We start from the raw sequence: 72,089 nt of genomic DNA, 5'->3' as shown, positions 1-72,089 counted from the left end.
TGGCTTGACACTTTTGTTGTGTGCATGAATAGTGCGAGTATGTCGGTCACAATTTTGCTTGGTTCCAAGTTGTGAAAAGCCTGTGGCCAGCAGCTTTAAACACCTAGGGGTTTATTTTTCTTATAATAGCATAGGTCCGATAAACAAACAAACGACACCATAGGTCCAGAAGTAGAAATGATTGCCTTATTTCTGCAGCCAATGTGTCTGAGAGTCTGTTTCCTTGTGATTGCAACATGACTGCTACAGCTCACACGCTATGTTCAAGACGAGAAGAAAGTAGAAAAGCTCACCACATCTGTCTCCTCCTATCAGAGAAGTCAAAGCTTATCCACACTTCTCAGTAGACATCAATTCAAACTTCACAGGCTTCTGCCAGTGTGTCACATGTCACCACAAGCCACACGAAGGGTGGAGAGTTTCTGTTTAACCGTATATCTGGTTGCCCCAGACATAATTATGGTTCTGTCATCAAAGAAGAACTGGAGAATAAATATTCATTAAATAAGTGACTATGTCTATAATTTGTAGGGGTAATAATGAACTCCTGTTAAAAGTTTGGGGCCTGGGGTGCCTGGGTGGCTCAGTCGGTGAAGCGTCCGACTTCAGCTCGGGTCATAATCTCACGGTTTGTGGGTTCGAGCCCCACGTCGGGCTCTGCTGAACAGCTCAGAGCCTGCAGCCTGCTTCAAATTCTGTGTCTCCCTCTCTCTGCTCCTCCCTCGCTCATGCTCTGTCTGTCTCTCCTTCAAAAATAAATAAAAACATTAAAAAAAAAAAAGTTTGGGGCCTAGATATTTGTCCATACAGGGGATGGAAGACCAAGAAAAAGTCAGGAAGTAGTCTGTTTGTACCAAATGCCAAAAGTTAAGATAAATAACCATATCTACGGACAGAGTGTCTATGATCATGGGTTTTTAACTTCTGCTTCCATGTGGAAGACTACTTGCCACGTGAAAATCCAGCTCTGTTCAAATGGTTGGTTCTTGTCCATGCATGATACAGTAAGAAAGAAAGAAAAACATATATGTGTACAAATAGTTTTTAAATGATGTGGGAAAAGAAAGGAGAGAGTACTGATAAAAGTTTTCTGGGTTAGGGGTGCCTGGTTGGTTAAGAGTCTGGCTCTTGATTTCGGCTCAGGTCATGATCTCACAGTGTGTGAGTTCGAACCCCACACTACTCTGTGCTGGTAGTGTGGAGTCTGGTTGGGATTCTCTCTCTCCCACTCTCTCTTCCCCTCCCCTGCTTTCTCTCTCTCTCTCTCTCTCTCTCTCTCTCTCTCTCTCTTTCTCTTTCAAAAAATTAACTAAAGGGGCGCCTGGGTGGCTCAGTCGGTTAAGCGTCCGACCTCGGCTCAGGTCATGATCTCGCAGTTCGTGAGTTCAAGCCCCACATCAGGCTTTGTGCTGACAGCTCAGAGCCTGGAGCCTGTTTCAGATTCTGTGTCTCCCTCTCTCTCTCTGATCCTCCCCTGTTCATGTTCTGTCTCTCTCTGTCTCAAAAATAAATAAATGTTAAAAAAAAATTAAAAAAAAATAAAAGCATTAAAAAAAATAAACTAAAAACAAAACAAAACAAGTTTTCTGAGTTAAACCCTCAAAGTCTCCCATATATATACTGGTTTATTCAATCAACTTTTTGCATTTCAATTTAACTTAGTTTTAACTTTTAATTAATCAGATAACAATTTCCTTGTTTAGTTTGAGTGTGTGATGGCAGTATGGGATATATTAGCTTTTTTTAAAATTTATCTTGTCAAGACTTTCTAATTAAGCAACTTTCCTATGTGACTCAGAAGTAAAACTTTCACTCAGTCAAAAACATGTGGAAGGCACATTTATATATTTATGACAAATTTCACTTGCTGTCATGACTCATGGATGATAATAATTATCATGTATTTGAATATTGACATTTCCTTCCTTTTTTTGATGTGGGGGTGGCTAAGCTGAGACATTCAGCAACTAATGAAGATTTCGATGTCCTGTGCATGAATCCACAGTACTTAAGTATTCTGTTAATTTTCCTTGCAAATGTTTTCCTTCAACATAAAAAAAAAAAATTATGTGTGGATATATTTACTTAATATATTTTCTGTAGTTACATGTTAATACATGAATTATAATTATTTAAATGAATTTCAGAGTAGACGTATTGGGAATTTTAGCCAAAAGCATGCTTTTTTTGTCTGCACATATTCCAAATGAACATTCATTCATCATTGCCAACTTTTACGACTGGTTAATACATTTTCTCTCTCTCTCTCTCTCTCTCTTTTTTTTTTAAAGCAAGGGCAGAAATGTGTAACATTGACCTGAAAACCTTGATGGGTATCAAATCTTTATGATATGTAGGCACTGAATTTTATTACTCAGGATAGTTTTTCCTTATTAGATGGTGCTTGCTGGGGGCGGGGGGGGGGGAGTACTAACATTGTGTGCATGGCATAGCCAATTCTCATCTACATTAGTTGATTCCTGCACTGCCTATAAAAGCACATGAGGCATAATTCTTTCTTATTTTTGTTAAATAATTATTGCAAATAGGCTATAAATTCTCCATCTTAAAAACAAATAAGCCCAGCCTTGACGCCAGTTCCCTTTAGCAATGATACCCATTCCCATTTCTCTAATGCTGATTACAGCAAAGTGTATTGACAGCATGGTTTATACCTATAATTTTATTCCCTTTCTTCCTTCTTCCTCCTAACCAGGTCTTCATCCCATCACTCTCTTGAAATCTTATTTTCAGGTTATGCAGACTTCCATTTTACCAAAAAGGTCACTAATCAGTCTCCTGATCACCTGATCTATCAGAAAGATTTGACATTCTACATCATTTCCCTTCTTGAAATACTTTATTCTGTTGATATCAAGGGAACCTATCTCTCTTGGATTTGCTCCTACCACACTGATCCATCTTTCTCAGTCTTATAGGCCATGTTCTCTCGTCCTTCTGACCTTCAAATGTTGGGTCACCCTAGGGTTTAGTCTGGGATCCCCTTTTCTTCTTCATTAAAAAAATTTTTTTTAACGTTTATTTATTATTGAGAGACAGAGACAGACCGTGAGCAAGGGAGGGGCAGAGAGAGAGGAAGACACAGAATGTGAAGCAGGCTCCAGGCTCTGAGCTGTCAGCACAGAGCCCGACATGGGGCTCGAACTCATGTACTGCGAGATCATGACCTGAGCGAAGTTGGAGGCTTAACCAACTGAGCCACCCAGGCGCCCCTTCTTCTTCATTTTATACTCATTCTCTAGGTGATCTTATATAATCCCATGATTGTATACCATGCAGTCTGTATGCTAATAATGCCCAAATTTATATTTGTGTAGCTTCTCTCCTTTGATTTGAATATTCAAACTCCATGATGTCTCCTTTTGGAATTAATATTTACAGGAAAAAAAAAAACAAAATAAAACAAAAAAAAACTTCTTTGCTTCCCTCCAAACTTGATTTCCTAGTGTCCCCAGTTTGATAAATGGCACCACCATTTGATAAATGACATCAAGCTTGATAAATGGCATTTAACCAGTGGTTTAGCCCATTTATTACTCTTCTGTTTTTCTACCCACCCTCATCTAGCCCATGAGGAAATTGTGCAGCTTTTCCCTCCAAACACATCAGGAATTTGATGGTGCAGCACCTCCTTCAACCACTCTCCATGTTTCTCTTGTACAATTGCAATAGCTTCCCAGTTCTGTACTCTTGCTCCCTAGAGTGTATTGTCCACCCCACCATCTAAGAAAATTTTCTATATCATAAGATCTTGTGAGGTCACTGGTCTTGATTCTCCAATTTCATACTATGACACTCGGCATGAAAACAAAGTCTATATCATGCCCCATGAGATCCTACAGGTCCAAATGCTGTTCTATAGGTACTAACATGGTTTCTTATGCACTCCTTCTTTTTAAAATATAATTTATTGTCAAATTGGTTTGCATACAACACCCAGTGCTCATCCCAACAAGTGGCCTCCTCAATGCCCATCACCCACTTTCCCCTCTCCCCTACCCCCATCAACCCTCAGTTTGTTCTTAGTATCTAAGAGTCTCTATGGCTTGTCTCCCTCTCTCTCTGTAACTTTTTTCCCCCTTCCCCTCCTCATGGTCTTCTGTTAAGTTTCTCAAGATCCACATAGGAGTAAAAACATATAATATCTGTCTTTCTCTGACTGACTTATTTCACTTAGCATAATATCCTCCAGTTCCATCCACGTTGCTGCAAATGGTCAAATTTCATTCTTTCTCGTTGCCAGGTAGTATTCCATTGTATATATAAACCACATCTTCTTTATCCATTCATCAGTTGATGGACATTTGGGCTCTTTCCATAATTTGGCTATTGTTGAAAGTGCTACTATAAACATTGGGGTACATGTGCCCCTATGCATCAGCACTCCTGTATCCCTTGGGTCAATTCCTAGCAGTGCTATTGCTGGGTCACGGGATAGATCTATTTTTAATTTTTTGAGGAACCTCCACACTCCTTTTAGACTTTTTTTTAGAACTATTCTCTTTAGATAGACCTCTGATATATCTTCATAGCAGTTTCTATTACTCTATCTCCTTACCTTGCTTAGAGGTTATTATACTAAGAACTGATGGATATTACACTAAATATGTGCTTGTTTGTTCAGTGTTTCTCATTCCCACTGGAATATAAACTACATGAGGGCAGGAACTTTGCTTTATCCACTCAGATATTCTCTATACTTAGAATCACACTTGGCACAGCCAATTTCTTTACTGGGCTTCCATATTATATAGAATCATTATATTGCCAAAATCATTCCTCTATCTCACAACATTGCTTCCCCACCCCCACTTTGGTTTTTTATTAAGCTAGTCCACTGAAATTAATATTACATATATTTTCTGTCTTCTTTTAACAAAAGGAGACAGCACTGAAAAATTTGTCACCTACCTCTCTAACCAGCACAGAGAAAATGAGTTGACCTGGACAAATTTTGTTCTGAAAGAGTCACAACTTTGGTTATGTGTATCTGAGACATGAGACATCCATTCTTGGGGAAAGGTAGAGCTGTGCTTCCCAAGGTGTTTCATCTAACATCAGGAAAACAATGTTATACTGACAACTCTGAGTGTTTAAAGGTGCCTATCTCAGTTTGGCTTGATAAAATTCATTGTATTTTCCAAATATATTTAAAAATATAAATTAATAGAGAACAAATTAAATAGTGAACTTGTATAACATTTCAAAATCAAGTATTTTAAAATTTAAAAGGACGAATTTGAATTTTTCTTACAGACATGACTTTTTCAAGTCAGGGTTTATATATGAGATGCCATATGTAATCCTGATCAGGACATTTAAAGATAATCTTATCAAACTTCCCCAAATCCCTGTAGACAAGACACATTATTAGCATCAATAGATGATAAAATTTTAAAAAATTGTTTATGTTTATTTTTGAGAGAGAGACAGAGTGGGAGCGGGGGAGGAGCAGAGAGAGAGGGAGACACAGAATCCAAAGCAGGCTCCACGCTCTGAGCTGTCAGCACAGAGCCCAACATGGGGCTTGAACTCAAACTACAAGATCATGACCTGAGTAGAAGTCAGACACTCAACTGACTGAACCACCCAGGCGTCCTGATGATAAAAGTTTTGAAAAGATATTTCCTACCTTACATATTGGTAATTGTAATTTATGCCAATTTGATGGGTATAAGTCAAAATGTTACAACTGCAATTATATTTAAAGAACTAAACAGACTTCTTTCTTTCATTAATGATTATAAAGTCAAAATTTCTTGTGGCAAAGCAAATTAACTTCCAATCATGTGGACTATTTTCATGTTAAATACAGTATATCAAGATAATCATGGAACTCTGGTTTGACAAATGGCACCGCATAGTTAGGACGGTGAGAGCAGTGACCCTGCAGCTAGCCATGGGTGTTACTAAAAATCTCACACAAACTATGAAGTCAGCATATGCTTGAAGACAGAACTGTGCCCTCTGGGTGACTCCATCTGAGCTCCAGGAGCTCTCCAACTTCCATTGGTTCTACCTGGGCTGCCCGCCATAGTTGTGATTCTTGGGGACCCAAGAAACAAACTCCCCCAACAGCCCCTGGACCCCTGTGGTCTACCCTACAGTTAGCTACTGAAAGAAATTGCATACAGTTAAGGATCTTTAAAGTCAACGTAGAGCAGTGGCTTGCACTGTTCCTCACTGTGTAGCAATCTGCAAGTTCAGTGCAGTTTACCTGCAAGGGCTCCTTGTAGCACCCTTCTAGAAACACATATGAAGCAGTTCGTAGCTGGTGGTGATTGCCTTGACCAGGGCTCCCGCGCCAAGCCTCTTCCCACCGCCCTGACAAAGAGACACATAATTGTAGCATCCACACCCCATCAGTGTGCTTTCGTTCTTTCTTGTGCCTTGACATGCCAGTTTGGAGTTTAGGGGAAAGAAAATATAACTAGGAAGATTTGTGGAGCCGTTTCATTTGGACCTCACAGTGTTAATGCTAAGAGTCTTGTTTGTTTAGTTGATGTAGTTGGTCATACAGAAATTTATTAAATATGTAAAAATACGAATTTTGTTGCTGAGAAAGAGCTAGGCTCTGTATCCCTAGTTTATCATTATCCTTATCCCTCCTTTTTTTTTTTTTTTTTTTGGTCTGTTCAATATAGAGATCATGTGACAATTGCACTCATCAGCTTTCTTGTAGAGTTAGAAAGAAAGCCAATGTTTCTTTTATTTGTTTTAAGTTTATTGATTTATTTTGAGAGAGAGAGAGAAAGCAGGGGAAGGACAGAGAGAGAGGGAGAAAGAGAATCCCAGGCAGGCTCTGCACTGTCACCGTGGAGCCCAATGCAGGGCTCGAACTCATGAACCTATGAGATCATGACCTGAGCCAAAACCAAGAGTCAGATACTTAACTGAGTGAGCCACCCAGATGCCTCCAAATGTTTCTTTTAATCACATCTGTTAAAATGGGAAATCTGAAGACAGAGATGGCTTTATGTTTTAAGAAAAACAGAAGCAGTCCCATTTCTTGGTGGAAGTGAAATTACCCCTATGTGTTCTAAACCAAGTCTGTGTGTATTGAAAAACTAGAAATTCCATTCCTGCCCTCTGTGCAGGGCAATATGGTGATATCCTTCGTAGTTAAAATGCAGGTATCTTTTCATCCAGCAATTCCAGCCGTCAGCGTTGTTGCTATGATGGTACTTACCCTCATGTAAAATGATGCGGACAAGATTCTTCTCTACCATATATCATCTGAGTGAAAGGTAGGTGAAGGAAATGGCACAGACTTGACCTGATGAAGACAAAGTGTTAAACAAAGACAGAATTTTGAGGAATAGCCTGGCAGGTATATTTTATGGTTAAAAAATCTTGAGGTTTTTCAAAGACTCCATCATAACTGAAATTGTCTTCTCCAATGATCTATCCAGCTGTCCAAGGCAGAAGACCCCAACCAGTTCCAGAGAGTTGCCAGCCAATCACCAATTTACCCAAGGACATGAAAACAGGTCACATTTCCACATAGTTGGTGTTTTCTCCTTCTTCCTTTTTTCTTCTTTTCCTCTTATATAAATCCTGTTGGCTTTTTTAAATGACAAAATAAATTTATTGACTGGCTTCCCTTGTATACAAGTAAAATAGCATGTTAATCTTAATGTAACTGTATGATTTATTATCGACACTGTAATACTGCTAAAGGATTGGAACTAGTCTTTTAAAAGGGAACTATCCAAGTAACTCATCAAATATCCATACTTTGTAATAGCATATAACTATAAATAAGAACAAAATATTTCTATGTGCAATAACCTGGAAAGTTTTCCAAGATATAAGCACCGTGCAGCAAACTACATGTAGTAAAATATTATTTGAAGCTGCTAAAAAGAACAAATAATTCTATGCTTTTAATATATACAATATCTTTAGGAGGACAAACAAAAACTGGTAATGACAGTTGCCTTTTGGAAAGGGACCTTGGTGGTGAAGAACAGCAAAGGGAGACATTTTTTTTTTCTGTTTATTTATTTGAGAGAGAGAGAGAGAGCAAGAGCGTGAGTGCCAGGTGGGGTGGGGGAGGTGGAGGCAGAGAGAGAAGGAAGAGAAGGAGACACAGAATCCCAACGCAGGCTCCAGGCTCCAAGCTGTCAGCACAGAGCCCAATGCAGGGCTTGAACTCACAAACCACAAGATCATAACCTGAGCCAAAACTGGATGCTTAACCGACTGAGCCACCAAGGCACCCAGGGAGACATTGTTTTTTAATGTTTATTTTATTTTTGAGAGAGAGAGAGAGAGAGAGAGAGAGCACACGTGAGGTGGGGAGGGGCAGAGAGAGAGAGAGAGAGAGAAAGAGAGAGAGAGAGAGAGAGAGAGAGAAAGAGAGAGAGAGAGAGAGAGAGAGAGAGAATCCAAAGCAGGATCTATGCTGATGGCAGCAACCCTGACACAAGACCTGAACTCACAAGTTGTAAAATCATGACCTGAGCCAAAGTCAGACGCTCAACCGACTGAGCCACCTAACCTCCCCAAAGGGAGACATTTTTGAATGTATATTCTTTTATACCTTGTTAAATGGATTCTGTACCTTAATTCCATTGTGTGGAGGTTTTTCCACACCATCAATAAGCAATTCTGTAACACCACCTGAGTGTTCTACAATTTAACTCATTTCTGACATCATGTACCCATTCAACATCAGGTTCCACAGGTTAAGAGCTCAGTCCCACATGACTCTCCGCACCTTCCCCCAACCACCATACCATCACTTCAGAAGGCAGTTGCAAACCCGGGTTATTTATCATCTGTGCTTCTGATTGGAGGTTCCCATGACTCCCTCCTTGGGTTTGATTAATTTGCCAGAGTGGCTCACAGAACTCAGAAAAACATTTTCTTACTAGATTACTGGTGTATTATAAACAGCTGTAATTCAGGAACTGCCTGAGGATTCAGAAAGAGATCCATAGGGTAAGGTATGGGGAAGGAGCGCCGAGTTTCCATGTCCTATCCCAGCGTACTACTCTCTCCAAATCTCCATGCGTTCACCAACCTGGAATCTCTCCAAGCCCCATTCATTTGGGGTTTTATGGACGCTTCATTACCCAAGACATGACTGATTAAATCTTCAGTTGCTGGCAGTTAGTTGATTCAACCTCCAGCCCCCTCCCCTCCCTGGAGTACACCTGAAAGTTCCAACCCTCTAATCAGGGGTTGGGTCTCCTAGCAACCAGCCCGCATTCTAAAGTACAGTCACCTCATTAGCATAACAAAAGACACCTATGTTGCTCTCTTAAGTAATTCCAAGAGTTTTAGGAGCTCTGTGCCAGAAATGAATACCAAATATTTATTTCTCATTACCACAACACCACACTTGTGAGTGTAGTGCGTTGTGAATCTATCAGCTATTCGCTCTGGGATACGTTATTAAGTTTGCGTTTGTGTTTTGCTTGACAAACAGTGACCTTCATAAATATTTATTAGTATGCAAAATTGGAAAGTTGTCGAAAAAAGGCGAGGATAGTGGCAAAGAGCCAAACAACTTCCTGAAGTACAGACACAGAGATACTTCTTTTTAATCACCCCTTGTCACGATGTACTGAAGTGGCTCCTGCTCAGCCTGGTAGGAGAAGGCAAAAAAGGCTTTCCAAATAGCAAGAGAAGTGGTGGTTGGCCTTGTGTCTGGGGTCAACACCGGGCATGGGTTGTCTTGGGATATGGTTGTTTCCTGGTACAGATCACGGCCCATGCTTGAAGTCAATAAGCCCACTTGAACTACAGAAACCTTCTGGAACTTTGAGTGTGCCATGGGGTTCTGTATGGTACGTGCTAATTAAAGAGCATCTAGGGTCAGACACAAACTGGGATCAATCAGCTCTCCATTCCCTAATCTCTTCACTAGGCTCAGAGACTTCTGGCATCAATCCTTACAAATCTATGAGCCACTTCCCATATCCTGCATCCCCAAATTTGTCCAACCACTTTTTATTACCTCCACTGCTACAACACCAGACCAAGTCTCCATTAATCCTTATCTGGGCTAGTAAGGAAACCTCCCAGTGCATTACCCCTCATAGTAGCCTAAGAGAATTTTTTTTTCAATGTTTATTTATTTTTGAGAGAGAGAGAGAGAGAGAATCCAAAGCAAAGCTCCAGGCTCTGAGCTGTCAGCACAGAGCCCGACATGGGGCTTGAACCCACAAACTGTGAGATCATGACCTGAGCTGAAGTCAGACACCCAACCAACTGAGCCACCCAGGAGGCCCAAGAACTTTTGTAAGTGTATGTCTGTTCTGTATAGAAGCTGTTTGTGCGACTTGTCATGTATTTCTGCCTAGAGCTGCACATACACTATCATGGCGGGGGGGTGGGGGTGGGGTGTGCGTGTTGGCTTATACTCCGTGCCTGGCCTTGGGATCAGAACTGGCTCTTTGTTCCTGTTGCCAAGAAGGATTAATGTGCCTCACCTCCTTGAGCCAGATGAGGCCGGCCCCCTGGAATAAATCAGGGAGGACGCCCAGGCTCCTAAGATTTCAGAAACAGAAAAACCAGCTTATTTGGGACTGCACTTCGGCACACATAATGACTAACCATAAATCACACACGGGTAGTATATATATTGCCCTGGAAGGAATAGCTAGCTGGAAGCCTCACCTGAGAACAGGATGCTCCAACCAGGACCCTCAGTTGGGACTCCAACCAGGACCCTCAGTTGGGACTCCAACCAGGCTCTTCACTGTGGGGCTTCCTCATACAGAAGGTTGGAGGTTGTAAGTGCCCCAGTTGATGTTTTAAGCCTTCTTTGTTTTTCTCTATACTTCTCTCCCTTTATGTTGACTATAATTGTTTAATTCTTTATATTCCCTTTCCCTTATAATTAATAGTTTTCCTCCACGAAACTGAAAGTGCGTCTATTGCACTTAGAACAATGTCACATCTCTTCAACCCCCAACTAACACTCTTCCATTGCACTTGGAATAGAATACAGACTTCTTAAAATGGCCTCAGACTCTCTACCTAATCTAGAACCTTCCTTCCTCTCTGGCCTCATTTCCTTCCTCTCTGCTTCTTGTTCACCACCCACCATGTTGGCATTTACCCTCCTCAAAGCCTCTACACTCAATGCACCTGCTGCTTGGGCTGGTTTTCCAAGTCATCCCAGAGTTGCTTTCTTCTCATTTCAGGTTATGACTCAAATATCTTTTTCTTCAGAGATGCCTCCTCTAACCTTCCTGCTGAAAAGCAATCTTCCACCTCTCGGTCACGCTCTATCACATTAAACTATTTTACCTTCTTCATAGAGTTTATCTGAGACTGGAATTATTTCATTTGTATATTTGTTCATGTGATTTTTGTTCGCCTCCTCCTGACCTCACTGTAAATTACTTGAAAGCAGGGGCTATTACTGCCAAATCCCTAAGGTTCATAGAAGAGTCTCACACACTGGCAGCTTGTTCACTGCTTGATAAACCAGCAGCTTTGATATGGAGCAATCAACGTCCGGTAGCCTTGTGATCATACTCACAAGCTTTAAAGGTGTAGCTCTGAGTTCTAAATCTAGTAATGACACTCAATGTAGCCACAGAGTGACCATGCACTCCACTCACCAGGACTGAGACCTCTCTGCAGAGTGTGGTTCAGCACCCACACTTGGCATATCTGAATTTAAGCTTTAGTTAAAAGATTATTCTACCAAGATTCATCCTTCAGCCTGAATGAGCTAGTGAGCCCGGGGCTTGCTTGCTATCTTTCCTTCCTCCCTCCCTCCCTTCCTTCCTTCCTTCCTTCCTTCTTTCCTTCCTCCCTCCTTTCCTTTCCTTCCTTCCTTCCTTCTTGCTTGCTTCCTTCCTTCCCTCTCTCCTCCCTCCCTCCCTTCTTTCCTCCTTCCCTTCCTTCTTTCCTTCCTTCCTTCCCTTCCTTCTTTCCTTCTCTCTCTCCTTCCTTCCTTCCTTCCTCCCTTCCTTCCTTCCTTCCTTCCTTTTCATTGTTGTTGCTTAATACTACCATAGGAAGGATAGCAAGAAAGAAAGAAGAGTTCTCTTGATAGGGCTCAGCCTATTTAATTGTAAATATTAGAATATATATGAACTTTTCCAACTTAATGCAGTCACATACACATATATGCACACACAGAGCTTCCATTTTAAAAATTTTTGTTTTGTTTGGGACTGAAAAAATTATGTCGTATCTAAAATAAAATTTTAAACTATTTGCAATAGTCATTATAACACTCATTTTAATGCCATTTTAATAAAAAAATAATGTTTATTGTTTATTTTGAGAGAGAGAGAGAGAGAGTCAGAGCATGAGCAGGGGAGGGACAGAAAAGAGAGGGAGATACAGGATCCAAAGCAGGCTTCAGGCTCTGAGCTGTCAGCACAGAGCACAACACGGGGCTTGAACTCACAAACCATGACATCATGACCTGAGCCGAAGTCAGATGCTCAACTGATTGAGCCATCCAGATGTCCAGCCATTTTAATTATATATAAAATAATTTATATAATTGCATCAAATAATAGGGTCCTAGCTCGTATATGTACTATATACATATATGCACATATATATATATACATTACGAGAAACATATGCAATGCTTTATATTCTGTTTTTATTTGGGGGGGTTGGTGAGGGCAGAGACGGCTGGAAAGATAATCCTAAGAAAGCTCCATGCCAAGCACAGAGCCCTATGCAGGGCTTGATCTCACCACTGTGAGATCATGACCTAAGCTGAAATCAAGACTTGGATGTTTAACAGACTGAGCCACCCAGGCGCCCCTTTTATACTCTGTTTTTAACTTGCCCTTTAATCAGCCAAGAAATATTCATCCAGACACCACTGAAAAAGTAGAAATACCAAGATGTGTAAAATATAGTTCCGTCCTCCTAAAGCTCTCATTTAAGTTGGGGAATTACATATACATATATAAGTACAAAGGTGAGACCTTCAATAAGAGTTATTTAAGGCAGGGAAACAGTGTAGAAAAGAAAGTAACTGAGTTACTCTGGGTGTGTGTAGGATCACAGTGGATTTTCCCTAAAGGGAATCCATGAGCACCATAGAGTTCATTAATTTTAAGAGTTAAATGGCTCACATACAAAAATGTGAGTGAACATTAATCAGTCTCAGAAAAGGATTGTTTTCATTCTATTTTTTTTCAAACCAATAGATTTTCTTACTCGTGCATGCTTATCGCAATTCTACCAATAATAATTTTGTTTTAAAAGCTTAGAAAGAACCCTAAAGCTTATCTCAAAAATGAAGTGGGCAAGAAGAATACCCAAGACAAAATATCTGAAAGGAATTATTAGAAGGTGTGGTGGAAATGTTGCTTTTCTACTCAGTGGTCAATCTCGGTTTAAGCCTAGCAGCTAGGACAGTCCTCAACACTGTAATTGAATCAAGGATGAGTCGTGTGGGATGAGTAAGTCGATCTGATCAGGCCAAAAGAAAAGACATATCTGTAATGAGAAGTTTTCTCTATATCTCTATAGAGATATATTTCTATATCTCTATATCTGTATATCTCTATATCTCTCTATATCTCTATATAGCTATATCTCTCTCTCTATATCTCTATATATCTCTATAGATATAGATATATATGTAGATATATAGACATATATATATGTCTATAGACATATATATATGTCTATATATCTACATATATATCTATATCTATATCTCTCTATATATATCTATATCTATATCTCTATATATATCTATATCTCTCTATCTATATCTATATCTATATCTATATCTATATCTATCTCTATATATATCTCTCTATATCTCTATAGAGATATATCTCTATATCTCTCTATATCTATATTCATATAGATATTCATATTCATATATCTATATTCATATAGATGAATGAGTCACTGTTTTGTTTTGCTGTGCAGTGTTTTAAAAACTGTAGTAAAATGGACACAAGATTTACCATCTTAACCATTTTTATTTTTATTTATTTATTTTTCAACGTTTTTTATTTATTTTTGAGACAGAGAGAGACAGAGCATGAACGGGGGAGGGGCAGAGAGAGAGGGAGACACAGAATCGGAAACAGGCTCCAGGCTCCGAGCCATCAGCCCAGAGCCTGACGCGGGGCTCGAACTCACAGACCGCGAGCTCGTGACCTGGCTGAAGTCGGACGCTTAACCGACTGCGCCACCCAGGCGCCCCATCTTAACCATTTTTAAATGCACAGTTCAGTAGCATTAAGCACACTCGAATTGTCATGAAGCCAATTTCCAGAAGTCCTTTCATCTTGCAAAACTGAATTTCCATACCCATTAAGTAACTTCGTTCCATATCTTGTAGTTCTGGCAATATAAAAAGGTTTCTAGTTTTATTTATGAAATTTCCTTTATTTATTGGTAATTTGATGGGATCTAAGTGATCCGTGACATCCTGAGATGTCATATGGACATATGTCATATGGAAATATGTTCATATGTTCATTATATATTGTTGAGCGGTAAATTCTGGTAACCAAATACACAGTTTGATCTCTATTTTAAGGAATAAAAAAAAAAGTTTGTATATATGCATGTTATGTGTATGTGTTCTGTTTCTATATGTAGAGAGAGAGAAAATATAGAAATACAACACATATAGGTAGCATGGGAGAGACAGAGACAGAGATTGAAACGGAGGAAAACAGAGATAGAGGGAACTACATCTCTGCCTTCTTCATTCTCAGCTTAATTTCAACTACAAGAAAAAATGCACTGGAAATTAAAAGCTGGGACAGTACAGAGTATGTTAACTATGAATGTTTCGGGGAGATGGGAATGTGGGTTATTTTTGCTATTTGCACTTATTATTATTATTATTTTAAGAGAGAGAGAGAGAGAGCGTGCACAAGTCAGGGGGCAGAGGGAAAAAGAGAGAGAATCCCAAACAGGCTCCACTCCACGCTCAGGGCAGAGCCCGATGTGGGACTCAATCCCACCACCCTAGGATGATAAAGTGAGCTGAAATCAAGAGTTAGATGCTCAACCGACTAAGCCACCCAGGTGATGCTGCACTTTCTAATTATTTGATAATTTTATAATTACATTACCTTTGTAATTTGTGTAGTATTTCAAGTAAAAAAAAGTTTATATCCAAATTTTTTTTTTAAATTTCAGTCATTTCTAATAAAAGGTACATCATCATAATATAATTATTTCATCTTAAAAAAAATTTTTGTGTGGTTAACATAGTGTTATATTAATTTTAGGTGTACAATATAGTGATTCAACCATTCTATACATTACTCAGTGCTCATCATAAGTGTACTCTTAATCCCCCTCACCAATTTCCCCCATCCTTGCCCCTGCCCCCCACCTCCCTTCTGGTAACCATCTGTTTGATCTCTATAGTTAAGAGTCTGGTTTTTTGGTTTGTCTTTTTTTTTTTTTTTTCCTTTTCTTTGTTCAATTCATTCTCTTTCTTAAATTCCACATATGAATGAAATCACATGCTATTTGTCTGTCTCTGGCTTATTACGCTTAGTATTATACTCTCTAGATCCATCCATGTTGCTGCAAATGACAATGATCATTTCACCTTTAGCCCACAAATAAAACTCACACCACATTTTCCAACGTTATGAAATGAAATTTGGCACAATCAATAAATAACAGGACCCAATAAAATAAATCTTTAATGATTAACTTTAATTAAGCAGAACATGAAGTATGCTACTAAAAAGCAGACATTAAATACATCTCCTCAAGTAATTCTTAAACATCCTAAATTTAATACCAATAATTTAATTAACATTATACAATTACATGTAACATGTTCCAAAATAATCAAATCACAAGAAATTTTAAAATAAAAAGAATTCAGGGAAGTCTCTAGTTAAGCATTTACATAGCATTCATTATTCTGTCAGCCAATGTACCTAGGAAGCAGGACAATTGGTAATATCTTTGCTTTGTGTAGAATGGAAGCATATGGGTTTAAATACCTTTTAATATAGCACTATTGAAATTAGAGCCAAGATTACATCAGGAAAATTTGTTTTCTGTACTAGTTTATTCTCGGGACCTACTTTGGCTAACATGCAATTTCTCCCATTTTGAGAAATTCCTTTTTTCCATTTTACTGTAGCCTGTGACCCAGAGCTTCAGAAACTTCAGTACTCTCCCCACCCATGAAATAGTGGTGGAGGTGCCCAAAGAGCTCTGATCTGGTGGAGTTATGGAGAAGGCACTGGAAGAATAAGGGACCATTGGAGAGAATCAAAACGAACTAAGTTGATAATGACCATGGCTACAAAAGTTAGTGTGAAAGTTTTATCGGATCTCAAAATTGTGGAATGGCGGGCTGATTACAACTGGAAAACTGGACACCTGATTTCTAACTTTGGATTCTTATGGTTAGTGATCTGAGCTTGGGCAAGTCAAAGTAGTCATTCAACTTAGAAATAGTGTTTGGGCCAACTTTATTAAATTATTAAAACCCTTCCAGATACATAGTTTTATCACTCCAAGGTATATACAACTGGGAACACTTAACTATTTTCAGCTACCGCTTTGGCAACAGTGAGACATCTGTTTCAATACTATTTAGAACAATAAATGAACTACTAACATTTTCAAAACAGGATGCAATACAAACCACTGGAAAATTGTTATCCCTGAATGGTTCTTATTTTCTTTAAGAAAACTGCCACTTCCTACTGATCTAAAATGCCATATAGTTTTTCTCTATTTATAGAACGCACTACTGTTTTCTTGCTTGTTACGGGGAAAATACATTCTGTATACAATTTTATTTTTGTATTAATCTGCCAATTTCTAGGGAAATTGTTTTCAGTCATATTGCAAAATATTCATTAAATTCTTATTTTCTGTACTTTGAAGTGTTAGCATTCAAGTGATCAATACAGTTTACAAAAGTAGAATTTTAGTCTGAAAATCTATATGCTTTTAGTGTCTTTAATTTGAATTCCCTATTATAAATTAATGAAAACTTGATGAGCAAATGTATTGATATTTGATACTTTAAAGGATATATGGGAAAATCATACCCCTTAAATAGATAAATGCATTCAAGAGAATATTACCAGGTTGGATTCTCTCCTTTGGATCTCAGAAAGTCAACAGTACTTTACTTTCATCCAGCTCTTAAAACTCAGCTTTATTTTTGCTACGGGAAGAAGAGAGGATTTCATTCAACTAGATAACTGATCAGCAGGTGTTACTGTAAACAGGAAGTAATTTATTATTTATCGTAGTTAAGACAAAATTCCCCACTGAGGGAAATGAATTGCTGGGTCTTCGCAAACACCTCAATTTCCCATTTCATTCTACTTCACAAGCAGTGCTAAGATTTAGATTTCTTTAGATTTCTTTTTAGGAGGTCTCTAATCCAACTCACCTCCATATTCTCTTTTGATGACCAGACTGGCCAGGAAAGTGGATATTTCTTCTTGCATGCTAAGAACGTGTAAGTCAAATAACCACTATCAATCCCATCTGTGTTGACCTTCTCCTCACATACATGAAGTGGAGAAATGCAGGGCTTATGGAAGTAAGTAAGTGAAAATGAACATTTATTAAGTCCTTATTATGTGCCACATGCTTTACATTAATTGCTAACTTCATTCAGTGCTCCTGCAACTAAGAAGCGATGATAGCAAGCCACTAAATGATAATGAAGAAGAAAATAATTGGGAAGTGTAAACATTTAATGTGAAATTTATGACATATGCATTTATGATCTCATATCCCTGACCTTTTTTCCTTTAACTTTCCTGGAATTTGCAAATACCTTCTTAGCTCTGAATAGCTAATTAGATACCATAAACAACGATTCATCCTGGTAGGCACTATATATATCTATTTGGTGAAAAACAGAGGAGCTAAATCCCATATTGATAATACACATTGGTGATAATAGTTTCAATTTCATGAAGTATTCTCCTGGTTCCTGGCAGTATAAAAAGGCTTCTAGTTTTGTTTATAATTTAAAAAAAACAAAAAACAAAAAAAACACAACTACCTGTAGCACTGATGTGATCTAGTGATCCGTGATGTCTCTTATCTTGAACGCACTGCAGCCAGCCTAATCCTCAGAGTGGGACCTTCTGAGTGACTATCTCAAAAGCCTATGTTCCACTACCTGCTGGGTTTCCTGACATTCTAATACTACATACAAGGCATTTGACTAATTCTTTACATATTATGAAATCTTCTTTCATTTTATAGATCTAATAAAGTTCACCATCTCTGATAACAAACAGATATTTCTTAAAAGGAAATACAAGCTCTAAGTAACAATGCACGATTTTAGGATCTGAGAGGTAAAATGTGTTTATAAAGTTCATATAATACAGAGCATAAAAATGAGCCTATTGATTCTGGGGGGAGGAAGACTTACTCAATTCTAATCTCAAATGTCACATGCTAAATGTATGGCAAGTTACTTCTCTGAGTCTCAGCATTTTTAATCAGAAAAATAGTACCTGCGGTGAATACTTGTTGCAAAGAATTAACATTTGTAAAGACCCAGAAGAGACCATACAATAGGTGCTTAATAAATAGTAATTATATTCTCACCCATCATGGCATCCCATCATTGGCTAAAGTAGTATCACAACTCTGAGAGCATACATTTGGTCTGTGATAAATTAGCTGACCAGTTCAAGTATGAGTCCAATTAATATAAAGATATGCACAGATCAAATAAATAAATAAAGATTCTTTGGGCATTTTCTACAAGTTACCTTCCTATACAGCTGTCTTCTAAATATAAGCTATAAGACTCTAAAATAGGTTAAGAGGTCAAATATTGCCTTTATCACCTATATGGCTTAAATCTGGAAAATAATAACAGTGATAATGACATTGAACTCGTGTGGAATTTCCATCTCAATTGTGTGAGTATTTCACTGCCAAGAAACGGATATCTTTTGATATCACCGAAATAATAAAGTGAGATAGAATTTAGAGGACAAATTTGAGAGGTCTACTCAAATGCCTATGTCCATGATTGTCATGGAAATCTGGGACAGATACACTCATATTAAAACATAAGGCATACTCCTTAAATAGACTGCCTGGAGGATTAGAGTTCTACTGAACTACTGCCTCACCCGACCAAAACTGTAACTTGTACAGTGCAAGTACAACCGCTCAAGTTAAAGGTAAGTTTTGGAAAAAATAATACATGCGTACTGCCAGCAATGATTCCTTTTAAAACCTGAATCTAGGTGGACAATCATTCACAGAATGATTCAATTATTTCTATGACTGTCATACCTAAATGGTTTCCTTTATTCTGGGGAATACACACACTTCAATACCGGGCACGGCTGAAAGTGGTCATGGGTCACCTGATTGTAACAATTGCAAAGACATGATAAAGGGTTCTTTTAACGGTAAGAGCGATCTGATTATTAGCTTCTCATTTGAGGCAGCTTATCTACGGTCCAAGAAAAATGCCTTCAATTATTTCATTGATTAAACTCCAAAGCATCTTATCCACAGCGAGTGGAAATGGCTGGCGTTTAATAACATAGAACTCTTCTAACTATAATTAACTGAATAAATAGTTTTAAACTCACGGCTAAAATTAGTGAATTGATAAATAACTACATCTCACGTAAGAATGAGAATTATCAAAACACTTTTGAGAACACAGTTCGACTTGGAGGGCTCCAGGGAGGAAGTGCCTCATTTTCAAGAAAGGAATGACGTTTCTTCTGTTTTCGTTCAATTCTTTCCTGCCTTTCTTTCTTTTCCTAAAGAGAAAACAGAAAACTGTAAATTTACATACATATATGAACATTTTTTTCAAATCAAGTTGCTCATTGAAGAACAAAATAATCCATTACAGGAGATTTAAATGTCATTTCCGATTTAATTGTTTATAAAGGAACAGTAGCTAGAGAATATTGCTTATAAAGAATACTACCAACAGGAACTAATACACCACTGAATCTCTTATTTTTTAATATTAAAAGTGATAATATTTAAATAAAATTGTGAAAAATGGGAAAAAACCCTAAAATTCCATAACTTCAAGAGAATAATTATTAGAGGTCGGTGGATGACTTTCTGAGAACAGATTCTCAGAACTAAATTTACTGGGTGCAAAAGTTGAATCTGCCATAGCAGCAGGGATACTTCAAAATTTTCATAAATAGTTGAAAGCTAAGTCTCATGTTTCTTTGCTTATTATTGAGTTTGAGCACATTTTGATTTCTTTAGCACTTTTAAGTGAATTTTTTTCTCAATTATTTGGCTCATCGATATGGATATCATAAACACCTTTTTCAGAATTTATTTATTTATTTATCTTGAGAGTCACAGAGCATGAGTTGGGGAGGGGCAGAGAGAGAGGGAGACAGAGAATCAAGCTCCGTGCTGCTAGCACAGAGCCCAATGCGGGGCTCGAACCCGTGAATGATGAAATCATGACCTGAGCCGAAATCAAGAGTTAGACACTTAACCGACTGAGTCATTCAGGCGCCCCCTGCAGCGTTTCATACAGTAAATATTATCTTTGCAGCAAACATTTTATCTATGTTATTTTTAGTCCTTTTTACCAAAATAAATAAATAAATAAATAAATAAATAAATAAATAGAAATATTTCAGCCGTGACAACTGTTTAAAGAGTAATACAGTCAAAACCTGTGAACCCGCTATCTGCCTTCTAAAAGAAAACATGACCAATACTTTTGAAGCTCTCGGTGTTCATTCCCTTATCACAGTCCTTCCTCTCCACCCCACTGAGGTATCCATTGCTCTGAATTCAATGCTTATCATTTCAGTGTATCTCTTAATTTTATTGTAATATTTTATTATAATATGTAATACTTTTATCATATATGTATTAATCCCCCAATAAGTAACTTTTTTTGCATGTTTTTACAATTTATAATAAAAGGGAACACACTATATATTTTTTGTGACATCCTCTTTTATTCATCTTAATATTTCTAAGATCCAGCTATATGAGGTATAACTCTAGTTCCTTGATATTCCATAGAATACTCATAGAATTCCAGCATAGCAACTTATCACAACTAATCAATTTTTGTTGTTGTTGTTGTGAAAGGATGATGTTCCTTTTTTTTTTTTTTTCCACGCAACAACCATGTTATAAATATCCTTGTTTGATTCCTTGTACTTATAAGTCAAGATTTTCTCTCCATGTATATGCTTGGAGTAAAATTGGTTTGTAGGGTTTGACTATGTTCAACTTTACTGGGAAATAATTTATTTTTCAAAGCTGCTGTACGAATTCACCAAGCAACACCTACACTGACTTTTTATGTTAATGCATTAATGATTTTAAATTTCATATCTGTTCATGTTTTCCTTTATTTCCATAGCACTTCTAGGTTTAGAAAAGCATCTTATCTTGTGAGACTTGATACTATTTTATTTTCTTTTGTTTCTTCTATTGTTTGGCATTTTATATTCATTGCTTTAGTTCTTTTGGAGTTTCTATTGTTGTAGGGTAATTTTCTGAAGGGATTTTATGTCCAAATGATACACAAATAACCAAATTATAATTTCCCTGCATGTATTAATTTGCGTTACTTTATTATATAGCATATCCTTACTTGTAACAGGTTCTGAGGGGTCCTGGGGGGGTCTAATATTTTACTGGTACTATACTGCTTTGATTTATGTTTACTCATTCACCTTTTAAGCACTGAGATCCTACTCTGGGTCAAGTAGCATAGTGAGGGCCATGCATAAAGTGATTCTAAAATCCAAACACACCGATTTGGTCCCTGTCCCTCAGGGGATTTTCAAAATAGGCAGTTAATAAACAATCAAATAAACCACAGATCATTTCGAGTTGTGAGAATTTCTATGGAACATCATGAAAAAATCGTTGTGATTGTTAAAGAGCAAAAGGGAGTACTTACTTGCAAAGAAAAGTGGACTCAGGAATGTCACTGTGAGTGAGACAAGATGGGTAAGAGAAGCCACTTGTGATACGCGATGGGGAGAGAGCATTTCAAGCAGAGGGAACAGTATATGTCAGGGCTCTGACAAGTCAGAGAACCTTGGGATGTGAGGAGAAACGAGACAGCCAGCGTGACTCAAACTGGGAAGATGGGAAGGGGGTGCCAGGTGAGAATAAAAAGACAGGGCAGTGAGGTGAGGTGGGGACCGCAGGCCACAGTAACAACTGGAACATATGTAAGAGAAGAGAAGTCAACAAGTGACGCTGGGAAGGGAGGCCGGGAAGTGAGAGAAACCAGGGGACCAGGGCACCCAGGAGAGAAGATGGTTGCAAGAAGGAGGATGCGACTATCTAGAATGTTTGAGAGGTCCGGGGAATGTGGCAGAAAACAACACATTGGATGGCTACATGGTCTGACAAAACTAACTGTCAAAGCGTAGTTTCTGTAACATAATGGCAAAAGAGACAAGCTTGGAGTGTGTGGAGGGTGAAAAGGGTATGGAGAACTAAGAAGTGTAAATAAACCTTTAGAAGTTTAGCCGTAGAAAAAGCAGTGAAATGTGGGACCACCTCTGGAGGCAAATGAGGGATTAAGGGCTACATATCCTGAAAAGTGGTGGGAATAATCCAGGCGAGAACGCTGGCTTCTGGGTGAATGGAATGGTAAGTTTTTATTTTACTGCTTGATGGGAACAGTTCTGACCTTCATCTTATTTGAAAATATTATCTTCCAGAACCTCACATTTTCATGAAAGCAGATGAATTTTCGAACCATTCTGTTTCCCCGTACACATTCCCGTCAAAGAGATGACTGAGTATGTGGGAAGTACCGTGAAATCTAGACATTAATCTAGGACTACCTGAAATGTTAACAGTTCTCGCTCCTTTCACCCTGCAGCTCAGATTGTCTTTCCATTTCTCCACGTCTCTGCTAACACCTGAAAGTTGGGTGGTTTCCTCATCTTGGTGATTTTCTCAAGGAGCAGCAGTACCCAGGAACCCTTAAACAACACTGCCTCTGCAGACTGGGCGGCTTGGGAGGGACAGCATTTTTGGTAAATTAGTAGGTGTCTACGGTTCTTTTACCCGTACCTGTGTGGAACTGATAGATGTCACAAGGAGAATACGATAACGCAAGGTTTCCATCGACATACAATTATTCACATAAAACGAAAGGAATAGAGAGGTATGAAATTATTTTAACACCTTGCTCCAGATCATGAAAATGTTTGCATGTCTGCTAGTCCTACTAAAGCAAAGAGGGAATCTCTTTTCAGAATCTTAATTGAGAAAACAAAAAAAAAACTATAATTGAGTCACGGTCAATCATTTTAGTATCTCAGAGGGAGGCAGACCCTCTTGCTAGGTAGCAGAAAAGCAAAGACTAGGCTGTGTCCACAGAAACTGACCAAACCTCTTTTTGTCTGTTCCATTTAACATGGGGAGAGAGAGGGAAACATGAAACAAGTTTGTTCTTACTGGTAGATACTAAAAAGGTCAGAATAGGAAATAAGCAACTATCAACCTTAATATCAATTCAGATGATCTATAATGTTATCTTGAGTAATAATTAATTATTGGTAATATTACTCAAGCAATAATTAAAAATTAAAAGAACCTTGTTATAAAGTCCTTCTGACTGTTGTCTGTTGGAGACTGAACTTTTTATTCATTTTCTTATTAAAGGCAACTATTAATTAATCTGGGAACCAGCATAAAGAAGAGAGTCTTACTGATCTTTGGCTATAACTTTCCCCTAAAAGAATAACTCATCCAATGCTCACTACTCAAATTAGATTTTATAACAAAATTTTGACACGTAACTTTACATTAAAATGAAAGTCCTTAGACTTCTAAATAGGGGTATTTTTCCAAACTATCTGCAAACAAATTTTAATAAGAGATTGGTAAAATGGAGTAGTTCTGTAACGTATATGGATGTTTTTATAAGTAGCATTATATTTGTTGAGGTTATACTGACATCAAAACAAGTCATTTTCATCGTACATCTTTGATTGATGAGTTTTTGTTCTCTAGAGGACTGATCAGGATGAGAAAGTGACTAAGTACTGTAATAAAACACAATGTACCTAACTGTGGCTTAGTCATTAAGGAGATTCTATTCCATTTTCAAGAATAAGTGAAAATAAAACTGAAAACTTAAACACGTACATTTAGTTGCTATAAGTGATACTAGCACACAGTGTATGTCTCCTTGATCTATGAAGAGTTTTCATTTTTCTTAGAACCAAGCACTATTTAAGAGTTTAAGGAAGGGGCGCCTGGGTGGCTCAGTCAGTTAAACGTCCAACTTCGGCTCAGGTCGTGGTCTCACAGTTCGTAGGTTTGAGCCCTGCATAGGGCTCTGTGCTGACAGCTCAGAGCCTGGAGCCTGCTTCGGATTCTGTGTCTCCTTCTCTCTCTGCCCTACCCACCCCCCTCTCTCTCTCAAAAATAAACATTAAAATTTTTTTTTAAAAAGTTTAAGAAAGCCATCACGAAACACTACCTTCCTCATTCAAACCATTAAACCAATTTTGATCACCTTATTCCTTACTGTTTTTCTGCCTGAAATTGGCATAAAGCTGCACGAAAGTCAACACATAAACAATGATAAATTCTGTTGCTATTTTTATTAGGATTGAATTAAATTTGTAAATTACTGCAGGGAGAACTGACATCTATAACATCATTATAAGACTGAGTGTTTCTATCCAAGAGCAGTTTTGATCCATGTTCTCAAGTCTTCATTTGTGTCCTTTAGGAGTGTTCTAAAATTTTCTTCATAGTTGTCTTTGTCTTGCACGTTTCTTAAGTTTATTCCTAAATGCTTCATGTTTTTATCTTATCTTTACATAGTCTGCCTTGTGTCCTGAATGTTTCTCTAGCTACTGTTGATTCTAAAGTTTATGAGAAAAAGTAAATAATAATAGATACTTGAAAGTGGAGCTATGAAGGAAGATTAAACAAAACAGATATGAAAACATATAAAGTCCTGACAATGAAACAGTATATGGAATATGTACAGTGAGATCTGAGATTGACCCATGGAACAGAAAGTCAAGAAACAGATCCTGGGGCACCCAGGTGGCTCAGTCAGTTGGGCGTCCAACGTCAGCTCAGGTCATGATCTCATGGTTTGTGAGTCTGAGCCCCGTGTCAGGCTCTGTGCTGACAGCTCGTAGTCTGGAGCCTGCTTCAGATTCTGTGTCTCCCTCTCTCTCTGTCCCTCCCCCACTTATATTCTGTTTCTCTCTCTCTCTCTCTCTCTCTCCCCCGCTCAGAAATAAATAAATAAACATTAAAAAAAGAAAGAAGAGAAGAAACAGATCCTAAGTTCTGGGAATGTATCAGATAACAAAGGCAGTACCTCAAGTCATTGGGTAAAAGGCTTTTTTATAGGAGATGTGTTTGGAAAAAATAAAGTTGGAATCATATATCCCATCACGAGCAAGATAAATTATAAGCTGGTCAAATGTTAAAATGTCAAGATATTAAAATCATAAAGTTACTAGAAGAAAAATGAGAACACTTTATTTAACTTCAAGTCATGAAGAAAGTCTTTTCAACTATGCCTGAAAATAGAACTCAAAAGACTGATAAATTTGACACCAGAAGATAAAACAAAATTGTTCATCGCATAAAATACTATATGCAAAGTTGAGAGATCAACAAAACCATGTGAAAAAGTGGTTGTAACTCCTACCAGAAATAGGCTTATTTCCCTAGTGTATAAAAAAGCTTCTGAAAATTAATATGAAAAAGACCAACAGAAAAATGTACAAAGCCTATGGATTAACAGTTTACAAAAAAAATGACAAGTGACCCTTCCACAAATGAAAAGATGCTAAAAGTCAGTCCTAACCAGAGAAATACAACCACAAAATACCCTGAACAGTATTTTTAACTAGCACATTGACATGAATTCAAAAAGTTTATAAGAAATCTTACTGGAGAGAGCCCTACCGGATGCTATGCCCCTGTGGAGCAACGTTTACACTTTGTGATTGCTGCAGCAGGCGGAGTGCTAACTACCCACATGAACGTGCCACCTATGGGGGTGCTAACTACCCGCGTGAATGTGCCACCTACCGATGTAAAGTGCTTTTCATATGAACACGTTACCTAGTCAAAAATTGATAAACACGTATATATATGATGATATTTTAAAACAGAAAACAGTATTTTGCTTAACATCAATGAAAAGGAACTATAAACATAAGTAGACTAAAACAGAAGAAAAATATTTAAAAAACAGAAACATGTTAAGTCCAGGTAGACATTTTCCTCCCGAACTTCTTATTTGCTTTCTTTCGTTAAAAAGCACCAAAATGAGACTTTCTCCTCGAGGTCATTGGAAAGAGCAAAAGAGAATTTAAAAAGTGGAATAACTTTCTCACCGTTCAATTCAGTATTACTAAGTGTCATGACAAGTCCCACCTAAAAGCTGACAAGTCCTTCAGCAGTGCACTTGTCAGCTTTCCGTGATTTGACACCTAAGAGTCATTGCAAAGGAAGACTAGGCACGACTGGTAAGTGACTAACCCTGGGAATGCGGGTAAGGAAGAGTATCATGCCTGAAGGCTTACGCCTGAGTGCTTGAAGGAATAGTAGAAGCATTAACAGAAATGAGTAAATCAAAGACAATATGATAGACATAGGGAGAGAACAGATTCAACAAGGCAGCTTTGAGTAGAAATGGCCAGCAGGCAGGGGCAAAAAGAACTGGAATTAGGCACAGAAAAGTCATGAATAAAGTACATGAATAAGACACAGGTGCATTAACAAACAATACCTACCAGCCATTTTTCATATTCATCAATAGCTTGCTTGTCTTTATCTTTCTTCTCTGCTTTTTTCAGTTCTTCTCTTCTTTTCTCATTTATTCTCTCTTTCTCCTTTTCTTTGAAAAAGGCATCCTTCTTTTCATTCCTACGTAGGACAGTACAAAACACTGGGTGGTTAAAGGAGAGGCTATAATAAAGATTTCCTAATACATCTTTGTGGTAATGAGATGCGGATACATTAGTAAATTTCAAGCAAACAATGTTTTAAAAGCCTAGAGCGTTATTCATTTGAAATGGAGCAAAACAGTTCTCATTTGGGATTACCATTTCTCTACAGCTGTTAAGTTATCTTTCCTTTTCTCAGCAATAGTTTCCTCCTCTTTCTGCTTCTTCGCTCTTTCATATTCTTTCTCCTTTTTATTTTTCTCTCTAAGATACTCCATCTTTTTCTCTTTCCATCGTTCAAACGCCTGAAAGAGTTCACAACGAGTTTCTTACTGACCGTGGATGTGACCAGGTAAGGAGAAGCCCAGTCAATCAGTCCCACAGGTGCTGAGCGAGGGAGGATAAGGAAGGCAGATGTCCGAAGCCCCTGCATACCTGTAGCGCCTCTCCTTTTCTCACAGCATTTTCTTCCTCGGTTTTTTTCTTGTTTTTCTCCTCAAGTCTTTTTTTGGCGGCGATTTTCTTTGCTTCCTTTTCTTTCATAGCCTTCCAGGCCTCAAATGATGCCAATGCTTCTTCTCTCTTAGCAGCTCTTTTCTATTTCAGAAAAATAAGAGACAGTTAGATGTGTGCGGGTAAATAGATGGCCAAGTATCGGGAGATGCCGATATACACATAACAGATTGTATTTCGTTCCCTACATAGTCATCGTTTCTAGAAATTGTTTTTCAAAGAAGATAATTTATTTAGGATAGGTTAGACAAGTTGATTTACAAAAAAAAAAAAAAAGTCATCTGATTTTTTCATTGCATTTTAATTTTATTTTTACTCATTGCATTTTAAAATGTCCTTTTCTTAAACCATTTATCTGATATTGATCTGCTATTCATGGGAAAGAACTGTTTTTTGGAAATGTACTGAACAAATGTTGTCAAAACTAATAGGCCAAGTACTACTGTAAAATACTAATAATAAAACATTCTATTAAGGGGGCACCAGGGTGGCTCAGTCGGTTAAGCAACCTACTCTTGATTTCGGCTCAGGTCACGCACGATCTCAGGGTCATGAGATACAGCCCCGCCGTCGGGCTCTGTGCTGACAGGCTGCTTGGGATTCTCTCCTTCCCTCTCTCTCTGCCCTTTCCCTCCTCTCTCTCTCTCAAAATAAATAAATAAACTTCAAAAAAACCCGCATTCCATTAAAAGAAAGATATCAGGAAAATTACAGGCTTATAAAGTAAGTCAGGGTGAGGTAGATTGGCCAAGTCACACAGATTTTTGCTTTGAACTGGAGTTCTGACTGACATCAAAGCATAAAATTGTTACTAAACAACAGAGCCCACATGTTGAAACTATGTGCAGACGGGAAAATGTGTGGGTGAGTGTATGGTAAGTATGTTATGACTTTACTTGTATGGTCATTAGTATCCATCCATATTAGTATCCATCTAATCCCATATTCTTGGCTTGTTCTAAAATATTGTTTACCACTAAACGACAGAAAGCCTTAGAGAAAACATGATTCAGAAGGGAAGGCACGACGTACCTCCCCGAGTTGCGCAGATCACACGAGAAGGTGTCTGGCACTGAGCACAGCAGAGAAACGCTGCAAAAGTGGTGACGGGGATGTGGCACACCCCTGCAGGGCTGCTCCATGCAGTACCCTGCACTTGGGAAATAGGTTCCTCTCTGAATCCATTGAAGTATTGCACAGCACAGTAGAGGGCTTTTAGTTTAGAAGATGCGAAGGAACTAAGCATGTCAGAGACTACCAGACAGGAGTTAGAGGCAGAGACTCAAGTACTGAAATAAGAGCCTACCTCTGGACAGCGGGAAGGATATGGCTCAAGAGTTCACGTAGGGGTTGGTCCTGAAGACACGTATAAAATTCAAGGTGGAAAAGAGGAAAACTAGAGGTCAATGTCTGATGACCCTTTACATTCTTGGCTAAGTCGTAAGATTGAAGTCAATTTTTCACAGGGAAAAGTGAAGTAAGAGTGAACAGGTGTCCACAAGCAACAATAAGTTCACCATGAGTACGGTCAAATGAGTACGAAAAACAGAAATCTCTGTGTATCTGTTTTCATGTAAAACGGTTATATTCATATCAAACTAAAAATGTATAAAGTACCAGAGAAATAAAATCAGAAATCGATTCTCTTATGCATGTTATTTTGCCATTTAAACAACAGTAGATTTAGCAATGTTAAATATTTAGAGATATTTTACTGACTTAAAAATCCACAGTATTTTCCACTTCTGTATTTCAGAATACCTGTTCGTTTTGGATCCTTAGGTTTTCACTTTCAATCCTTTTAATTCTGTGCATTTCATGTAAATATACATTTTTCTTTTCTAACCACTCCTGTGAGAATAAGAAAGAAACTATATGATATTCAAAGTTTCCCAAATGAATTAGAATTCTTATCCATTTCTGAAATATTTGATTAAAATTTTAAAAAGGCAAAACACAAAATTTAGAAATTCTATATACACTACTATCATTTTTCTTTTTCTAATAATATTGTAATATATAAAGATAAGTATGAATAAAAAATATGTCTGTCATCTTTCTTAGATTTAACAACAGAATTCAAAGATTGAATATAATGGCTACATGAAAGTTCACATTTTTCTCCAAATTTCTCAAGTACGATTTTCTAAAGTGTACTATGTAGTGTAATAAACAAGACAAGAAAAAAAAAAAAAGGACCTTTTTGGAAATGAGGAAAAATCAGGAAAGTCTTTTGCTATGCAAGCTTACTTCAAATACAAATTCTTAGGAAAGAAAAAAATTAAAACTTTTTGTTCATAAATTTGTTCATACATTTGTTCATTTGTTCATACATTTTAAGAAGAAAAAGCATAAAAACATATATAGACCTTAACCATATTTTTGCTTTGGCTGGAATTTTATAAATTTTCATGGCATATTCTCTTTCTTTAAAAACAGCTATGGGGGCACCTGGGTGGCTCAATCGGTTGAGCGTCCGACTTAGGCTCGGGTCATGATCTCACAGTTTGTGGGTTCGAGCCCCGCATCAGGCTCTGTGCTGACTGCTTGCTCAGAGCCTGGAGGCTGCTTCCGATTCTGTGTCTCCTTCTCTCTCTGCCCCTCCCCCGCTCATGCTTTGTCTCACTCTGCTTCTCAAAAATAAATGAATGTAAAAAAAAAATGAAAAGAAACTTACAAAATAAAAAATAAAAAAAAAAACAGCTATGATTGGTTAAGCAAAGCTTAGAAAGAAATAATTTAGTAAAAAAAAAAAAAACAACTTTGGGTTGCTCAGGTATTACAAAGGAATATTCTTCCCAATAAATTAAGTATTAAACCACCATTTCTGACAGGGTCATTTTATTCCTTGATAAACGGGTAACCTTATTAGGTGACTCTTCATTTTTAAAAAATGTTTTCCTTTTTACCTGATAAACAGCTGCCCTTATGTTATCTGCTCGTTCAGGTTCTAGGTTCTGTTTCTGTGAGGGCTTTTGGTCCAAGACTTTCAAAGTCCCTAAATAGTGAGAAGAGGTAGATGCTGACGGTGGTCTCCTTATAGAACTAGATTTCTTTAAAAAGTCAGAGGTCATTAATCTGAAAAGATCCAAAGAAATCAACACAGTTACTACAATTGCACTTGGTAGAAGAAAAACACATTAGAACTTACAGCTACTATATTTGAAATTACATTATAAATTAATAAGTTATAAGTATTTTGAAAATGTAAAAAAAGACAACGACGATAGTCTTTTCTTACTTAGAGCTTCAAAGTGCTTGCTCTTTCTAGAAAATTGTAATTAGAACATTTTTTTTTTAATTTTTTTTTATTTTTATTTTTGGGACAGAGAGAGACAGAGCATGAACGGGGGAGGGGCAGAGAGAGAGGGAGACACAGAATCGGAAACAGGCTCCAGGCTCCGAGCCATCAGCCCAGAGCCCGACGCGGGGCTCGAACTCACGGACCGCGAGATCGTGGCGGACCGCTAGATCGTGACGGACTGCGAGATCGTGACCTGGCTGAAGTCGGACGCTCAACCGACTGCGCCACCCAGGCGCCCCATGTAATTAGAACATTTTTAAGAAACATGGATTACATCTCAAGTTACATGGAGAAAATAATATACATAAGGTAGATTTTAAGTCTCTTGTATCATTTTGTTACAAAAAAAACAATTCTAAATAGTTAGAATAGCATTTTCTACTTCAGGGGTTGGCAGGAAAATATGGCCCACTACCCAGTTTTGTACAGTTTACTTATTTTGTAAGTTTACTGCACCACAGCTACGATCATTCATTTACATGTTGCCTAAGGCTGTTTCCCTGCTCTAACAGCAGAACTGAGTAGTTACAAGAAAGAGAATATGGCCCATAAATCCTAATCCATGTACTAACTGTCATTTTACAGTTAAGGTTTGCTGACCCTTGCTTTATTTGATTAACAGTAATTTAAAAGACAGAAGCTTTTGATTAGCATTTATGAGTTAGACATTCATTATCATCGGCGTGAATGAAGCAATATAGAATCTTGTCATTTTAATAAACCACCTTAGTCCACAGATCCTCAAGGTTTTAAGTATAATTGTCATGTGTTAGACAAAGACACTTAATAGAGAAGTCTAATGCTGGACTTTAGCTTTATTACCATATAGCAAAGAAACTCTAACCCAGGAATAATGTAGAGTATAGAGAATCCCTAATAAATTCCTCATCAAAAAAGAACATGATCAACTGAGGAGTCTTATCATGAAATAACTACTTCATTCATTTCATGAGATGGGAATTTAAAGAAAATCAAGTAATACCAAATGAAATTCACTTTACAGAAGTTAAGCTAAAATTAGCTCTGTTGGAAATAAACTCATACATTTGGGATAATAATAACTTTATTACCTGCCAGATGCACTGGATGCTCTATTATTTGTTGATTTTTTATTCTTCATGTTTCTGTCTTCAATTGTTTTCTATTAAATAGAAAATACCATAGATGGATTACTCCCCATAACTATCACAGTTAGATTTAGGGGCCAAGCTGCAAGGAAATCAATGTTTTTGAAACATCTACTATGTGTCAAGTACAGCAGTCCCTGGGAACTAATAAGGATACTACACTTTAGGGAGGGCTGATGGACATGAAACACAAAAACAAATGTGAGTCAAGAAGGGGTTAAGCTAGGGCCCTGTGACAATGACTAGAGTGAGGGATTATGTTAACGACAGTGATCTGGAAAGGCCTCCCTGAGGTCTTGACATCAGTGCTAAGATAAATGACAAGAAGAAAGGGGCCACATGAAGGAAGGTCTACGGAAAGAAAGAAGTAGTAAGGGCTAAGAACTCGAGAAGGGAAAGAACTTGATAATGTTGAGAAACAGAAAAAGGTGAATGATGCTGAAGCACAGTGAATGACAGGGAGAGTGGAGGAACAGATGGTCAGAGAAGAATGTGTGAGGTCCTTAGGAAGTGGTAAAATGTTTGCATTTTATTTTATTTTTTTTAAGTTGATTTATTTATTTTGAGGGAGGGAGGGAGGGAGAGAGAAAGAGAGAGAGAGAGAGAGAGAGAGAGAGAGAGAGAGAGAGAGAGAATCCAAAGCAGGTTCCGCGCTGTTAGCACAGAGCCAGACCTGGGGCTCAAACTTATGAACGGTGAGATCATGACCTGAGCAGAAATCAAGAGTCAGACGCTTAACCAACTGAGCCACCCAGGTGCCCCTCTGCATTTTATTCTTATGATGACAATCCAACAAAGAGACCTTAGCAGGGGAATGATGTGATTCAGACTTTAGGAAGGTCCTTTAAGGGGAGTAAGGATAAAGCCAAGGATTCAGTCAAAAGAAATGTCATGGTCTTACTTATTATATATAAATTGCCTGTTGTAATTTAGAACTGCCTCTGTTTGACATTTCTAGGATCCCATCTATAAATTCCAAATACCCTTCTTCTTTTTAAGGAGTAACTTCTCTCCTTTACACAGAAGGCTGCTAGCATTCAAGTGAGAACACAGATAGAAACCTACATGGCTTACTTGGCATGAGTGATTTTTCCTAAGGAAAGTGGTTACGAACAATATACCTGGAACATGGTTTAATGAACCTTCTCTGTAAATTTTAATACAAAGCATTAGTATTCTGTATTATAAAAGTCCTATTCAACCACAAGTCTTCAACTAGCACTGTTACCTTCCCCAATAGTAAATACACATAGTCACCAGCTGACTATAGCTATAAGAAATAAAGACTAGCTTCAAGAGAAATAAAGACTAAAAATGCTATACCATAAATTTTAAAAGTATACTACTCTGGCATAGTTTCAAGTAATCCTACACACCATAAATCTGGTTCTCAAGGTTATAATAATAATAATGTTTCTAATAATGATACTGTCCATCCATTTAAACAAGAAAGATGTTGGTAAACATTTCTTAAAGATTTCCTTTAAAATGTATAAAATGTTTAAAAATGATATCCAAAATGTTTAAAAATTCACTAATTCAAAACCTTAGAAATTGTTCCAGATAGATGCATTTTTGTAACACGAAGACCTATAGAAACCTACCCACGTATGGGTTTATATTTCTAGATATTTAAAAGTATACTATGATCATATACCTTTGATAATTTTTAATGAAATATTGACTTTTATTATATTCACTGCAAATCTTCCCTGAAGTAAAACAGTATTGAATTAAATAAGAACCACTTGATAATATACCAGTATCAAAAGATGAGTTTTCTACAGATAATTCAAGAGTACATAATACGGCAGGTAAAATATTTAACAGATCTATTTTGAGTTTTGCTGTAGTATAAAAGGTATAATTTTATATAAATACCTTTGAAGACGCAGTTGTATCAGCGGATATTACGATACTCTGAGATTTCAATAGCGGTGGATCAGCTGTCAACTCATTCATGATCAGTTCAGCTTTCTCCTTTTCTTCTTCAAGGTCATCAGTAATCACTTGACTTTCCTTGGATTTCTCATGTGGAGTAGTAACAAAGTCTATCAAAAATGAATTCTCTTCATTTTCATTTGATTTCAAGGAATTGTGGTTTTCAGTAAGTTCTTCATTCTGATCTATTTTGAGACAGAGTCACAAAACTAAAACTCTCTTCTGAACTAATAAGGTAGATAACAGATTCATTTGCTTTCTACTAAATGAGGATTGCCATGCAAAATAAAATGTGAAGAGAGCTATTGTATTCAACTTGAATAAACTTTTCTCCAAAGTGATGTACAAAAGAGAAAGTGGCTACTTAATGTACTAAAGCATTTGACTTACCTAATACTTAGGAAAAAAAAATCATATTAGTAAGTAGAATGGAATAACTACCCTAAACCAAAGGCACACCAAAAGCTCCTGTTGATGATAAACCAAGTAAGTGAGAGGGCAGTATCTATTCTATTTGAAAGCCTGTGTTTCTTAGCTGGAACAAGAAGCTGTGTGGGCAGGAGGTACACATCTCTATGCTACTATAGGTACAAGTGGTATGGGAACAAAATTGCAGAGCTGCAGGAGAACCAAGAATTCATGAAATTTTAGAAGAGTCCACCACACAGAGAATAAAGCCTTCTTCTAGACAGGTTGTTTTTTTTTTTTTTTAATTTTATTTTAATGTTTATTATTTATTTTTGAGAGAGAGAGAGAGACAGAGTGTGAGCAGGGGAGGAGCAGAGAGAGTAGGAGACACAGAATCTGAAGCAGGTTCCAGGTTCTGTCTGAGCTGTCAGCACAGAGCCCGATGCAGGGCTCGAACTCATGAACCGCGAGATCATGACCTGAGCTGAAGTCGGAAGCTTCACTGACTGAGCCACCCAGGTGCCCCCATCTAGACAGTTTTATTTCTGCCAAGATGCAGAAATGTTGTCTATGATACCAACAGGGCACTAAAAGCTGGCCTATTACTCATCTCCATGCTCTAAGGGACAGCCTCAAGCAGTGGCATGACAAGATTCTGTTTCATTATTACAGAACTTCTCCTATTATTCTGCCTGCCCCACTTTGGAATGTTCAACAGAAAGAAGTCTGTGATCACCAATTTTCAGTTCTACTAGGATCCACCTATTGGCCAACTTTGTATTTTTATTGTCAAAGTCTTAATTCTGCTGCTTTCATTATTACAGCCATTTTTTGGAACTGGTTTTGAACTAAGCCGGATTTAAAATAATTTTGTAATTATAGTTATACATTTTCATTTGGAGAGCACTCATGACTCCAAGTATCATTAATGAATTCTTTAGAACTGCTAATTAATGTATTCAGTAAAAAGAACAAGGACTTTGGAGCCAAAGATTCAAATTATGGTTTTATCACTGACTTTTGGGTATGTTTCCCAATATCTTTGCACTTCAGTTTTTCTCATCTGTAAAATGACAAAAATTATACTACATGGCAAGCACTTAATAAATGCACACATCCTGGTCCTAGAAATAGCTATGCCTTTTAGCTCCCATCAAGCTATATGTCACAGGACTAAGGAAAGAAATGCATTAGTAAGTCACAGCTCACACTTACTTACGTGCTTACTGTGGCACTGTTCTAAGGGCTTTACAGGTATTATTAGCTCATTTAATTCTCACAGCCATGAGAGATGAGGTAGCTTGCTCTTAGATCCCCCTTTTCAAGATCAGTATACAGGGCCAGAGAGATTAGGTAACTTTGCTCTCATAACCTTGTCTAGTTCTGCATCTAAAATCACATGGTTAGTAAATAGCACACGGGGGGAGGTTAAAACTAAGGCAAATACAAACATGTATCATTCTGAAAAGTATGTCTTTTGCAAACCAGATTCTTAGCAATATGGAGTTCAAACATAAAATAAGATGTAACAATTTGACATAACTACCTTGTATGGATGCTTTTTCTCCAGATCCTGGTGATAAGGAATCTCCAAGACTTTCTTTAAGAGATGACGATGATAGACTTGTTAACCATGGATCCTGTTCAAAAAAAAAAAAAAAAGAAAAAGAGTATTTACTATGTAAGTTTAGTTCTTAAGATTTGTGGTGGGACAATAGCATTATTAAGACTATTTCATAACTCTGAAATCGGCCTTAGGAGGAGTTTGCAGATGAAACACCAAAAGCATTAAGCCTGTGGAGGCTAATATGCTTTACTTTCAAACATTGATGTCTTGATCATTAACAGGGTCACTAAAGAGTTTTTCTAGTTCTTTCATGGGCATCTCAATATTTGTTTTTAGCAATTTTCAAAACTCTTGCTCTCAAATCAGATCTCATAAATATTTGAGACAAAGATTTGATATCTTTTTCTCTAATTCTTATTTCTAAGAAGGTATGAAGAGAGTAGAACAAAAACCCTTGGTCTCAAATATCCAAATAAAAGCCATTTATAAAACCAAGTAGACAACTACTACCAAATATTTAGATAGAAAAAGTACATAGACTCCACGCACTTGAGTTTTCCTCACAATTCTGAAAATTATATCTGAAGTGAAATAATTAATATTTGTATGTCTGCGCCAAACATCTCTTTACAGAATAATAATCTAGCCTAAAGTTGATGGTATCATAATGTAAGAGTTTGACTTTACCGCATAAGTAACAAATTCTATTTTTCTTTCCCACAATACTTTATGGGAACAAAGAGAATTATTTACCAAAAGCAAGAAGTAGAAACTGAGAAAATGGCAGAAGGGCTGACACACAGCAATCTACTTTGAGAGGCAAAGCTCTGCCAGAGGAGACTGGCAAGTTAGTAGATTTTTGCCTGAGTTCATTCACCCATCCTTGCAGCCCAAGTGGTAGAAGGTTGCAGCCTCACCAGGCTGGCTTAAAGGGTCAGGGCATGGAGTTTGGGGCTATAAAGTCAGCCAGTAAATTTGAGGAAGAGCTGCAGTGGCACGAACCCCAACATTTGTTTATGAAATTCATCCCAAACCCTTGGTTCATCTATGCATGGCACAGGGAAGACATCGGAAGATCCTGTAAAATCAGAGCAATTAGAAACCAAAAGAACTAAGCAGAGATTTCTGTTGATATCCATGGCAAGGGAGACAGACTTGGCAATTTGACGTTTATTTATTTTTGAGACAGAGAGAGACAGAGCATGAACGGGGGAGGGTCAGAGAGAGGGAGACACAGAATCTGAAACAGGCTCCAGGCTCTGAGCTGTCAGCACAGAGCCCGACGCGGGGCTCGAACTCACGGGCCGCGAGATTATGACCTGAGCTGAAGTCGGCTGCTTAACCGACTGAGCCACCCAGGCACCCCCAGACTTGGCAATTTGAGTCCAACCACAATATCTGTACACTAAAACACATGTTCAGAGGAACATAACAGACTCTAGAATCTCTATAACATATTGTTCATAATATACTGTATTCAATCAAAAAGTTTCTAGATAGGTGATGAAATGGAAAATGGTGACTCATATTTATGAAAACAAAAACAAAAATAATAAAAAACAGCCCTTGCGGGGCACCTGGGTATCTCATTCGGTTAAGCGTCCGACTTCAGCTCAGGTCATGATCTCATGGCTCATGAGTTAGAGCCATGCATGGGGTTCAGTGCTGACAGCTCAGAGCCTGGAACCTGCTTCAGATTCTGTGTCTCCCTCTCTCTGCCCCTCCCCTGTTCACACTCTGTTTCTCTCTGTCTTTAAAAAAACAAAAAAACAAAAAAACAAACATTAAAAACAAACAAACAAAACAGTACTTAGGAGCCAAGCTAGAGATGACCCAGATGTTGCAATTAACAAATGAGGACTTTAAATAGGTATTAAAAATATTTTCAAGCACTTAGAGGAAATACATGCATGGAAGTTGACTAGATGGGGATCTTATTAAATATATGAAAAATAAAAAAAATACCAATGGACACTATAGAGTTGGAAACTATAATACTAAAATAAAACATCTGCTGGGTAGACAACAGCAGATCAGGGATGGCAAAAATGGGCAGTGTACTCAACAACAGACCAATACATTGTTCAATCTGAGTAACAAAGGGAAGAAAGACTGAAGAAACATGAACAGAATTTTAGAGACTGAATGAGACATATCAAAGATTTCAATACTAAAAGGAAGAAAAGAAAACTAGGGCAGGAAAAAAAATACATAAAAACTTTCCATTTTCAAAGAAAGTATCAGTTTATAGATCCTGAAAGCTCAGTGAAACCCAAACAGAGTAAATATTAAAAAACAAAACACACATCGGGCACCTCGGTGGCTCAGTTGGTTAAGTGTTTGACTCTTGGTTTCAGCTCAAGTCATGATCTCACAGTTTCGTGGGATTGAGCCCCGCATCAGGCTCTGTGCTGGCAGTGCAGAGCCTGCTTGGAATTCTCTCTCTCCCTTTCTCTCTCTGCCCCTCCCTCACTTGTGCTGTCTCTCTCTCTCTCTCTCTCAAAGTAAATAAATGGATAAAAATTTAAAAAAAAACAACACACATCTAGTTACCTTGCAGTCAAACTATTGTAATAAAAAACTTTAAAAAAAAAATCTTGAAAATATTTTGCCAGAAAAAAGAAAACATACATGGGAAGACAACAAAATGAATTATTGCTGATTTCACACCAGAAATAATACCAGCCAGGAACAATGGAAACTAATAAAGAGCTGGGGGAATGGGGTTGATGAGAAAGAAACTGTCATCAGCCTAGAAGTATATCTACTCAGCTAAGCTGACCCACAGTTCCTGGGTTTGATCCCCACTTTGGGCTCTGTGCTGACAGCTAAACCTGGAGCCTGTTTTGGATTCTGTGGCTCCCTCTTTCTCTGCCCTCCCCTGCTCATGCTCTCTCTCTCTCAAAAATAAATAAACATTAAATTTTTTTTTTAAATGAAGATGAAATAAATATTTTTTAGATAAGTAGGATCGAGAGAACCCATCACTAGCAAAGCTACATTACAAGAAATATAAAAATAAGTTCTTAAAATTGAAGGGAAATAATACCAGAAAGTAATCTGGATCTATAGGAAGGAATAAAGATCCTTAGAAATGGTAGACACATTTAAGAAAACTATAAATATTTATTCTTTTTTTTCTTTTAATTCCTTAAAAGTCAAAGACAAAAAAGTTTTTTTAAAGGAAAATTGTAACACTGTATTGTGGGAATTATATGATATGTAAATGCAGTGTTCATGACAACAATAACAGGATGGATGAAGGAATACATGGAACTACACTATGACAAGATTTCTATATTAAATATGAAATAGTACATTATTGACACTAGGTAAATTGTAAGAATTTATATCTGCATCTTGTAATCCACAGAGCAACTACTAAAAATATAACACAAATAGATACAGTTAAAAAGGCAATAGAGGAATCAAAATTGGAAACTAAAACCTATGTGATTAACTTTCAAGGAAAAAAAAGAAAAAAAAGTCAGGGAAAATGTTACAGAGGAACGACAATGACAGCACTAACTTAAAAAACAAAACAAAACAGATAAATAGAAAACACACAGCAACAAATTGGTCCTAAATTAAAAGTAAACGGACTGAGCACTCCCAAATGGACAATAATTAAAAAGAAGACTGTCAGGTTTGATTAAAAAAAAAAAAAGTCACAGTTTTTTATAACCTAACAGTTATTATAAAAGAATTATTATAAAAATTATATAACAAAGAAAAAGTCACAAATAGTTTGCAGAGAATGATACAAGAAGATAAACCATGCAAACACCAGTAGTAAGAAAGCTGAAATATTAGACAAATCAAACTGCAAGATAAGGAGAATTACCAGAGGAAGAAACATTTCATAATGTAAATAGGGTCAAGACATAATAATGATAAATGTGTATGTGCCTAATAGAGTCATAAAATACTGATAGAACTAAAGGGAAGAACAGACAAATTCACAAACATAACTGGAGATTTTAACACTGTTGGTACTTGGTAAACCAGCCAGACAAAAAAATCAGTGAGGATGGAGAAGATCTCAGTGATACCACCAGCCACCTTGACCAAACAGAAATTATAGAATGGTATATCCAACAGCTGCAAAACTTACATCTTCTGTAAATGCAAATGGAATTTTCACAAGATACACTTAGGCTGATCCATAAAAAAAAATTTTTTTTAAATTTGTAAAATGTGAAATCATGTAAGATATAGTCCCTGGTCATAACAAAACTAAATTACAAATCAATACAAAATTACGTATAGAGAAAATCCAGATATTTGAAACTAAAATCACTCACCACAAATTAACCAATCAGCCAAAAATGAAATCACAAAGGAAATTAGAAAATATATTTAAAAGAAATGATAATGAAAATAAAAGGCATTAAAAATTGGGTGCTGCTAAAGCAGTGCAGAGAGGGAAATTTATAGCATTCAAAGGTTTTAATAGAAAGGATGAAAGGCTTAAAATCAATAATACATTTTCCAACTTACGGGTATGCAAATTAAACCAAAACAAAGTAAAAGAAAAAAAAAAGGAAGAAAAAAAATGAAGAGTGAAAATCAGTGAAATTGGAAACAACAGAGAAAACTGACAAAGCCAAAGTTGGTTCTTAGAAAAGTTAATAAAACTGGATGATGCTTATCAAGATATTACAAGAAAGAAAACATAATCTATATATTAGAAATAAAAGATGGAATGTTATGATAATCTCACTGTCATCAAAAGAATAAAGGAATTATCACAACCTCATGTTTATAGATTCAACATCTCAGATGAAATGGACAAATTTCTTAATAGACCTAAATTACCAAATTGATGAAATAGAAAACCTGAATACCAAAATATCTATCAAAAAATACACTTTAGGGGCGCCTGGGTGGCTCAGTTGGTTAAGCGTCCGACTTCGGCTCAGGTCATGATCTCACGGTCCATGAGTTCGAGCCCCGCATCGGGCTCTGTGCTGATAGCTCAGAGCCTGGAGCCCGTTTCAGAATCTGTGTCTCCCTCTCTCTCTGCCCCTCCCCTGTTCATGCTCTGTCTCTCTCTGTCTCAAAAATAAATAAACATTAAAAAAAAATTTTTAAAAAAATACACTTTACTATCAAATACCTCTCCACAAAGAAAATCCCAGACAATTTCACTAGTGAATTCTCTTAATTAAAGAAAAAAAAATGGTACCAAACTTTTAGAAAATAAAAGAGGAAGAGATACTCCCCAACTCATAGGATACCCAAGCCTGATAATAACATTATAAGGAAAAAAATATAGACAAATAGCCTCTATAAGTACGGATGTGGAAATCTTAACAAAATATTAACAAATCAAATCCCACAATGAAATATTCTACTGTGATCAACTAGATCTTATCCCAGGAATGCTAAGTTTGACATATATACATACATATGTATCATCTCTACCTTTCTCTCTCTCTCTCTCTCTCTCTCTCTCTCTCTCTCTCTCTCACACACACACACACACACACACACACACACACACGAAAGGTAGGAGTTGAGGATGGTAAGAAAGTAAATGTCACCTTTCAAAATCTAGCTGAGACATTTGCAGGAAGGTAAGGTTGGGGGGGAAGAGGTGTGGTATCAGGCGAGAGTGTATACACAATTAAAGAGACTTGAGCATAGTAGAATGCGGATAGACACAGACCCCTCCAGTCTTTGACTTCCAGTGAAGAGCCAAAGGTTATAGACATAGAAGAGAGAAGAGCTGAACAAAAAATAGATGAGAAATCCCTGAGGAGGTGGGCTTAAAGAAGATTCAGAGCATAGTCCACAAGATCTTTATAATGAGAAATAGGGAACATTCGGATTATTAAAAATAGAAGTATCCAACGTACCCAGAAATAACATAAGAGTTTTATGTTATGGGCTATGTTATAATCAGCAAGGTGAATGTAGTCTTCTCAAGATCACCCAGCAATGTGGAAATACTTTATGACCCAATGCTAAGAGACAAAGAAAAAGTAGGATACAAATTATGTTATGACAAGTATGCTAAAACAGCCTAGAGGGGAATAAGAATGATGAACGTAGTTGTTATTAAATGGTGCGATTATGGGTTGATATTTCATTTGATTACATCTTGTCATAATATGATGTTAGTTTAAAAACTTTAGGAATACCTTCTTCTTTTTTTTTTTTTTTTAATCAAGGGATGCAGAAATGCTAGCAGGGAGCATCTAAAGTTAGGTGTCAGTACCACTTTGAAGAGTGTTCCGTCAAAATTTCATCCAGAACCTCAGAATGTGATCTTACTTGAAAACAAGGTGTTTGCAAAAGGAATTAGTGAAGATGAGAACATAGCGGATTAGGTGGGCCCTAAATCCAATGACTGGTGTCCTTTTAAGAGAAAAGAGAGGGAAACACTGAGACACAGGGAAGAAGAGAAGGCCACATGATGATGACGGCAGGGATGGAAGTGAGGCAGCTCTAAGCCACGGAGCGCCAAAGACTGCTGGCAACCGACAGACGCTGGAAGAAACAAGGAAGGATTCTTCCCTGGAGCCTCCAGAGGGAACATGGCCCTGCCCATAACTTGATTTTGGACTTCTGACCTCCAGAACGGAGACAGTAAATTTCTGTTGTTTTAAGTCATCCAGTTCATGGCAATTTGTTACAGTAGCTACGGTAAACTGACACAAAACCCACGTGGGCAATTAGTTTTACTAAACATAAAAAAATAACAGTTCGATTACACCCTCTTTTCTTCTCCTGATTTCAGAACAAATTAGGAAATAGCACCTTGAGCTCAGATAGATTTATATCAAATTGTCGGCTTTACTGGTAAAGCTAAGCTACAAAGCCAGATTTGAGTCAGTAGCTTATTGTGCTTACACTTCCCCTCCGAATTGGAAGGATCCATCTGTTTAGTCCTAACATGAAGGAGGTCCTCCAGCTCCCTTTGTGCCGCCTCGAAGGGACCGGATCCTTACACACACACCACCACAGAGGAGTGAGGAGAAAAAGAAAGAAGCTCAACCAGGTACCATTTAGTTCTTTTCCCTGATCTGCTAGGGCAGATTATGGAGAGCAAACATTCTTCCCATACTTACTCCTTCTGAACTGTTATGTGTAAGTTCACTAACCATAGTGAAAGGTGAAGAGAGGGGCCCAAGTGTTCTCCTCTAATAATAATACCTAGTGTACTCTCTGATGAAATCCTGAAGGATCACATTTACTGTATGCCCCCCAGATATGGGACATTGCCATGATCATTCAATACACACTTGCTGAGGGGTGCCTGGGTGGCTCAGTCAGTTAAGTGCCTGACTCTTGATCTCGGCTCAGGTAGTATTCTCACAGTTCGTGAGATCAAGCTTTGCATTGGGGGCATTGTCAGTGCACAGCCTGCTTCTGATTCTCTCTCTCTCTCCCTCTCTGCCTCTCCACCACATTCTCTCTCTCTCAAAATAAACAAATAAACATTTAAAAAATACACACACACACACACACACACACACACACACATATTTGTTGAGTGAATAAAACCAAATGAATAAAATGACACTGGCTATACTCTTCTTAGCCATAAGTTATATAATTCAAAGATATGTGACTAAAACTATAAATTAAAAAAAAATTAATGTTTATTTATTTTTGCTAGAGAAAGACAAAGTGCAAGCAGGGGAGAAACAGAGACAGAGGGAGACAGAATCTGAAGCAGGCTCCAGGCTCTGAGCTGTCAGCATAAGCCCGACATGGGGCTCGAGCCCACAAACCATGAGAGCATGACCTGAGTTGAAGTCGGACACTTAACCGACTAAGCCACCCCAGGCACCCCTAAAACTATAAATTCTGAACAATTAAAGACAGACATTATTGCATAGACTCAAAAGGGCAACTTCTTTTTTTCACATTTACTTTCCCTGAAATTGGATGGTGCATCTTATAATTACTGGTGGATTACAGATTCATTGTCAGAGTTTTCTTCTTTCTTAGCAGTACATAAAATAATGTTATATACATCTTTGTTATATCTTACAGTTGGAGCTTTAGATTCAATGGGATACTGTATATTAAAAACATCTTTAAATTATTTCCTTGTCAAAATAAATCAAAATAAGTAATTTCTCTATCAATGCTGAAAAGAACATGTAACACACACACACAAATTCTCTTCTTCATAATCAGATGCAAAGACCTGAGTTCAAGAACAAATTCAGCAGTTGCACAGTAGCACTAACCTCAGGATCTAGGTTTTCCGAGAATGCTTTTTTCTCAGCTTCTAGTTGTCCGTCATTTAGCGCTGGGAGGGGGGAGGGTGCAGAATGTGGCTCTAATTCTTCACGGAGAGCAGTTGTTTTACCTTCTCCTGGCCCATCTTTCTCCTCCTTGTGGCTGTGTGTTTTCAACATGCTCCGTGGCCGAGGCGAAGGCCTGAAGTGGTTGTCTGCTTCAAGGCTGCTGTTTTCTGCCAAAAAATAAAGTGTTTTAAGGTGAGCATACCAAAAACATGACCATGACTTCAATTACACTCTAAGGTGCCGCCATACTTCCCTCCTGTGTCCATGCACCTTGGCTCTCTTCCCTGGACAGTCCAGAAGCCCTCAACCCTTCTCTACACAGAGCTCCAGGAAGCACAAATGAGCCATAGTTCAAAGTCAATTTTTTTTTTTTTTTCAAAGTAGCTGCCATCCTGGAAGTAACTAGTTTAGTTTTGTGAGAAGTTGACTCTTCAAGTTTATGAACTCTCGTAGTCAAAAAAATAACAACTAAAAAACAAAACACCAACGGTGCCCCAGTTTCTGCCTCTATAACATGAGGGGGTTCATCCATAAACCTTGATTGAATGTCTGCTGTCAGGCCTTGAACACATTACTCACATTGCTGGACTTCATAATCAAGACAGTGACAAGGGCCCTGTCCAAGGATTTACATGTTTGGAGGGGAGATGAGTCTAAACAAAAGAAATTGTAAGAGCCAGGTAAGTTGTGTTACAAGCATGAAGATGATGTGGGTACCGGGGAAGGAGTGTTACTCTCATTGGAGAGAGGAACGAAGAACTACATTTGTGAACTGTGTTCTTTTGAGTCCATAAAACTTCTCCACGGTTATTAAAGTGTCTGAGTTACTATTTCCTTCATTTCCAAGTTTAAAACGACACTGTAATGCTGATATACTTCCAGCCCTCAAAGGTAAGAAAGCGTTTTATGTCAACTTCTTGCTTAAATGTTACCTGTTCTACATATTTGTTTCTCCATTGTTCTACCAGTGCTTTCTTCGGACAAACTTCAAAACTGAAGTAATCAACACCTTCCTCCTCGTTAGCTATAAATGGGCTTATGAATGCTGCTAGAAGATTCCGTCACCATACCAAGCTGGCACGACTATAAATGTTTTATTGCCAATTTTAGCTATGTTCTCAACTCGGGCCAAATGTTCAAGCCATCCTGGATTCTTCCTCATGTTCCCCTTATGTCCAAAGCATCAGGACCCCCTGTTGAGTCTTCTTGCTAAATCTCTCTTTTACCCCACTTTCCACATCCCCGCCATCAGCAACTCATTTGCTCTCTCCTAGATTACTGCCTCAGAGATATTTACAAAATGCAAATCAGATCACATCACTCTTCCCCACAAAATTCCCCAATGGCTCCCCAGCATCCAATCCTACCGAATAAAAGCTTAATTGCCTCTGAACGGTATAAAAGGTCTCATGGTCTTCTGCCTGGCTACCAGCGCTGCCTTGTCTCCTGGTACACCCACTTTATAGTCTGTGTTCCTGAAATACTCGGCTCACTGCTCTCTTGGGGCTGCGCCACAGACCCTCCTGCTACCATACCTTTACCCAAGCTGATCCCTCTGCCTAGAATGTCCGCCTGCTGCTTGCTGCTTCTCCTGACAAATGCTTGCATGCCATTCGAGCCTCAATGTAAGCGGAATATTGAATAATGCCTGAAAGAAGGGGCTGAGTCAGTTTTTTTTTACTGTGATAAGAACACTTAACAAGGGATCTTACCCTCTTAGCAAATTTTAAGTGCCTAATACAGTATTGTCAACTAAAGGATCCGTGTCGTACAGCAGCCCTCTAGAACGTTTCATCTTGCCTGAGGGAAACTTTACACCTGTTGAACAGCAAATGCCCTTTTCCTCTCCCCAAAGGCCGTGGCCACCACCATTCTACCTGCTCTCTGGATGAGTTTGTCTATTTAAAATATTTCATGTTTGAACCTTGGCTCTGACACTCATTGACACCATACTCTCACATAATCATATAACCTCCACATACCTCAGTTTTCCCGTCGGTAACATGAGTTAAGAATTCTTAAGGCACCTGTGGGACCTGAGTAAGAAAATACATATAAAGTGTATGGTACTCAATGAACATTGATAACTCTGGTAAACTATTCCCTTCCTTTCTCTTTCTTTGTTTTTTGGTTTTGGTTTTGGTGTGTCCATCACTCCTGTTTTCTTTGGGGTAGTCTCTCCTCTTCTCCATCCTTGTGATTCTAGTGGATTAACAAATACCTCCTCTGTACCTCAGTAAGGAGGGGGGGTCTGCAATGCACCCCACCCTCCCAGCATATCACAGAAACTTCATCTCCCCCGTCCACAGCAGGCGGTCAGGAGGCGAGTACTTTTCCATTTAGAGTTGGAGAATATACCTTTAAGATCACATGAATCTGTGAGGATACGATTTGGAGACTGCTAGTGGCATTCTTTCCTGCCAAGTGAAGGGATGGCTGAGACAAAGAGACCAAATGATTAAAAAACAAACAAACAGACAAAAAACAACTGGACCAAGGGATGGAGTAACTGGGCCAGTGACAGGGGTGGGAGGAGAGAGTGAGAAGGTCTCGGAGTCAGGGAGGGAAGACAGAAGTGGAGAGAATCCAGATGACATAAAAGGACTCTCTCTAAACTTAATCACACCTAAAGAGAGGTCTTCTGACATCCATGCTCAATTAAGTGATAAATTCCTCTTTCCACTGAAGTCTGAGCTGAGTCATTTGCAACCAAGACTTCTGACTATGGGTACTATTATTTGTCAGTTATTACTATTATTGCCATTTCCAGGAAGACTTCCCTGATGCCCTCAAGTAAACTTAGGTGCCTACTTTCCTTAGATACCTTTTATATACTTTTTCCATTCAATTGTAAAGTCTTTGCTATGGCTTAAATGTTTGTGTCTCCACCCTCCCCTCAAATTGTTAGGTTGAAATCCTAACCACAGAGTTGATGGCATTAGGAGGTGGGGTCTTTGGGAGGTGATCAGACCATGAGAGTGGAACTTTCATGAATGGGATTAGTGCCCTTATAAAAGAGGCTCCAGAGAGCTCCCTCACCCTTTCTACCACACAGAAGAAGTCTGAGACCCAGAAGAGGGCTCTGTCTCATCTGACCATGCTGGTACTGTGATCTCAGACTGCTAGCTTCCAGAGCTGTGAGAAATAGGTTTCTGTCGTTTAAAACCCATCCAGTCTATGGTGCTTTGATACAGTGGCCCAAACGGACTATGACAGTCTTGGAGGATTGGTATTAGGTCTTTATAATGTCGTATTCTCAGTTATCATCACAGCACTTGTAACATTATGGAAATAAAACTATATTCACAATAAATATGTGTGGAGAAATAAATTGATCTGCTTATGAGCAAATGCTAAATAATAAAATAAATAATAAAAGCACTTAGAAAAGTGCTGAATTTCCACCAGATTGTTCTAAACACTTCAAATATATAAACCCATTTAATTGTCTCAAACCTCTAGCGCAGGTTCAACTATTCTGCCCAATTCACAGACAAATAAATGAGGAACAAAGAGGTTGTACACCCATGATCATAAACTCTAGCTTGTGGGATTAAAGCAAGAGCACCCTGACTCTGAAGATCATGCCTTTAGTCATTTTAATGTTAAAATAAAAACAACATACCCTGTAAAAATTACTTTCTACAATCACTGTCCATGTGACATTTGCTTGAAGAAATGAGAGTCTACTTTTTCCAAAAGCCAAGCAAGAGCAAAGGAAACTTTCAGATTCTAATATTTTTATAAAGCATTAATTGCTACTCAGCAATGTCTCACCACATTAAAAATATTAAGCTCTAGGAGTGCTTGGGTGGCTCAGTCGGTTAAGTGTCCAACTTCAGCTCAGGTCATGATCTCGTGGTCCATGAGTTCAAGCCCCGAATCGGGCTCTGTGCTGACAGCTCAGAGCCTGGAGCCTCCTCTGGATTCTGTGTCTCCTGCTCTCTCTCTGTCCCTCCCCCACTCACACTCTGTCTCTCTCTGTTTCTCAAAAATGAAATGTTAAAAATTTTTTTTTAAATATCAAGTTCAAAATTTGTAAGAAAAAGAGTCTAAAAATTTAGAGAGGGATAAAGCTTAACCCGTGAACCACATTCTTTCTTTCAGGAATGAATCACTCATTTATTCATTAATACGTTAAAATACTTACTGAATTGTATATGCCAGGCACTGACCACTAGCCTCAATTTTTTTCTTCAATCTGAAGAGGCTAGGAATAATGACTTTAATATACTTTATACCACAATTCCACTTCTAGAAGTATTGTCAATTCAGAAAGAAAAAAATACTTCTATACATTTTCAAAGTGCTTTCTTTTATAATTAAATGTAAATGATTACCTGTTTTTGGTAACTAGTTTTACATTACATATAGCGAATTGCAAATGGCTAATGACTTTAAAAATAAGGTATTGCACATTTGTGTATAGTGTTTAGAATCCTGGTGCCATCTTGTGGTTTAAGAAAAGTATTTCTTTATTCATTTTAGCTTGTCACAGGTTTTTTAAAAAAAGGTATTAAATAGATGGATTATTGATGATTATCTACCAAAAAGTTCTAATTATATGCTTCTATCTACATCAGACCAAATTTTAGCTTCTGTGTGTTTATACTTTCTTATTTACCTAATGAAAAGCTTTGCAGAGTCAAGACAAATAGGATAAATATAATCCATAAAAATAGACTTCCAAATTCACTAGGACTAGGAAACACTGTCTACTCAATCCTTCTTAAAGATCTCTCATGCATATTTCTTTCTGAACGGCTCTAACAAGTTCTCTCATAAAGAAATTACTTTAAAATTTCCATATTTCTGTGTTTTTCCAATGATACAAATGAACAAACTGTAGAATGTGTTTTGGGAAATGGTGAACTACAGGATATTTGCCAAGTTCCCTTATGTTCCCTTTCTCTTCATTTTTGATGCTATTCAGTACACTGGGAAGGTACATTTCAGCACTTTAATTCTGTTTCATTAGGCCTTGTGCTTATATTTTTGTAGACTTATATAGTTTCTCAGACACACTTCCATAGAGTCTCAAAATGATTCTGTAGAACAAGAAGAACAGGTTTCATCCTCCTCCTCATAAAGACAATAAGGCTTACCCTATTTGCCAAGGTCACCTGTAATTAACATACAGTGGCTTTTTTTCCTGCTCTGTTCATATCTTCTTATTTGAAGGTTAATGGGATATGTCTGAAATAAAGTTCTGTCTAATGTTACCAGTGATACCTAACAGGTGAAGTAGGAAGTATTTACCAGTACAGTATTTAATGATATAAAGGAAATAGACTTTTATGAAGGTAAGTATCAACGAATATTTTTTCTATAAAACAGGAAAAAAGGGCTAAATAACAGACACCAAAGCCTTAATCTTCTATGCCCATATTTTTGTGTGGTGGCTCAGGGGGCCTCCGAGAGTCTGGTTCTTTTTTTTAAATTTTTTTTTTTTAACGTTTTATTTTTGAGACAGAGAGAGACAGAGCATGAACGGGCGAGGGGCAGGGAGAGAGGGAGACACAGAATCGGAAGCAGGCTCCAGGCTCTGAGCCATCAGCCCAGAGCCCGACGCGGGGCTGGAACTCACGGAGCGTGAGATAGTGACCTGAGCTGAAGTCCGACGCTTAACCGACTGAGCCACCCAGGCGCCCCAGAGAGTCTGCTTCTTGCTTCACATCATCTTCACTTCACTGTGCCTAGAGCTCAGTAGAATTGTGGAGAAACTACTATATTCCCAATCGCACCAGGAACTTCCCTTCAGGAAACTGAGTTTCAGTGGATTTTCCCAGGGAACAGAGAAACTAAATAGAGATTCTCTTTTCTGAAGGAAAGTTGGAGGCTTAAATAACAACACCAACAACAAAACCCTCTCCCTTCAAATACTCAAATGTCAGAAAATCTTCTGGCAAATGATGGCATGGAAATGATTGTTCGAAGGATTAGTTCTAATGCTGCTGTAACACTAATTTCTGGAGTGTAAAATGGATTAGAAAGGACTGCATTGCAGTCTACCCCTGAAAACAAACCTGAAGCCCAAAGGCCTCGCAAGGCTAGAGAAGCTTTGGGAGCCACAGTTGTGAATGACAAGGTACTCTGTCTGACCTTCTAAAAGGCACCAGCATAGATGCAAGACTGACATACAACTGGATGCCAGAACTATATGTTTTATAAATCCATTACTTTGATTTATAAGTCTAAAATTACAGGAGAGCCTGGGTGGCTCAGCCAGTTATGCAACTGACTTCGGCTCAGGTCATGATCCCACCGTTCAGTGAGTTCCAGGCCTGCGTTGGGCTCCGCGCTGACAGCTCAGAGCCTGGAGCCTGTTTTGGATTCTGTGTCTCCCTCTCTCTCTGTCCCTCCCCCGCTCATACTCTGTCTCTCTGTCTCTCAAGACTGAATGAAAGTTAAAAAAAATCGAAATTACAAAGGTAAGTCTATTTCTTAAATATTTACTAGCTACCATATAAAGATATTTTGTGATTATCTGAAAATAAGTTTATAAGAACTGCGATTACACCAACCTAACAAATTACCTGAAGATGTGCTTTTGACTGGGAGAATCCTGGGTTTAGGTTTCATTTTAATTTTGTCCTTTTCAATTTCCTGGTCTTCACTTTGAGATTCAGGTAAGGGAGCTCCAACCACGTCTCCACAACCACCAGGTGCCATGTCCTCATCATTTTTGGCAGAGAAAGCTGGCTCATCTTTTGTCATGTCAATGTTTGATTTCTTGGTTTTCAAAAAAGATAGTTTTGGGGAATTCTTTTCTTCATCATCTGATAAATGGAAATCATTCATTTTTTTCTTATCTGAATTTTCATCTACTGAGGTATCAGAAAAATCACCTAAGGAAACTGAAAAATGGGAGAGAAAAACTGTTTTCCACAGTCTTTTTTAAAGTTGTGAAGTTTACATTAATCAAAAAGACAACCTTAAAAACTAATCTTTAAGGCTGTAAAATGAACTTACAGCTAGAATGGATGCAAGTCTGCTTTACCAACAGGTCTGCAGTTCTAAGACACAGCTAACTTAGGGAGTTTTTGTCGGTATTGATGAGATAAAAATTTCAATTTCATTAATTTATTCAAAACATACTTACTGAGTATGAAGAGTGTGCCAAGCCCTACACTTGCTCTGAGAATCATCCAAAGGTCCCGCAAAATAACAATGACATGGGATATTTAAGCTGGGTTTTGGACTGTAAAGCTTTTATCTGTAAATGACTTCATTATATAAAATCAAGAACATCGATAAGTGAAAGAATTTTACTGGTTATTTGCTAATTATATTTTTTTCCATAAAAATTTCAGAACTACAATTTCATGCATACCAGAGTATTAGCTTTTACTATGAGAAGGTTGATAAAGAATGCTAACTTAACTATATAGCAATGATTTAACTATTATTCTGATTATTTTTAAAGACAATATCAAGAGCTATTCACTGAATATTAAAGTATAATACACTGACTTGTGAGGTTGGAATTATGTGTCTTTACACTTGAAACCTAAAATGCTAATATTTTTACATAATCAAAGAACCAAATTAAAATACCAGTGCTGATATGCTAGGCTTTTAAAATGGAGCCCCTATTATAGCCAAAAAATCTGACTTATAAAAAGCATTACAAAAGTGATTCTGATGTGCACCAAAGTTTAGTTCCACAGGCCCTAGTTTTCAACTCGCTGGAGGGTCTCATAGGGTCAACACTCGTGTCCAACATGGTTTACAACTGACAGACATCCTTTCACTGCAAACCTATCAATTAATTTACATTTTCAGTATACACGCTCAGAAATAAACAAAGACAATCATACAACTTCTTAAAAGTTATGAATGGCTTTTTACTCATTAAAAAGTTGGAAATTTAAAACCAGTGTATTTATAGGTATTTTTTTAACGTAAGTGATTGTTTTTGTAGGGATGGGCTAAATGCAACTAAAGAAGCAAAAAAAGGACAAGTGGTTTACTTTTCCATATTCACACATACCAATCTCATCACTGTCAAAGTCATCAGAGTATTCAGAACTTCTTTGCCTGGCTGAGCGGGCTGTAATTGCTTTTATTAGCTCATCCTGAAACGAGACAATTAAGATTAATTTCCACCCAAACAGAGAAGTCTCATATTTAGAATTAGTTCTTTAAACAAATAATGCTTGATTAACTGCTTTCAAACCCAGGTTTCATTCATATAACACATAATCCTTATGCCATGCACCCAAACCCTCAGACACCATTGTAACACCATCGACAAGATCCCTCTCCTCATGGAGCTTACAGTTAAATCGGAGGAAACAGGCAATATCAAATAAATGAATTACAGGCTGTAATCAGGGTGGGAGAATAATAAACAAGGCAGGACTCAATTTATACAGGATTTATTACACACTGGCATTTTGGAAGAAACTGGTCCTTTTTGTGATCTTTTGTTTTAGCATATTGTGGTAATACATGTAATCCATACGGCAAACTTAGAAGCTGAGTTCAAAATTGCAGTGACTAGACAGAGAAAACTGAAATGGTATTATGTCACAACAGAAAAAAAAAAAAAAAAACTTACATGCAAATTTAAAGTTGCTATATAACTTAACTTTTAAAAGCGGATTTAAAATTTCAAAAGCTAGTATACTAGTCTGAAAGCCACACAGAAGAGTTGGTAACACTGGAGCCCACATATCTCCAAAGGAAATGCAAAATCTCCAAAGGAAGGTAGGATTTCCTCCTGCATTTTACAGGGTCATTCCTAGAATCATTTTGAGTCCATCGTTACAAATACAGAGTTAACCTTGTCAAGTCACTCAAAATAAAAATGTTTTGAAATACTTTACCTGGAAAGTAGTCCTTTTCGTGACTTTTGGACTCTTTGTATAAGCCAAAGTTGTGCTAAAAACTTCATCAGACATAGTGTTTCTTTCTTTTTTTTCTTTTTTAAATCTTTATAAAATGGCTAATAGGCAAGGGAAATAATTCAAATTCTGACGGTGCCTGAAATATACAAAAAGAAATCAGACTTTTTTGCACATTTGAGAATTTCTATTACTACCCGTTAGTGCAAAGAGAAAAAAAGAGCCAACAAAAAACAATTGAGAAAAGCATCTCATATGAACATTAAGCTAATAATCACTTAAATATGTAGAGTTCTTCTAAAGAAATATAAAATTCTCACCAGTTTGTTATCAAAGAAAAGTCAAATTGAAGTTATCCTAAAATTGTTTTGCAATTATTTTAAGGATGATCAAATAAATGACTGCAACAGGTTAATATGATAAAATGTTGCCAGTTAAAATACAATATCTTATTCACCTCTCTTCCATCCCCAAAGTATAACATTGTCCAAGAAAGAGCCATACCTTATTTAGAAAACTACCAAGGAGACTGGCAGCATAAAAGATACACCCAAGAGCGCTACCAAAAAAGCAAAACAAAACAAAAACAAAAACAAAAACAAAAACAAAAAAACCTTGCGTACAGTTCTAGTGAAAGACAAAGATCATAATGCTAAACTGCAATAGCGATATTTTTTTCCAGTCGCTCTTCCTTCCCATAAAAGTGCTAATAGGGCGAGCTAAAAACAAAACGAAGCCTCCGTGATAGGCAGCATTAAAATCACTGCACAAGTGGGCCCGTGAACCTTTCTCGTGCTAGGAGTGGAGGTTCGGGCCTCCGTCACCCCGCCATCCACTGCAGCGCGCGGCCGGGAACCGCTCTTGCCAGGCCAGGTGGCACCCGGGTCCCCGCCGGCTCCGCACTGCACCGCGCCGACAGACAGCCCAGGTCCCAGCACTCGACCGGCCCGTGCACACCGAACGCTGTCCCAGTCCCCTTCCTCCGAGACCCCGGGACCCGTGTTCTGTACCCACCCAGCCGATCCTGCGGTGAGCTCCCCGCTACCCTAGGGACTGAGCGCCTGGCCTTGGGCAAGAGCCTCTCGCCAGGGCCTGGGCCTGCCGGCTCTTGGAGACTGTCACTGATCTGAGGAAAGAGGAGGGACTAAAAGCGGAGATGGGAGGAGGTTGCTAGGAAACAGCGTCTCTGGGAGGAAGTGACTTCCTCACCGCCAGGTCTCTCGGGTACCCGACACCGCTCTTCCGCCAGACGCGTCGCTGGGGCAACCGCCCAGACGGAGGAAATGACGTCACCCCTTTGGGTCCTGGGGAAAGGGTGCATTAAAGCCTACTGTGCTACTGCAGTTGCCTAGGAGACAGGACCCCCCAGGCTCCCACCCGGGACCAAGCCATGTGCTTGCTAGAGGACTGAGAGCCCTTATCTCCACCTGTTTAAGTCAAAGCAGAATCACCGTTTTGTCAGAGTTAGGATTTGAAGTTTTGCGAATCGGAGTAGTGTACTGACAGATGGGACAGAATAGCTACAGAGAGACATTTGCAGACTGAGACCAACTGCTCCCATTGAATCCTGGCACTCCTTCTCTATACCCTTGAGATGTCATGCAAATTTTGCCGCCCCCCCACCCCGTTTCCTCTTCTGAAAAAAAAAAAAAAAAACCACTTTAGAGGGTTGCTGTGAGTACTGAATGAAATAATGTAGGTGGAACACCTGCAAGAGGCCTGAGATGGCCTTCAGTCAATATTAGATACACTTTTTACGTAACAGTCACAAAGTCCCTTGTCCACACAGCTGAAAACCCATTCCAAGTGTTTCTTTCATGGAAAGTCCCCCCCCCCCCCTTCTTTGTATACGAAGTGGATGGATAATCTGGTTAAAATCAAGCCAGGCAATGAACAAAATAGTCTCATAGACTAGGGGACCACATTCTGCTGAAGTAACCAATATAGACATCACTTAGTACAGCAAATCCTTAAACAAACGAAAGACAGAAGCAATTCTTTAAAGACTTCGAAATAACATGATTTCTACTATTTTTTATTTTTTTTTAAATTTTTAGTGTTTATTTATTTTTGAGAGAGACAGAATGTGAGTGGGGGTAGGGACAGAGAGTGAGGGAGACCCAGAATCTGAAGCAGCAGCAAAGAGCCTGACTTGGGGCTCCAACTCTTCCATTGAGATCATGACCTGAGCCAAAGTCAGCCACTTAAGTGACTGAGCGACCTAGGCGCCCCTCTACTATTTTTAACTTAAAAAAGACTTAGTCCTTGCTAAATTGTCCAAATGAATTCCCTGACTAGAAATTAAACTTGTTCCTGGTATTTCCCCCATATCTCTAAGGTTTATTAATTTTTAACTTATTCAACAATTATTTACAAATAAATCACATTGAGATTTTTTTTATTTGTTTATTTATTTATTTATTTATTTATTTATTTATTTATTTATTTTAGATAGAGTGGGGGAGAAGAGCAGAGGGAGAAAGAGAGAGAAAATCCCAAGCAGGCTCTACACTCAGTACAGACCATGACAGGGGTGGGCAGGGGTTGATCCCATGACCTTGGGACCATGACCTGAGCCGAAATCAAGAGTCAGGTGCTGAACCCACAGAACCACCCAGGTGCCCCCAGATATGTATTTAATAAATTAATGTATTGAAAGCTAAATGTACATCACAAGAACTAGGAAATTTAGTTTAAAGACTATACTTTTAACAATATTTACAAGGCAACTTTAAAAATATTGTGCTCTGTTCATAGTCTACTTGTGTGGAAAACTCAGTTTGATCAATATTTCTTTAAGTTTGATGTTTTCAAACATTTTTGTGTCTTTGCATAAGAGAAATATTATCCATTCTTACCAGTTACTGTTAACTTTCTATTTCATATAAGTTATGGATAAACAAATATGATTCCATCATGGTACCCGTGCCCACAGTAAGAACACAGCATGCACATTGTCCTACTATGCGAAGTCCTAATTTTTCATGTTATATATTTATATTCATTCAAAAAAACTCTGCTCATTTTTTATCCATTGAGCTAATATATAGTTTTCACTTAGATGTAATTTAAGAAAACAAAATTCATGTGGCACCTGGGTGGCTCAGTCGGTTAAGTATCTGACTCTTGATTTCTGCTCAGGTCATGATCTCACTGTTTGTGGGATCAGAGCCCTGCATCAGGCTCTGTGCACAGAGTCTGCCTGGGATTCTCTCTCTCCCTCTCTCTCTGTCCCTTCCCCTCCCCTCAAAAATAAATAAACTTAAAAAAAGAAAAAGAAAAGAAAATTCATGAAAAATATTAGTGAAAATAACCTTTAAGAAAAGATCATTGGGGCTACTGGGTGGCTCAGTCAGTTATGCATTTGGCTTTGGCTCATGTCATGATCTTGCAGTTCGTGAGTTCGAGCCCCGCATCGGGCTCTGTGCTGACAGCTCAGAGCCTGGAACCTGTTTCAGAATCTGTGAGTCCCTCTTTCTCTGCCCCTCACCCGCTAACACTGTCTCCTCTGTCTCTCAAAAAATAAATAAATGTTTAAAAAAATTTAAAAAAAAGAAAAGATCCTGTCCTTTCCACAGTACCCACTAGATTTTTATTTTCAACTTAGTACAAAATAATTAATAAACAATATTAAGCTATCCTTTACAAAGCTACAGCAAACAAAGACAGTTAACCTGAACTTATTGTACACAAGACGTAAAGCACAGTATTTTTCTATTACCTTAAGCTGCAGAATATTATGTACTTTATCAATATTTTCAGGTAGCTTCAGTATAATATGTTAATAACAACATATGATACCTGAATTAATACTATTATTTTTATCTAACACAGTTTGCAATAAATACACAATTGTTTAATGAACTCATGAATAAACACATAGCATTTTAAACTGAAAAATAATTTTTGAAGCATTCCAAAACAAGATCACATATATTCAATTAAAAAAAATAAATACAACACTGCAACACACAAAACTTCCGTAGCTCATGTAACATTTTTTTTTCATTTTCCAAAATACATTTGATCTCAGACATATTTGCTTTGCAAATATATTTTGAGTTTATGCCCTTTTCATTGTTCAGCCTTGCCTTCACTCATCCATTCATGTATTCAGTAGGTACACCCATGTCAATAACATTCTTGGTCAGATTTTGGAAGTTCAAATGTAAACCAGACTACATCTCTGCCTAGGGATCTTACAGACCAGAGATAGCTGGAAGGTTGGGCAAACAGTGGTGATTTTACATCATGCTAATTTCTCTGTAGAAGTACAAAGAGAGATGCTGTCCAGAAAGAGCAAAGAATTCTTCCTGGAAACACAAAGTTTTCAAAGAGAAATTAAGCGTGAGTTGATTAATGAGTTTAGGAGAAAAGGAAGGATCAGAAGTATATTTTAAGCAGAAGAAATGGTCATTGAATGTGGAGTCTATCTCATTGTAGATTCCAGCGTTTGAACAAAGTGATAGTGTGCCCCCTTTTGGGTGACAAAGAGAATGAGATCTATTTTCAATTAAGAAGCATCTGAGGAGTGACTCTTTTTTCAAAAGTTCCCTGCCCTCTCCTCAGCAGGCAAATTATTTATTGTCTTGGGACTGGCAGCACAAGTTAGAAAGAGACAAAGGATCTTGTACTCACAGCTGGCCCTGGGTGAATAAATGAAGCACCTGTCTGGCATTCTGAGAAGCGTGCTACAAAAAGCAAATCCCCTCCATGTCAATTGATGAAAGACTATATTTACATTAAACACTGAGTGCGCAGGGCAGAAAGGAATGAGAGGAAGCACCCAGATACAAGTGCATTTCTCAAAATGCAGCTTGTGGGGTGAGAACTTAACAGAAGGGAAGTATTCGAATCTTGACGAAAGACAGCCATGACCAGCCAAGACTTTTACGCTGATTAAAAGTGATTTTAAGTGATTAAAATTGATTAAAAGTGCTTACCAGCTTCTGATGAGTGAGGGAAGCTGGCCTTTTTAGTCAAATATACCAGCATTATACATGCTTACGATGTTACTTATACATCTTACTTACTTATACATCTTAAGATGTTCCTGAAGTTTTAAGAAATCTTCAGTTTTGGTAACGTTTCAAAGACAGAACTCAATTATTCCTACTTCCGAAGTTGAGCTAGTGTGTTCTTTCTTTCCTGATCTGTTAGCCCACAAGGTGTAAGGTAGTTTTACATGTCATCTTCCAACTGTAGCTCCCTTTTCATCTACGTTTGCGGAACTGCTCAAAACCTTCCTGCTTTGTGCACCTTCTCTCTAAGACAAATCTGGTTTAGGGGTAGAAAAGACAAAAAAAAATTTTTTTGCACAAAAATTTTGTGAGTTTTTGTAGAATTAAGATGCGGCATTGAGGAAAGCCCAGGCATTGCTCGGTCAGAGTCTCCTTGTAAAAGATCACCCCTTTCAGGATTTTCAAAGAGAGGCCAGAATCCAGCTGGGGATAACGTAAGACAAATTCTTCACACTATACAGAAAAGCTAATTTTCCTTTAGCGTTGCACTCCTGCAAGAATGTAATTTTTCTTTGTTTTTCTCCTTTGGGAAGTCTTTTCCAGAAGGGAAGAGAAATCCCATGGCATGCATTAGTAACCTACTTCCAAAAGATGGCAGCAAAGGATTTAGCACCAGGGAATACAACAGGAACATAACCGTTAATATTTTGGAGCTATTTTATTATGCTTAGAGTGATTAAAAATTACATTGAAAAATAAACCACTTTTAAAATAATTTTCATGAGGCTTATTGAATGATCAGCTTTTTCCTTATATTAGAATGTTAGAAATTTAGTAGTTTAATGTGACAAGAAAATATAATTTTAATAAATACTTTTAAAAGACTTTGCATAACTGCTCCTCATACCCCAAACTATTCCTGACTCTCCCAAACTCAGCCATGGTCATTGTTAATAGTTAGCCTTCTTTTCCATACTGTTTTTTCTATTCACATGAAAATGTCCAGGTTACATGTATGCTTCTAGAACCTGATCTTTTCACTTGAAAATCCTTTCATGTTAATTACAATTTGAATTGTGCATTACTTTATAGTTATACAATTATGTATATTCTAAAATTATTATTGATAGTCCTTTAGACTGTTCCCAATTTTTATGAGCAACTTTGAATAAACATTGGGTCTTATTTCTTTCTTTATTTATTTATGTTAGAGAGAGAGCGAGAGCACGAGCGGGAGAGAGGGGCAGAGAGAGACAGAAAGAGTCTTAAGCAGACCCCACACTCAGCACAGAGCCTGACACAGGGCTCCATCCCTCTACTTTAGGAGCATGAACTGAGCTGAAATCGAGAGTTGGCTGGTCAGCCAACTGAGTCACCTAGGCGCCCCCTTAGTTATTTACTTTGGGTAAACTTGGTGGAATCACTGGTTCAAAGTATATGTACATTAACTGGCTTTGTAGTTATTGCCAAAATGCCTTCCAGAAAAGTTTTTACAGCATATGTATAAAAACATACAGGCATAAGAACAGTTTTCACCTAGATTTATTCATTAGTTGGATACCCTTATTGCTCCTATATAAGATGCGATTTGGCTTGCTAAATTTTGCTTCTCATTTTATTCGGTGCAACTTTATTGTATCTTTTTTTTTTTTAATAAATTTCAGATATTGGCACAAACTTAAAAACTACATATCAAGTAAAAACATGAACATAAAATATTTTCTTCAGTGTTTAAAAAGAAACATTAAGGGTTAAAGAAAGGAGAAATTGTTTTAAAACGTAAAAGGAAAAATATTCTTATGTAAGTCAAAGTAAAACATTTCAAATTTCCTTAATTCTATAACTATTATTCCTAGCACTAGGAAGGCACTATTTAATATAGTGCCCTTAAGGAAATCCATTAGGTCACAGGCACTAAAAATAACATAAGTTAAAGCTCTTCATGTTTAAAACAGGCAATGATGAATGCTAAGGTATTACTAAATAGTTTATGTAACTTCAAAGGCACTACATTTGCCCAATCAAGGATTCAGTTTTAGGCATTTTATATACATATGCTGTAGCCAAACTTAGAATAAACTTTCATAAAAACTTTCTACTATGCAAGTTTCTTAACCTTAAAATGAACTTTTGTGATTCCTGAGTAAATATATAAGGTGATGCTTTTATTCCTTGGGCTGGATCCAGATGTCAACTTTTTGTTTTAAACAGCATGTCCATGCAACCCATAATCAACTGATTTTTTTTTCTATTATGGAGAAAGAATAAAGAATGTACTCTATAAAAATCTGGTGCAGGCTTCTTTTTTATAAAATGTTTATTTATTTAATAACAGAGAGAGCAAGCAAGCAAGGGAGGCACAGAGAGAGGGAGAGAGAGAATCCCAAGCAGGCTCCACACTGTCAGCATGGAGCCTGATGCCAGGCTCGGTCTCATGAACCATGAGATCATGACCTGAGTGGAAACCAAGAGTCAGATGCTTAACCAAATGAGCCACCCAGGCACCCCTGGGGCATTTTCTTATTTTAAGTGTGCCTAAAGTCCGGGTGCCCCCAGACTTCTTTTTTTCTGCATTATATATTACAATGTCGCTTTTCTTTCTATAATTAAGGCCCACAAAATTTTCCCTTTAGAAAAGCCAGTACTATACTTGTTAATAAGAACAATTTTCTGTATTAGCTTGTCAGTGAATCTGTTTTTTTTTTCTTTCTGTTTTTATTGTGTTTGTTTTATTTTACATTTTTTAAAAATTTGTATTCATTTTTGAGAGACAGAGAGAGACAGAGCATGAGTTGGGGAGGGGCAGGGAGAGAGGGAGACACAGAATCCAAAGCAGGCTCCAGGCTCTGAGCTGTCAGCACAGAGCCTGATGCAGGGCTCAAACTCCTAAACTGTGAGCTCATGACCTGAAGCTTAACTGACTGAGCCATCCAGGCACCCCTCTGTTTTGCATTTTCAAGTGTTGTGTGCTTGGGGTTGGTAAAATTTTGTGATGTCTGAAAAGTTACAGATAGTACAGACTCTGGATTCTTTTTTTCCCGTTCTTTTTATTTCTCTTTTATTTTTCCTTTCTTTCCTTCTTTATTTCTTCTTTCTTTCTTTCTTTCTTTCTTTCTTTCTTTCTTTCTTTCTTGTTTGGGTGCTTATGTTGCAAAATCTCAATCTTTTGCAAATTTGGGCTCACCTTTTTAAAAAGGAAATCTTGCTGTTTTAGATGGAGTGAGACAATGAAGTAATCAGACATGATTTTGCATATGGTTATATGAACATCAGTTTTAAAGTTTATATTTGAGTATGTTTTAGATTCTTTTAGACAAAGCAATTCAAGAACATTACGTCTCACTTAGAGAGCTCTCGTCTCTAAATGAAGCTGTGCTATCCTGCAAGAATGGAACTTGAATCCTAGAATGCCATAGAAATAATAAAATAATTTTTGCTATATGAATGCCTTTGACAATATTAAGGGAAAACAGCTGCTGGAACACTCCCAATGACATAGGTGAAATACATCAACATATGATACATGTTTTCCATTGTTAGGCAGCTTTGTCACAATTTTATTCTTCATACTTAATCAAAATGTGCTTCCCCACTTTCTTTACATTGATTCTAGTCCTATTCTGCAGAGTTTCAGGGAATAAATACAATCCTTCATTCATATGATAAAACTTCCATGTTGGAAAGATTTAGCATACTCTCCCCCCACCCCCTTCTCCATTTCCCTTTACTGCTATTTCCCGTAGTTGCATCCCATTACCATCCTGGTTGTTCTTTTCTGGGCAATATAATTCAATTTTGTCCATTAAGAGTTGTGCCCAGGTGCTCCTGGGTGGCTTAGTCGGTTAAGTGTCCGACTTTGGCTCGGGTCATAATCTCATGGTTCATGAGTTCAAGTGCCACGTTGGGCTTTTTGCCAACAGCTCAGAGCCTGGAGCATGCTTCAGAGTCTGTCTCTCTCTCTCTGTCTGCCACTCCCCTGCTAGTGTGCTCTCTCTCTTTCTCAAAAATAATTTAAAAAAATTCTTTTTTTAAAAAAGAGTTGTGTCTAAAGATAAACAGAATAACATAGATGTGGCTTAACCTATGCAAAGAAATGATTCCTTTTTAAGGTCTGAACATTGCATAACAGTCTGAGCTTAAGTTAACATCTTTCTAGGGTTCCACATTGGTACATGTTATAGACTTGTATTCAACCAGATGCTGTGGTTTTCTAGATACCATATGATTCAAAAGATTCTTTGAACCTAGATGTGGGATTTGATATTTTAATGTGTTAAATAACATTGTCTGGTTTGGGGCATATTTTTTCAATCGTTCAATCTATAGCAAATTTCTTGAGTTCTTATTTTGTCACCCAGCATACAAGTTTTCACTTCTGTATTATTTTTCAGTTTAATAAGGATATGTACATGCCATGTGTCCATACAAGTCATTATTAAAAATATCATTGGAACATTTAATTTATCCATATTCATGGATGTCTTTTTAATCAGGGCTTAATGCAAGTTGGTTTTACTATTTCCCATTTGGCAGTGGTTTAGAGAAATGGAATCTACTTCTGAGCCACAATCTTCTTTCTCATTCCCAAGGCAGCAATAGCAACATCGGGGCTCTCTTACATTTGGTTCTCTTGTCCTTCAGTAGCATTATAGTATTTATGTGATAGTCTGTTAATAGGTTCAGTAGTCAACCAATGTGATTGAAACCTAAAACATTATATAGAAAATCATAAATGTCCAATAAATGTTTAACTGAATGAAGCCCCAGTAGAAATTAATGCCCCATGTATTTACTATAATATATAATTCATTATTTCTTTGTGTTGTGATTTCTTGAGAATTGCTTTTCCTCTCTAAAAACTCAACACTATCTAGTAAGAAGTTGCTATGGCTGATGTCAAAGAGGTTACTGCCTGTGTTGTCCTCCAGGATTTTGATGGTTTTCTGTCGCACATTTAGATTTTTCATACATTCTGAATTTATTTTTGTGTATGGTGTAAAAGAATAGTTCAGTTTCATTCTTTTGGATGTTGCTGTCCAGTTTTCCCAACACTATTTGTTGGAGACCGCCTTTTTTCCATTGGATGTTCTTTTTTGCTTTGTCTCCTGAGACAAGGGAAACGAAAGCAAAAATAAACTATCGGGACTTTCTCAAGGTACAAAGCTTCTGCACAGCGAAGGAAACAATCAACAAAACTAAAAGGCAACCTTCAGAATGGGAGAAGATATTTGTCAGTGACATATCTGATAAAGGGTTAGTATCCAAAATCTATAAAGAACTTATCAAAGTCAACACTAAAAAACCAAATAATCCAGTTCAAAAGGGGGCAGAAGACATGAATAGATATTTTTCCAAAGAAGACATACAGATGGCAAACAGACATATGAAAAAGATGCCCAACATCATTAATCTTCAAGGAAATACAAATCAAAACCAAAGTGAGATATCACCTCGTACTTGTCAGAATGGCTAAAATTAACAACACAGGAAACCATTGTTGGCAAGGATGCCGAGAAAGAGAGACCCTCTTGCACTATTGGTGGGAATGCATACTGGTGAAGCCACTGTGGAAAACAGTATGGAGGTTCCTCAAAAAGTTAAAAATAGAACTACCCTCAGATCCAGCAATTACCTACCACCCAAAGGATACAAAAGTACTGGTTCGAAGGGGCACATGCACCCCAATATTTATAGCAGTCTTACAAACAATAGCCAAAATATGGAAAGAGTCCAAATGTCCATCAACTGATGAATGGAAGAAGATGTGGTATATACACATATACAATGGAATATTACTCAGCCATCAAAAAAGAAATGAAATCTTGCTATTTGCAATGACATGGATTGAGGTAGGGAGTATTATCTAAGCAAAATAAGTCTGTCAGAGAAAGACAAACACATATGATTTCACTTATATGTGGAATTTAAGAAATGAAACAGATAACGTGGAGGAAACAAAACGAGGGAGAGAAAGGCAAACCATAAAACAGACTCTCAACAAATAGAGAACAAACTGAGGGTTGCTGGAGGAGAGGTAGGCTGGGACATGGGTTAAATGGCTGATGGGAACTAAGGAGGGCATTTGTTGGGATGAGCACTGGATATTGTATGGAAGTGTTGAATCACTATACTATATACCTGAAACTAATATTATGCTTATGTTAACTAACTGGAATATAAATAAAAGCTTGAAGAAAAAAACCTCCTCAACACTATTATATTTAATATATTTAATAAATAATAATAGTTATATAATTATACATTATATATAAATATATAATATAAGTAATTAATAATAATTAATTTAATTATGCATAATTAAATTATATTTAATTTAAGATGGTTTTGGGGGGCATAATTACACTATAAAAATTACTATTATCAGACACTTCAAGTATTGAAATATTAAAAGAGATATTATGGGGCACCTGAGTGGCTCAGTTGATTAAGCATTTGACTTTTCATTTTAGCTCAGGTCATGATCTCATGGGTCCTGAGTTCCAGCCCCATGTTGGGATCTTCACTGACAGCCCAGAGCTGCTTGGGATTCTCTCTCTCTCCCCCTCTCTCTGCACCTCCCCTGCTTGTGCTCTCTCTCTCAAAATAAATAAATAAACATTAAAAAAACCCAAAAGAGATATTAATAATTTTTTTTTTTTGGCAAATAAAGAATTCAAGTATAAAGTCAAAGTGAAAAGAGAAATAGTCTTAATTAGGAGACTTTGATAGACTAGGCTGACTAAATTTAAAAAATGGAAGAATTTCTTCTTTTATTGTATTTTTATTTTTTTTTGAGTATTACATACGAAGTACCCAAAATCCTAGGATAAGCTACATTTCTATTACAGGAAACATTAATAGACATACTTCCATTTATTTTATTTTTTTTAAATTTCAGACATTGAATTATTGATGAGAATATTTCTGCTTGATTTTATGGTTAGACTTTTGTTGCATACACACGTAAAAACATTCAGGCTTTCATAGTTTTGGAATAGGATTCAAATGATTTTTGAATAAGGTCTTTTGTCACTTTGGGCATTGCTTTTATGTTTTGGAGGTAGATTTTGCCCTCTTCCTTCCTTCCTTCCTTTTCTCTTGTTCTTTCTTTCTCTTTCTTTCTTTCTTTCTTTCTTTCTTTCTTTCTTTCTTTCTTTCTTTCATGTTTATTTATTTTGAGAGACAGAGCGTGAGAGGGGGAGGGGCAGAGAGAGAGGAAGACACAGAATCCCAAGCAGGCTCCAGGCTCTGAGCTGTCAGCACATTGCCCAACTCGGGGTTCAAACTCAGGAACTTGAGCCCAGTCAGACGCTCAACGCACTGAACCACCCAAGCGACATTTTGCCCTGTTTCTATCACACCACTCTCACTTTAGTTATTTCTATGAAATTTCAATCCTACTTCCTGTATCCATGTCAGTATAAGGGTAAATCTTGAAAATGGGGGACTGCAGTGGTGCTTTCATTATTATTATTATTATTATTGTGATGTTACCATTTTCAGTGTGCATAGAGTCGAGGGGCGTGCAAGGAGGACTCCAGGGCGGTTGCCGCCACAGCTCTCCGGAAGTTCACAGAAAACTGGTGGAACCCGCAGGGCGGTGAGAGCCAGCCCAGGGAACAATACACAGGAACGGATAATTACCTCCCCGGTTCAACAAAGGAGTTGGAAATCAGATACTGTATTTGTGTCCATTTCTAAATTGGAGGTGCTAGGAATATATGTGAAGTGAAAGAACATGAAAACCAGGGAAGGCTGCACAGGACGGGACGAAGGAGTGGGTGGTGTGCCCGGGGCAGGAACTGCTTCAAGCTGTATCCCTGAGTGTGTGCGAGGAGGGGCCGCATTTTCCAAACTGTGAGTGTGACCCACTTAATGAGTCATCGCATTAATTTGACTGTGATCAAGATTACAAAGCAATTCCTGACATAAACTAGACTAGAATGGTACAAAAATACACAGACATTACAAACTGAAAAAGTATGTGCTATTTCAGAAAGTCTGTGTTCCTATATACATAATGAGTAATTATATATGGGAAATACATCACACATATGTGTAATATATTACATAAGATATAAATATATTTATATTGTAAACACACATATGTTGAGATTATGGAATAAAATATCTTTTTTAGAGTAGGTAGTGGCAAAAATTTCTGACAGCCACTGAAGTGTTGAATATAGACTTCTATTTTAAGAAAGAGAATGGGAGGAGAAAGATAAGAATCTCCTAGTTCTTGTGCAACCTGAAAACCGGTTTCCCAAACCATAATACTTAATTTATCCACCATTACTGGAAGACAGCTTCAATTTGTATGACAGCTTTACAATTGGAAATGGACTAAGCCCTCTAAATAATCTTGCAGGGGTCGATACAATGAATAGCAACAAAAATGTGAACAAAAGTTAGAGAAATACAGAATGCCATGAATGTACACCTGCCTCCAAGCCTGCCTTCTCACTCTATTCAGGCAAACCTATGTTTTATTGTTACATACACACTGTGTTTTGAAACCACCTTTTAAATAGAAATGTCCTTTCTTCTGATCCTCCCACATACAGTCATTCTAAACTCTTTCCCACATTTACATCCTCCACAAAAACTTTCATAATTAAGCAAATGCAATGTGATCATTTCTCCCTGTGTATTCACCTTTATTCCTCACTGGCCAGATGTTAAAATAGAGAGATTCCATCATTTAATCTCTGTTATATGTGGGCAGTTACAGAATAAAGTAAAAATGATTCTTGTACGTAACTTACAGACATGCAAAGTTAGGGATATTGTGTGCTCTGTGTGTGTAGATATGATATGGATCTTATATAATTATAAGGTTTTTTTTGAGTTAAATATTACATCAGGTAAGGGTTGCATGAATTTCCATTTTTGTATTTTTTAGTGGAGAGGGATGAAATTTGCTTAACAGTCTTTTGAAAGGACAGTGCAATAAACATAACAGCTTTGGATTCTGGTAATGATAGTAATGATGCTAATTTTGTCCTGAAGAATATATTGTTTCGTGAATCAGCTGCCACAATATGCTCCTCAAATACTGCAAACTTAGACAGCTTTGTAATATATTAAAAGTGCATGCAAAAATTATATTCAAAAACAGTAAAGAGGACTGTTTCAACAATTGCGTACGTGTGTGTTAGAATAAATCTGTGAACTCACCTCTGCTTATTTCTTATACCTGGCTTTTTCTTATTGACTTATGGTGGAATATTACTCTTTCAGGAGGCCAAGAGGTTTTACAAGACTAAGTTGAACATTTATGATTCAGGGATGGGGTTAATTGCTGATGTTTCCTTTAAGTTTAGAATATTCTTGTTATTGGATATGTATAAATGGCAGGTAAATAGAGGAAAATAAATCTTTGAAAAGCGGAATCAAAATATATTTTAGACAGGAAAAGATCGGAAACAAGGTAATAGGCAAGGTTGAAAATCAATTCAGTGGGGCAAGAATGTTGATTAATTAACAAGAATAATGCTGTACAGAACCACACTTGCACCTGTGACTGTGCTCATCAACTCTTGTATATCAATGGGCAGTCAATTTATCAATGGGTATATCAATTTATCAATCTTATATTCTCCATGCCTGTTAACACTAGATATAAACCTATTACGTTTTAGTCATTCATATGAGTACCTCTTAGATTTATGTGCCATTTTTGTGTCGTTATTCATTAATTTCCTCCATTTGCTTATTAAATTTGAATCTGTATTCTTTGTTTTCTCTTTTTATGATTTTTTAGTTAAACATTTGTTTCATGCTTTTACTTCCTTTACATCTTCAATTTCAGTGGAAATGTTGAAAGATGTTGCAAGTGGGCACTACATTCATGTGTCTTGCATAGTGGCATTTTGCTTGTTTTAATGTGTCAATTAAGTTTGGGCTTCGGAATCATAACTCTGTGTTAAAATCTTGCCTCTTCCACTTAATAACTTTGTGACTTTGGGTAAATTACTCAACGTTTCTAAGTCTCAGTGTCCTCTGCAAACAGAGAAAAAAATGGAAATACCTATCTCTGACTGCTATTGAGAAGATTAATAAAGATAAACATGTAATACTTTTATCCTAATGTTAGCACATGGTAAAAAGTCAATAACGAAGCTGTGAGTATATGTTTGTATGTGATAATCCTTCCATGTTTTATATTACATATTCCATCACATATTAATTATTGTATAATACATGCTATATGTTCCATATAAACTCCTCTTGTCCCTATTTTATAGACACAACCCAACTGCCCCTTAATAATCAAGATCAATTACTCTCATGTTTGCGTGGTGGCAAAAGAAGCCACAAATGGCCAGGCCACAGTCTCAACTTCTAAATGAGACCATTGTTTTATCTCCTGATGGAAGCATTCATCTTTTGGGAAACAACACCTTCACAACGAAAAGAACCTACCATTTCAGGGATGAGAAACACAGAGTCTTCAGGTAATTCATTAGGAATAATAGTAAGACAAGGCTTTTTTACTTCCTTTCTTGGTTCTTGAAACTGGGTACCTATGGGAGAGCCAGTCATAGTATCTATACCGGTTTAATGCATGTACTGCATCATGTGGGAGAGTATCCTATTCTGACCAGTACAATAACTGAGGCTTCAATAATCCTTTCAAGTATACTATGAGGCCAGTCGCTTTTGAGTAAGGGGAGGGGGGAGACATGATACAATCAGTGGTCCCATGGGATCAGCCTAGCACATCACATCTGTCTTCTGTAAAAAGTGTTCTTCAGTCAAATGTAGTGCTCTGATGGATACTATGATGGTAAATACAGCATTCCATAAACCTCTGGGTGGTGTCTCTGGCAGGGCAAGCTAAACAGAGAAAACAAAGCCATATACAGAGTAACTGTGTATATTTTAGTGATCACAGATCTCAACCTCCTCCATGATAGGTACAGTCTAATAGAATCAAACTGTATAAAAATGGCTGGTTGGTCCTCTCTGCCTATGGTGCCCTAGCAGGGGCTTGAGTTGGTGTCACCTGTTGGAAGGTTAGGCATTCAACATTAACAGTAGTCAAATCAGCTTGGGTGAGGATAAATTTAATTCGATGAGCTCGTGTATAACCTCCATCATTGTGTGGATGCCACTTTGAGTGAGCACTGGGATAGCTGAAGAAAGCTGACTAACATTCACAGAACATCAGCTATTCTTGTCCACCTGGTTATTAATATAGTCCTCCTGGCTTTATATGTAGCATTCTGTTAGAAGAACAATATACTAAAAATTGGGTCCCATTCCAATGGTCTATCCACAAACCTTCTTGTCATCAATTCTCTATTTTTTTTATTTCCAAGAAATCATCAGGCATTTCATTAGCTCCTTGTAGAGGAATTGCCGTCCCCCCTTTATTGCACCAAAAGTGAATAAGCGGATTGACTGCCCAAGTTCTGCCCACTGGAGGATTTTTTTCCTCTCACTCTCCTTCAGGAGCTGTAATGCTGCAGGGCTACTGCTGACCAACATCGGCATATTGCCTGGTTATTTTCTCTCAGTAACTGGTCGTAGGGAATTCCCCAAGTGGTTTTTGTTTAGGTTGAGGATGAGGTTAAATGCAGTTGGAGTAGATGCCACAAAAATATGAAGCTTATGTAAATTTACTTCTGCCTTCAGGGCTTGCGTGAGCCCCAATCTTGCACGAACTGCTTCCGCTTGATAATTGAGTGTTGTTATGTCGCTTCGACTTCATAACTTGGCAGTTTTGACAACAATTCATGTTTTCTAAGATGGTAAGTTTTGATCAGCAGCCAGGTCAGGGGCTCTTTCTCAAAGAGATTAATTATTTGCAGAAGTAAGCATGGTTATGGGGTCTTTGCCATGGGTTCTTTATCAAGAAATAGAAATAGATCATATATCCTTAAGTTAAAACAGAGAAGGCATGGTGTGCTTTCTGCCATGTGCAAATTAGTGTTTCCCAGTGGTTTTTGCTAAACAATATGTATTTTTAAAAAGGTTCTTAATGTGGGGCAGCTGGGTAACTCAGTCAGTTGAGAGACTGACCCTTGATTTCGGCTCAAGTCATGATGCTGGGGTCGTTGGATCGAGCCCCATGGTGGACTCTGCTAAGCATGGATTCCGCTTAGGATTCTCTCCCCCCACCTTCTCCTCCCCCACTCACACATGCGCTTTATTTTTCTCTTTCCCTTTCAAAAACAAAAAAAAGGTTCTAGGGGCATCTGGGTGGGTCAGTTGGTTAAGGGTCCGGTCATGTTTGGCTCATGATCTCTCAGTTTGTGGGTTTGAGCCCTGCATCAGGCTCTGTGCTGTCAGCCGGAGCCGGGAGCCTGCTTCATATTTTGTCTCTCTTTCTCTCTGCCCCTTCCTTTGCTAGTGCTCCATTTCTCTCTCCCTCAAAAATAAATAAACATTTAAAAAAATCTTTAAAACAAGGTTCTTAATACTCAGTAGCTTCAAACAATGCCTCATGAGCTCTGTGGACTTCTGTCTGTAATGAGATCACATCTGAAACAGAAGCTGCAGTTGGAGTCACCACTTGATATAGCTATAATAGACCACTGTTGTTGTTGTTGTTGTTATTATTATTATTATTATTATTATTATTTTGAGATAAATCTGTCTTCCACACAGACTTAATAGGTGAGTTAACTGAAGACTCAACAGGACTCACTACTCCTGTACCCTTCTAGTCTTGGGTGGATGCCATGATATTTATAATCACCTCAGATAGGCGGTACTTTTTTTAAAATTTATTATTTGAAAAGGAAGATCCGTTCCAGGGTTTCCTCTTAACCCTTCCTACCACAATCACCCATAAGCTAGTTTCAGTGAGCCAAGGTGGCTTCTAAAAGTTGCAGGGAATGCCTATGTCAATTGCCGATTCACAAATTAGCGGAGGGTTGATTCTCAAGCCAAATGGACCAAAGTAAAACCGCCCTGGGTAAAACATTCATTTATTTTGAGCTCATGTATAACCTCCATCCTTGCTGTAGATGCCGCTTTGAGTATACACTGGGGTAGCTAAAGAAAGGCTGACAAATATTCACAGAGCAAACCTCTCTTACTGATGGAACACCATGACATTTTGGATCCCCAGATTTTAGCTTTACCTCAGAGCCAGTGTTCTGTGTTTATCTTCCCCCGGTGCTTCATAAAATGGCTATAGATCCCTTAAAATTAGAGGGAAATTTAGAGCTCATACTTGTGACCCTTTTGCCTGATCCACAATGATATTCATCTTCCCCTCAAGTGAATTTGAATCCGTGAACTGAGTCAGGTCTGGGAATTGATTTAGGGGATATTGTGGCACCAAATATCTTCAAGGATGCTGGAGGTCCCCTCACCGACATATGTCAATGCTTCAGAGGAGTGTCCTTCAGGGTTCTTCAAGGCATCTGGTAGAGACTGGTTGAATCAGCTACACATAATAAAGCTACTCCAACATTTCCATCTTCTTATTCTTTAGATTTCTTCTTGGGATTACACAAAAAAAGTTCTGGAATCTCAAGTTCATTAAATATACAATACCACCGAGTCTAGATTTCCATCAGACAACCAACAATTAAAGCTACTCCTAGGGTTTGAGCCAGCACATTAAATAAAGACCCTCTGATAAATATGCAATCAAAAAATTACATCTGTGTTAGTCTAGTCCCTCCCTGGTTTAACACCTATAGAATCTATTTTAACAAATATTCTCCAGGTTTGTGCTGAAATACATTGAAAGATATTGTGATTATTTTGGTCTTCATGCTCCCTTTCCCTTTTCCATACTTTTTATTTGTTCACATAGAGCATGTAGGACTCAACTCTAGTTATGGATCTAAAGCTATTAAGAAGTATGGAGAACACATTTTGAGGAATAAGAAAAATACCTCAAATAAAGGCAATAAAGGATTTCCAAGAAAGAATATCTAATGCCCTGAGACTAAGAAAATCAAGCGCTTGCTCCTGAACAGACCCAGTGGAATTTAAAGGAGAAACGTCGCTAGATTATTCCGAATCTCCCCATATTTCTCAAGTCCAGCCTTTAGGACTCACACTTTCTCAACCATGTCCTGACTTATAAAGAAGACCTGCTCAGACTATGAATTCAAGTAGCACTATAATTCAGTTTGAGCTGTCATTATAAGTAGAAGGATAAAATTTAGATTTGCTTTAGTCAGATCGTGGCCCGGGGTCTAGGAGGGAGAAGATATTCTTGGGTAGTCATGGAAGCTCTCTGATGCACCCAGAACGCTATCTGGTAGCAAAAATTGCATCAGCCAGCGTGCAGTAAGAGGAGTAGA

At 37.7% G+C, this 72,089-nt stretch overlaps 1 protein-coding gene across 1 annotated transcript; it reads right to left on the bottom strand.

Annotated features, from left to right (window-relative positions):
* Nucleotides 1–15,642: 15,642 nt before the first annotated feature.
* Nucleotides 15,643–53,992, bottom strand: MAP9 (microtubule associated protein 9). Its single transcript, XM_058721091.1, has 15 exons — nucleotides 53,867–53,992; nucleotides 52,835–52,991; nucleotides 51,997–52,081; nucleotides 50,540–50,860; nucleotides 45,881–45,883; nucleotides 43,944–44,170; nucleotides 35,716–35,809; nucleotides 33,702–33,946; nucleotides 31,764–31,834; nucleotides 30,299–30,467; nucleotides 29,151–29,240; nucleotides 27,312–27,473; nucleotides 27,036–27,181; nucleotides 26,724–26,856; nucleotides 15,643–19,739 (listed from the first exon to the last, which is right to left on the bottom strand). The coding sequence occupies exons 2-15, from the start codon at nucleotides 52,907–52,909 to the stop codon at nucleotides 19,617–19,619; spliced, it is 1,944 nt and encodes a 647-aa protein (XP_058577074.1). The 5' UTR covers nucleotides 52,910–52,991; nucleotides 53,867–53,992; the 3' UTR covers nucleotides 15,643–19,616.
* Nucleotides 53,993–72,089: the final 18,097 nt, after the last annotated feature.

This window comes from Neofelis nebulosa, chromosome 3, assembly GCF_028018385.1.
Source record: "Neofelis nebulosa isolate mNeoNeb1 chromosome 3, mNeoNeb1.pri, whole genome shotgun sequence".
Lineage (NCBI taxonomy): Eukaryota > Metazoa > Chordata > Mammalia > Carnivora > Felidae > Neofelis > Neofelis nebulosa.
The sequence above is the reverse complement of the archived record's forward strand: the minus strand, read 5'-3'. Positions and strand labels throughout refer to the sequence as shown.

Bases quoted from the DNA above. Each gene is read 5' to 3' on its own strand.
- MAP9 (XM_058721091.1), bottom strand. From the start codon at position 52,909: ATGTCTGATGAAGTTTTTAGCACAACTTTGGCTTATACAAAGAGTCCA. The intron at 50,861-51,996 runs GTATGTGTGAAT...CCCATTTTTCAG, and splicing joins CTTTGACAGTGATGAGATTG to TTTCCTTAGGTGATTTTTCT. The intron at 29,241-30,298 runs GTAAAAAGGAAA...TTATTCTCACAG, and splicing joins TAAGGGCAGCTGTTTATCAG to GAGTGGTTAGAAAAGAAAAA.